Source organism: Suncus etruscus, chromosome 12 (assembly GCF_024139225.1).
Source record: "Suncus etruscus isolate mSunEtr1 chromosome 12, mSunEtr1.pri.cur, whole genome shotgun sequence".
Taxonomy (NCBI): domain Eukaryota; kingdom Metazoa; phylum Chordata; class Mammalia; order Eulipotyphla; family Soricidae; genus Suncus; species Suncus etruscus.
The window spans coordinates 96,066,249-96,138,123 of record NC_064859.1 but is presented as its reverse complement, the minus strand read 5'-3'; the positions used below and the strand labels follow the sequence as shown (position 1 = coordinate 96,138,123).

The 71,875-nt window shown below is 46.0% G+C and overlaps 1 protein-coding gene across 1 annotated transcript; it reads left to right on the top strand.

The window, feature by feature from the left end:
* Window positions 1-31,426: 31,426 nt before the first annotated feature.
* Window positions 31,427-54,717, top strand: EHD3 (EH domain containing 3). The gene is made up of 7 exons (XM_049784194.1): window positions 31,427-31,799; window positions 40,508-40,684; window positions 44,582-44,679; window positions 48,968-49,380; window positions 49,918-50,082; window positions 52,395-52,969; window positions 54,570-54,717. Exons 1-6 carry the CDS (start codon window positions 31,573-31,575, stop codon window positions 52,920-52,922), a joined length of 1,608 nt encoding a protein of 535 aa, XP_049640151.1. The 5' UTR covers window positions 31,427-31,572; the 3' UTR covers window positions 52,923-52,969; window positions 54,570-54,717.
* The last annotated feature ends 17,158 nt before the right edge of the window (window positions 54,718-71,875 follow it).

Genomic DNA, 71,875 nt, shown 5'->3' with positions numbered 1-71,875 from the left:
TTACATCATGTCTAAAACCTGACCTTTAAGTAATATGAGGGAGAGGGAGTTCATATCAATTAAATACAGAAGCTACAATAGCAAATCAGCCCTTATGCCTCGGTGCCAAAAAGGTCCAGAGATACACACCAAAAACAAGGAATTAGAAATATTTCCCATTAAATTTATGTGTTTCCTTTGATTTTTTGACTTGCTGTTACTATAAGCCAGGCCAAGTTCTGATGCTGTCTCAGGAAACATAGAAGAAAGCAGCCTCTGATGACTTTGTTTTGGTTCTCTATCCTGAAAGTTGAGGTGCCCATGATTTGGTTTTAATGATTTTATGATTTTACAAATATTTGCTTTCAGGTGACAACCCATCATGGTCCAAAACTTCACATGCTTGTCATGGGCCTATATTCCACAGGAGAGGCAAGGCAGAGAGAGTGACAACAGGAGTGTGGCACTGAAAAACTCAAATACTGGTCTCTTTCAGAGTAAGAGAGTCAAATTTCAATTAGTTTACCTTGAGAAATCTGATTGTGCTTGAGATTTTCTGCAACTGAAATTTCTAGCCCAAGATGGTAGAGTATCAGAATCCTCCAACCAGTGTCACCCCTTCAGGATTCCAGAATATGACACTCAGGGATCTGCTGGGTCACATGAGTTCAACAAACTCGACATGGCTTTGTATCCTGAAGCCCCCCACCCTCCCTCTTATTTATTTTCCTCTTCCACAAGATTAAGTCCCACTTCATCCTCATCAGTGTTGGGTTCTGCACCAGCACACAGATGGAATGAAACTCTTTGGGACTCTGTAGACAAGCCCTGAACCCAGGAAGAATCTGCTAAGAGGATGTCTTCACTTTACAGAGCAATGGCAAGGGCACTGGATTCCTGGGCTAGACTAGCATTTATTTAGGTTACAGCTTAGTCCAGATGGAGAGGCTGAGGTATGTTGATTCCATTAGCGACTGAAAGGGGCCCTGAGAAGGAGAAAGGGGGGAAGTGAAAGAAATCTTCAATGGGAAGATGGGAATCACCCTGTTTTTAACATGAAGTTGCATTTGTTAGAGTTCCTAAGATAGGAAGTGCTCCCTTTGAGGATGCTGGGATTTGGGTGGGGTGAGGAGAAGAAGGGTCACAGAGTTTGCTGAGACCAAGCCAAGAGGAAATTAGCAGTGAAGAGCAACTAAGGAAGCCCAGTGGCCTTTAATTTTTCTACCCTCTTATCTCAAATAATCTTTCACCCCATTCCTTTTCTCTGACTAATCCTACAGTCTCCATTTTACTCTATTTACCTCTTTGTTTCTCCTTTTGGTCATATAAAACTCGTCATTTTAAATTTACTAAAATGAACTTCTTTAAAAGCTCATTTATTAGTTCTGGAAGGGCATTTGTCTACTCATTCCTTGAAAACAAGATTTTAAGAGAGTTTTAAATTTAGTGTGTTCTTTTACACAGGCCAATAAAATTAGAGAACTGATCCACACAGTTGGGTGAAAAGAAAGAGTGGTACTGGGGTCCTTGGGAGGAATATGGGTAATGATCCATGTTGTGTTGGAATCATGTGCATAAAATCAGAATTAGTAGTATTATACACCTTAGAATCTGAATTAGAATAAATAGATTTTAAATTCCTTATGATCTTTGAGCTGAACTTAATCATAGAAACTTGAAATGTTTTCATCTCCTGTACATAAATGAAGGCAAAGGTTTTATTGGAAACCCCCCTTTGAATTATATTTTTCCCACTTATAATGTTATTTTACCCAAATGTAATCTTCTGTCTAATTTCAATTTCATTTAAAAGATTATCAGTCCAAAAATAATCCTCCATGTCTATATTCCAAAAATACTCACGGTTCTCTTAGTGCCAATGAAAGCCACAAATTTCACATCTGAAGGGCTTAGTGTGTTAACTGTGAAGATAAGAAATCATTAAGGAGGTTTCTGGTCTTCATTCCCCACAACTTGCTCCACACACCCTATCTAGAAGCAGCTCCTGAGAATGATTATATGGCATATGGAAGGAAAAGTTGAAGTATAGGTAGTCCCTGGTAGTCCCTGAAACCATGCTCCAAATTGGTCAAGTTTCCTCTGAAGGCCACAACTTTAACAGATCTAGAGTATCTAAATATCTATCTCATCATGACAGGTCATCAATGGCCTCTTTATCTCTCTTACCTGGGCCTCTTTTGCTTATTGCTCCCTTCCACTCCCTGTGTTTGATTTTTAAAGCCACCATAAATCACTGAGAGCAACAAACTTAAAAGAATACAGCAGAGAACAAAAAAGACTATAATAGTATTTTATAGTATAGCAATCAAAGTCTGTGAGCACTAAGACAGCAGAGGTAAAGCAAAAACAAATGCGCTCTAGAAATCATTGTGACTCTCCTAGGAAACAAGAAAATTTTAGATTCTGTCTTTCTTGAGACCACTAATTACCTACTTTGGAACTATATTAAAAAGCTGTAGTGATTAGTACCTCAAACTTTACACAAAAGTCAATTCAAAGGGATCAATGACCTTGAAATATGACTGGATATTATCGGTACAGAAACTAAAAGTACTTTGAAGAAAACAGAGGTAGAATGTTCCAATATTTGAACCTCAAAGGCAATAAAATCCAAAATAAATGGGGCCATGTCAGATTGGAAAGTTTCTCTATGACAAAAAAGCCCCACAAACTAAAACTAAAATGACAGCTGTCTGAATAGAAAGATTTCTCATTCAACACTTCAGAGAAGGGCTTAATATCCAGGATATAAAATATTAACAAAGGAAAATTAAAACATCCTATCAACAAATGGGGAGGGGAAAATGAATAGACACCTCTCAAAGGAAGGCCAGTAGGTTGCCAACAGCACATGAAAAAAAGTGCTCAGCCTCACTTATCATTAGGGGAATCCAATTCAAAACAGCATTGAGATAGCATCTCACACCACTAAGAGTGGCTCATTCAAAAATAGTAGGAACAATCAGTGCTGGATATGTGGAAGAAACTCTCACCCAGTGCTGATGGGAATATTTTCTGGTTCAACCCCTGTGGGAAACAAGATGAAGAGTTCTCAGTCATCTTAAGAGTTGAGCTGCAATATGACCCAGCAATCTCTTTTGGGTATCTATCTCCAGGACATACAAACATGCATTCTAAAAGGTATATGTGCAACATTTCTCATGGCTGCACTTAATACAACAGCTAAAATATGGAATCAACCTAGATGTCCAATGGAGATGAATGAATTATGAAACTGTGGTGCATATACACAATGAAATACTATTCAGGTAGTAAGGAATCATGGAATCATTCAATTTACTGCCACCTGTGTGGAAATGGAAGATATCATGTTGAGTGAAGTAAGTCATAAGCAAGACAAGCATAGAATTATATCACTTAACTATGATACATAGAATAATTGAATGAAGAAATGTAATGTAAAAGAGGAGGGATGTCTTGGTCACACTTGACCCTAGAATTTTCCTATCTAATTTCTCCAAAACTCTTACTGTACCTGTAAAAAATACTTGCCTCATTAGCCTTCCCCCTTTTACTTTCTTTTTCTTCCTTTACATTAATATTTATAGTTTCTATACAGGGGCTCCCAGCAACTTTCTTTTTTTAACAGAACCATAAAACATGAATAATTTTCTTCAGCCTCATATTTCTATGGCTTCTTACAAATTGAAAAATAAAGCTAGATGGTACCAGGAGCAAAGCAGTCTCAGGAGCATTAAGTGGAAATACAAAAATGATCAGACCTAAATACCCAACCCAAAGACAACAACAATAGAATCAAGAGACTCAAACTACAATAAGCAATATACAAAAGAGACCTTTTACACTAGCAGTTCAACGGGCTAAGGACAGAGATATGGAATGCATAATGGGAACAGTGGTGGAGGCAGGACAACATTGGTGATGGGAATGGCCCTAATTCACTGTCACTATATACCGTAAATATTACTGTGAAAGACTTGTAATTCACATTTGTTTCAATACAATTTTAAAAAAGTAATAATAAAAATTAAAAAAAGAAAAAAGAAAGGGAATAGGGAATAGGGGTCAAGGCTTCAGTTATAGTGGTGATGTGGGAGAGTGGTGTAGAATATATATCCAAAACACAGATTCAACAACTTTGAAAATATGAGATCTACACTGCAACCACGAAACATTGTAATGCTCCAGATAGATTAGATAGTGGAGAATAGGTATGAAAGAGGAATGATGGAGTATGTGGATGCTGTTGATGAGAATTGATACTTGTGGGAGAACTATTTAAATATCATATGCCTAAAACTCAAATATTAATAACTTTGTAAATCACAGTTCTTTAAAATTTATTTTTAATTATCTATTATTGTTGTCTATACTGCTAATGGTAGTGTTTCATGCATTCTAGGGTAACCTTCACCAGAGTTTTCACTTGCCCCACTATTGTCACAGTGCTGCTTCCACTCTACTAACCACCTTAATTCCTTAACAAAAGTATATCTTGATTTTTCTACCTATATAAAGAATCATAAGTTAAGTGTCCTTCATGAGAAACCCTGGAAAGTCAGATCAACATGAAAGAGAAGCCACTAAGCAAAGTTTATTGTGCAGCCACTTCTATGGGTCGAGTTTTAGAGGCTGAAAGGTTGAGAACCACATCCACAATCTCTGGATGTTACAAACAATGACAGCCATGTAGACAGTCAATCTATACCAAAGTCACTGGGGTTTCTCTACAAGGATCAGAACATACAGGAGCAGCTAAGCCACAACCTAAAACTTTCATGGCATGGGCTGCCCACAATAACTGAGCATGAGCAGTGGCCTCTACCCAGGCAAGCCACACCAGGGACATGTTGGTTATGTCTCTGAAGAGTGTGATAGTCTGTGTCCCTCCACAGAAATCACTGAAGAATGAGAGAAAAAAAACATGGGAAATGCGAGATACTAAGAAAATAAAGTCAAAATAATACAAGAGAAATTGGATTTTCCACTGAAGAGAGGGCCAAACTTGCTCATGACACATGGAAACGTACCTGATACAGAAGTTATGTTTGGCCTTAAAGTCTTTGGGTCACAAGAGAATGGCAAATACTTCACTATCTCCAACTAAAAAAAAAACACCAAACACGTCAATTATTTTATTTCTATAGAAAGAGAAAGCAATGGTTTTCTTCTAGTTAGATTCACAAAATAGATATTCACACAACGTTATTAGACTTGATGTATTTGAACATTAAAATGATTAATATTTTTATTGTTAATATTTTAAATGATTAAATGTATGGAGAATTTCAGGTATGCATGTTTTATATCACAATTAAAAAAGAAGTCATTAAGAAGAGATCTAATATATTAGACTGAAAATTAAAATTCCATTTTATTTCTATTCTATTTATTCATACCCTTTCTCTTTTAATCTATTTTTACATAAAGTAAGGCATAAGGAATTAAATATATCAACTGATGGAAACAGGAAACTGAAAATTTACAAACATTCATCTCTCCAGGTGAATTCAAAAGCAAAAGGCATTTCAGCAGAAGAGAAACTCAGAATCTGGGTAGGACCTTCTCCATGTGCAGGTTCTTTTGTTTCTCTGGTCCCCTGATAAGGCCTAAGAAGAAAGGTCTGATTTTTTTTTCTTCCTAGAATTTAGACTGATCTTTAAAACAAAAGGTAACTGCATAGCAGATGAGGTTTCTGAGTTCCTCTCACCATCACAAGATGATCAAAGTTAATATTTCCAGAATTACTGACAGTAAAAAAAAAAAAAAAAAAAAAAGAGGAAACACAGTCAACTCTGATCTTGTTCATATTCTTGGAAAACTTTGACCAGATGCTATCAAAGAACTCACAGAATTTCATTTAAGGTCCACAAGCATAATAAGCTCATTGATATATATTTTCTGAAACTTCCTGGCCCACCCACCCAATCAGAAAAAAAGTAATAATGAGTACCAAATTTTAGGGGAAAAAATGTGGGCTAGATCATGGCATGATTTTCATGCCAGCATCTCAAATGGACCCCTCCAGAAGTATCTCTGAAGGCAGATCCAGGAATAAGCCCTGGAGGACTGCCTGGTGTGGCCCCAAACAAAACAAAACAACTTAAGACAGATGATTCTGCTGTCACTGTTCTGCCAAGCTTTGTGACTATCCCTAGGAGAAGCAGCCCTTCCTGGTCCTTCCCACGAGGCTTTAGGGAGGAAATGCCCACTTGCAGAATCTTAATCCATGAGGAAGAACACCCTCCCAGCTATCCCATCAGGTAAAAGTCTCACGTTTGGCCACTGCTCCTCTCCTGTTGAGTTCACAGAAAAAGCTGGGTCCGGGGTGGCCCCTAAAAGAAAGAAAATTAGTTCTGATTATTTAATTGGGTTAACTTTCATCCATATTTCAGTCTCCTCTTATAAGAAACACACCTAAGTTTCCATAATAAACACAGGCTAAGATCCAATGGACCTGAAGAGGAAATTACATTCATGGCAACACAATAGTAATGATAAACTATCATTGGACAGATCAACTGATGGAAGTTCAATAAGGAAACAGGAGTCAAAATGAGAAATTGGAAGAAGTGGGAAATTGATAGACATGTTCAAGACCTTCAGTTGACAAATAATAATATTCTTCTCCAGTGTTCATAGAACAGTTTTTAGATAGACTGCAAACTATGTGTAAAACATAGTTGTGAAAACATAAGTTTCAAGTAAATTTTAAGATCATGTCATGAAACTAGAAATTAATTCTAAAAAGAAATCAAGGAAAAGCTCTAACATTTGGGGAAAACAACATTATTGGATCAAAGATGAAACTCAAAAGTAATAAAAATTCCCTGACATAAATAAAAGTGAATACACAAACTATCAGAACCTATGGTACACAGCAAAAGCAAAATTGAGAATGAACTTTGTAGCTAGTGGCCTACATCAGGAAACAAGAAAATGATAAAAAAATAAATAACCTACTTCCCTCATTCATTCACATTGTTATGATAGTTTTCAGTGTAGTCATCTCTCCAACTGCACTCATCACTCTATGTGATGAGCTTTATGTCATGAAGTAGAAAGCCTGTCTCGAGTACAGGTGTGGGAGGGGTGGGGGGGAGGGAGATCTGGAAAATTTGTGGTGGGAATCCTGCACTGGTGAAGAGGGGTGTTCTTTACATGACTGTTATCATACAACTATAATCATATTTGTAATCACGGTATTTAAATAAAGATAATTATAAAAAAAAGAAGTAGAAGTCCCCTTAACTCTCATCAAGTATTCCAATCTAGGGAGCTCTGAAATAGTGCTTGAAATACATCAGCTTTGCAGAAAACATTAACTCATTATCCAATTGAATATAATTGCTGATCAATTAAAAACAGCTTAACTATTACAAACTAGGTTCAAATAGAGTCACTTATGTTAAGTCCAGGTCATCAAGCAGACTTCATTTTAGATTTAGTCTCTTTCAGAAATGAAATATTGCAAAAGCAGATCAGAAATCACCTGGTCATGTGCTTAAACTTCAAGTTGATTTATTACAAAAAAATGTGTTCTGCTAGTTTAACCTCCCTATCATTCTCCTTTCTGACTATGTTACTCACTTAATACAGCTCTAGGATATAAAATGCAGCCACATTAATGAATTACTGATCAAGTCAATAAGAACTTAAAAATAAACTCAGTTGAATTTTGTCTTTTCACACTATTCTATACACTATTCTATTTTATATATATATATATATATATATATATATAATTCTATATATGTGTGCAAATCTTGACAGCACTCTAGCTATAAAAATCATTTTGAGCTTCAATTTTTTCTATAAAAGAAAGATTATAATAATAAAAAATAAATAAATAACCTAACCACACAACATAAGAAGCTAGTATATAACAAATTAATTATATTAAAATACAAAATAATAAAATAATTATAAAAATATAATAAAATAATTATAGAGAAGGAAATAATAAAAACATTAGGGATAATAGATGTCAAGAAAGGCATGCAATATATAAATTAAACCATGAACTCTTTCTTCTTCTGGGTATATACCCAGTACTTCTCAGGTCTTACTCCTGGCTCTGTGCCCAGGGATCACTCCTAGTGGAGTTAGGACCCTTTGGAGAAGCTTGTGCTCACACTTGAAAGTGTTATTCTCAAATTCCTAACTCATAGTCTCAAAATAAAATGTTTTTTAATTTACCATTCATCTCCCAATGAAATTCTTGTCAGGGAAGAAGGTAATAAACATCAAAAGTCTGGTGAAGGTTTGAGGACTGCCTTTCCCCTTCCTGCAAGTAACAGTTCCTCTCTGCAGCATGATTTCCAAGACCTCTCAAGAAATCCTAATAGGGATCATTTTTATGCTGGGAGGAACTGATGTGCTTTCAAATGACTGTCTGTAGACTAGGAGAGTCATGAGCCTATGCCATAACAATGCGCATGACACACTTGCATTAATCCTAGATTTTACCAGCATTAATCCTAGATTTTACCAGGCACTTATTTTTTAATAATATCTTTATTTAAACACTGTGGTTACAAACATGATTGTAGTTGTGTTTCAGTCATAAAAAGACACCCCCTTCATTAGTGCAACATTCCCATCACCAGTGTTCCCACATCACCCTGCCTTATTTGAGACAGGGCTTTCTACTTCCCTTACTCAATGATATTTTTTTTGGTTTTTGGATCACACTTGGCAGCACTCAGGGATTACTCCTGACTCTACACTCAGAAATTGCTCCTAGCAGGCTTGGGGGACCATATGGGATGCCAGATTCGAACCTCCATCCTTCTCTATGCAAGGCAAATGCCCTACCTCCATGCTCTCTCTGTCCACACTTATTGGCATTATTATGATAGTTCTCAGTGCAGTTATTTCTATAACTGTAATCACCACTCATTGTGGTGAGCTTCATGTCATGAGCCAGTCCTTCTGGCCCACATATATGGGAATTATTCAATAATGTCTTTTATTTTTCTTAAAATCCATAGATGAGTGAGACTATTCTGTGTGTGTGAGTCTCTCTCAGACTTATTTCACTCATCATAATAAATTCCATGTACATCCATGTATAGGAAAATTTCATGACTTCATCTCTCCTGATGGCTGCATAATATTCCATTGTGTATATGTACCATAGTTACTTTAGCAATTGACCTTCCAAAAGATCCAGCTATAGTATTCCTAGGAATATACCCTAGTAACACAAAAAATAAAAGTAAAAAATGCCTTCTTCACACCGATATTCATTGCAGTGCTATTTACAATAGCCAGACTCTGAAAACAACCAAGATGCCCTTCAACAGATGAATGGCTAAAAAACTGTGGTACATATACCCAATGGAATATTATGAAGGAGAGATGAAGGACATTTTGGTTGTTTCCAGATTCTACCAGGCACTTCTATTCTCAAGGCTACCTTTTACAGAAAAATCCAGAGAAAGCTGGTCACACCTTTTTGACAGTTGTGCTATGATTTAATAAGAGTAGCAGCAATCATAAAATTAGCAATTGTAATAGTTGAAAGTATTGTTATTAAAAACAAGGGGAGGAGTAGAAATTGTCCCAGACCACAGAGCAATGGTGAAAATCCATATTTTTGTCCATACTCTATTCTTACTATTGCCTCTACTCTTTGCACCCAAGCCAACACCCTCTGTGCTCAGTGAACAGCACTCCTGTCTTCCTAGGGCTCAATTGAGTATGTTGTTCTTATCTTGACCACAGAACACCTTTCTCTCCAGGGAGCCACCTAGCCCATCCTGGTCACCAGCAGGGATGACTCTTCTCAGCCTCTGAGGAACACTTACCCAAGCCCAGCAGCATCAACCCCAAGAACAGCTGCAGACCCATGGACCTCAGTGAACCTTGTCCACAGATCAGAGGATGTCCTTCTTCCTTCCTCTTCAGCTTCCTGTGTTCCCACAATGCACCTGTCATGTCTTACTCTATTCACTTTTAGCAGCACCCAACTGTGAAAGATACATAGATCATTTAGGCAGAAATTAGGGGTCGCTGGAGAAATTATGGAAGGCATGTTCTAGAAGATAATAAGACCAGTGCCAAGCCAGAATAATAGAACATTGGGGACGGCTTTTGCCCTGTATACAGCCAATTCAAGTTTGATCCCTGATATTCTATATGATCCTCAGAGTCTGCCAAAAGTGATTTCTGAGCACGGAACAAGGGCCAGAGAAATAGTACGAGATTCAGCCTCTTGCTTGCAAGCTGCCAACCTGAGTTCAGTCTGTGGCAATAACTATGGTCCCTGAGCACCATGAGTCACAAACCCTAAGCACTTCTGGCTATGGCCCCAAAATTAAGTTAAACAAAAAACCCAGCCCTACTCACCTCCTCATATGATCTTCCAGGATGATGGGTGCAGAGAGATTGCAAAACAGAGTTCAGGCTACTAGAAGTAGCTCAGGATTGAGCAGTTTAGGAATGAGAAGAGATGCCAGGCTGACTAGAGAAGAGAGAGGAGGGCTCTTAACTGGGCCTCAGCATCCTCAGCTATAAGCTGGGAAATACTATTACAGATAGAGTGGAAGTGACCTATGATAGGAGCAAAACAATGCCACCTCCCACTTTGAGACTGTTAGAGGAGTGGCCTCCTGTGTAATCTCAAGGAGAGCTGGCATCCCTATCTACACATAAACAGAGATGACGTCTGTCTCTCCAATACTGCCTCCACACCCTTATGTGCCATAGAAGTCATAGGAGCATTGGAGCGACAGAATGTTGCCTATGTACTTCACGTGTGTCCTCCTCCTGTTGAACTGAGACTAAGAAGCCAGAGCCAAGAACCTTGGGGAAAGGACGCAGCAGTTTCTTTGTGCAAAAGATATCAGAAATTTGGTCCAGGTTAAAATGGGGCAGAGAGAGTTCAAATTCAAAGCCAGGGTTTCCAAATATCTGGAGGGTAAAATTAAAATCTTTTGTTACCTACACCAAGAAACAATTTGTGAGGTTGATGAAAAACCATCCTTGCACCTTAGGCTCAATGTTTGAACCTCAGTTCCAGGATAGCTCATAGTTAGGTCAGGGGCTGGGGAGAAAATAGAATAAAGGTGAAACCTACGCAGGTTGTTTGGGCAGAGACGATCCTGAGCACTATACACTTTGAACTGTCAATAAATTGCACACAGCTTAAAAACAATACAAAAATATATAAAAGTAGCAGCAAAAAAGAAAAGAAAGGGAGAAAGAGAAAGAAAGACAGAAAGAAAGAAGAAAGAAAGAAAGAAAGAAAGAAAGAAAGAAAGAAAGAAAGAAAGAAAGAAAGAAAGAAAGAAAGAAAGAAAGAAAGAAAGAAAGAAAGAAAGAAAGAAAGAAAGAAAGAAAGAAAGTAAGAAAGAAAGAAAGAAAGAAAGAAAGAAAGAAAGAAAGAAAGAAAGAGAGAGGAAGGAAGAGAGAGGAAGGAAGGAAGGAAGGAAGGAAGGAAGGAAGGAAGGAAGGAAGGAAGGAAGGAAGGAAGGAAGGAAGGAAGGAAGGAAGGAAGGAAGGAAGGAAGGAAGGAAAAGGAAAGAAGATCTGAGTTTAAAGCCCATTTATAATATCGTATCAATTTAATTTTAAGATAAATTTATTTTTAAATCTGATAAAATATATCAGGATGTTGTACACAGTCATAGTAAGAATAAATGGAGAAACTTTCATTTTAACTAAATGTAAATAATATGCAATGTATGCAAGATGATAAAATAGGCTTTTTTGGTATTGACTTATGATAAAAATGTTACCTCAGAGAATAGTAGATCAAGAGCACAAAGAAATCCCTAAACTCTTGAGAAAAAGTTTTGTCCTCAGATCAAGATGAAGTTAGGACAAACTCCCTGTGCCATGAGCCAGAGGCCAAAATGTGAGTCAGTGTCAATACAAGTAGAAGATAAAATTCTTAATGGTGCGAACAAAGAATATATTGATTTTTTTTAACCAGATATCATAATCACAGTCTTCTGGGGCCCTTGTCTTTATCCCCAAAATTTGTACTCTGATAGTGAAATAACACTAGACATTCGGCCATTTTGACAGACTCCCTGTGGAAGAGGAAGTATCCAGGAGACTCTGGGATGGTGGAACAGACCATGGAGAGTGCAGGCAGGGTAAGCTTCTCTGCAGCCAGGCAAGGCCCAGGAATTGTCTGCCCTTATTTATGCTGCTCAGAAGCATGACTGTCCTTAATCCCCTCAGAGCGGCTATGAATAGTTCCCTCCTTCTGCACAGAAATCATCCAACTCCTGTGGGTTTGCTGTGCAATGAGATGGACCTTCTTCACACCCTCAGAATTTCCAACAAGTGGACCAAGTTCAGAGTTCTGAACAAATTAGGCTCCTGATAAACCTTTAATTCATTGGGTTTCCGGGGACAAAAGGTATAATTAAGCCTAGTTTCTGCAAGACATAAATAGACATGAGAGAGGATCTCTAATTCCCTATTATATTTGGATGCCTGTGTTCCTGTGCGCAGGCAATGCCCATAAACACACACACACACACACACACACACACACACACACACACACACACATTGTCCAGCACAAGTAAACACTGGGCAGAGTTAGTTTCTTTCTACATAAGTTTGCTAAAATCAAAATATCACAGTCTAGTTAAACATTTCAAAGAGAAATGTAAAACAAGGACCTATCTATATTGATATTATTATAGTTATAAAATTGCACTTGATGTTATAATAGATGTTACCCCAAGAGAATGTTTACTTGCTGAAACCTGATTTGCTTCCCCTATGATAGCATTATCCACAGCTATCTTCACATTTAAAAAAAAACTACATAAAAAATTGGGGTCTGAAAAGGAAAGGAAAAATGCTACTTTTTAAATATGTTACTTTAAATGCAAAGAAAAGACAAGAACATCACAAGACTTGCTCTAGACTAGAAAAATCATTGGAGAAGACAATACCCCTTCACCCCAACCAGGTCATGTAAAATAAACAAAAGTAGTGGGTAGAGGGGCCGGTGAGATGGCGCTAGAGGTGTCTGCCTTGCAAGCGCTAGCCAAGGAAGGACCGTGGTTCGATCCCCAGGAATCCCATATGGTCCCCCCAAGCCAGGGGCAATTTCTGAGTGCTTAACCAGGAGTAACCCCTGAGCATCAAATGGGTGTGGCCAGAAAAAAAAATAGTGGGTGGAATAGGGACACTGAACTTCACAGGTCATGAGTACATTGTCTCACCTGCTTCAAAGAACCAGTCAGATTAAACAGGATCCAAATAATTATCTCAGGGCCAGTCTCCAAGATGAGCTCCAGCCATCCAGAGCAACTGCCACCTGGAGTGGTTTAACTGTCCCTTAGAACCTTGAGGAGGAGGTGGGGATATTCCACTTTTATACAGAACAGGGCCTTTTATACCTCAGGTCCTGCATTGGCAAGCCAGATCCCTAGACAACTCTGGGGGTCTTCCTATTAGGAAAGTTGCCTGCTTGGAAGAATTGGTTGTCCAGAGGTGATAACACAAAGAACCTGGTTGCAGGCATTGTGAGTCCTGCTCAGGTTCATTCTCTCCCTGCACATAGACTTGAAATTGAGCCTGTGAGCCTACTCAGCTTCACAAAGGACAGGACAGATGACAGGGGACAACTCTGTGTTTTCTGCTCACTCGTTATTTCATCAGTATGTCTTTGCAGTGGGAGGTTCCAAGCCCTGGTCACCTGGTACTGTTCCTTGTTCTCAGAAGCCTTGCCTGGGTTCAAACTTGCCTTTCTTGTTACCAAACCCTCCCAGATGGTCTTCCCTCTATTCAGCCATTATCTATCATTTTCTCATGGCAATTCACAGTGGTCTAATGAAAATTCTAGAATTTTCTTTTTAGTTTTGGAGATAAAGGCCAGATATGGGCTTTTCTCTAAATTTCTCAATTTACTTTTTACATTTGCTATCAAATGCAGATTTTCTGAACCTTCCAGTAAAAAGCAAGCAAAGAGCAGAAAGAAAACCCACAGGCCCAGTTAGGCACACAATTTAATGTTGCAAAAGAATCTAAAAACAGTCATGTACTATGTGCTCTTTTTTGGCAACTCAATGACAAAGTCAAAAGGCATTTATAAAAATAGTTCCTTTAAGTTATTAAAGGTAGAAAAGTATCAGAGATGAATGCAATGAACTATGACATGCTTATGTAAGCTAATGACATATTTGCTTAATTCATACATATATTATATGTTGTATACATTTTACTTTATATACTTGAGCAGAATATGTTGGTACACAAACATTTGGTGATCTGTGTTCAATTTATGTTAACAATGCAACGGATTAAAATTTGTCAAATATTTTCAAATAGTAATCTTATTTTCTTCTTCCTTTTCTTTATCTTTCACTTTCTAGTGATTAGAATCATATATATATATATATGTATATATATATAAACATTTTATATATGCCTTATATGTGCAAAGCACTTACTCTACCACAAACTGCTTCCATGACTCAGGAATACTCAAAATTGTTCAAATATTTTGAGCAAAATAAATATTGTTGTTTCTGGTATGTCAGGGTCGCTGGTCAGACAGTGGGCCACAGATCTCCTGGACTGAACACTTGGTGCAGGAGGCTGGGACCCCCCACACCAGGCGGGTCTTCATGGCCGGCCCTGGCAACTCAGGCCCTGGGGGGCAGGCGGAGGAGGGAAACCCCTCCCCTATGTATATTGGACCCCCTGTTTTGTTTGCTAGTAATACTATTTTTCAAAACAAATATACTTTTTAAGCATTATCCAAAAACGTTCCTGATCCTAGACTGTTCCTAGGAATAGAATCAGGATGCCCAAGATTTTGATAAAACACTCAAATTGACCTTTATTGTCTAGTCTTTTATGTTTTGCCTCTCCCCTCACCCCTGTGTCTCTCCTATCTCCTCATACCCAAACCCTGAACCATTATCTTCCCCTTATTCAATCCTCCTTATCCTCAGTTCCTAATTGGGTAGACACCAAGACTTACCTTCTGCCCCAACACCACCATCCAGCTCCTCATTGAAAGACACCCTCTCGGTCCCCAGCTCATGCCTCTGCAAATAACTACAACCAACACGCCTGTTGACCAATGCTTGGTGGCCCCTCATGCCCCCAACAAACTATGGACTGTTGCATGATACCGGGGCTACTCCTGGCTAGGCTCTCAGAAATCGCTCCTGGCTTGGGGGACCATATGGGACGCCTGACGACCAAACCTCGATCCATCCTAGGTCAGCAGCATACAAGGCAAATGCCCTACCTCTATACTACTGCTCCAGCCCCTACATTGTCATTTTAGACAAATTGCTATCAAAACCTCCATGTATTCCTGTTTTCTTAAAATTACTTTTGGGGAATTCAATGTTGCAAAAAGGGATTTTTAATAAAATTATGTTTTTTGCAAATGACCTGCTTGAATAGTTAAATAACTTTTGATAACCTTAATATATTCTTTCTTTTAAAAAGAAGTAAGTGGTGTGATTTTATGGGGTGGGTTATGAAATTTTAAAAACACTGGTTCTAATTCTCACCATTCTGTTTTTATGTTGCCTCCCTGTTCCCCCTTTTTCCAGCTACTTGACTTTGAAAATGACTGGAATCTCATCAATGTGTTCATCAGCCATGCTCATGAGTGTCACCTTTGTCCAATTGCTGGCCAGGTAAATTACAGGCACAGAGGAACAAGTATGCCAGTGTGAGTTTGGGACCAGAGTAAATGAGTAAAACCAGCCTGACCAATATTATCACATTGAGAGTATGTTCATTACTATGAATAGTAGAGAAAACTCATCCCCCAAAGTCAAGGAAACCATGCTAGAGATAGACATATTTCATTTCTCCATTTCTCTCTTCCTTCATCCATCCAGGAATCCCTTCATTTTATTTCCTGGGAACAAGAAATGAAATAGTTGACTCATTTTTATGAGTACTGGTGACTTTATAGAAAGTCATTCTTTATAGAAAATTGGAGGGAATATTTAGACATCTGGACAGTTCTGCCACAAAGAGCACACAGATTTCTTTGAGAGCCTAAAGCTGGTTGCTATTTCAGTCATGTGAGGTAACTCAATAGCACTATCCTCTCGACCCCCTTCCAGGGCCTCTACTAAGCCATGCATGACTATGAAAATATTAAATTGAGAACATATCACAGACTACAAAAGGTGACTTACAGAATGATGTCTAGACTTGTTAGCCTTACTTATGAAAGTGGAAAGAAATATATAACTTCTATATTAACTGGATGGTAACATCAAAGAAAAAACACATAGAAGAAAATAACAATTTTGTGATCCCTGGGTCCATCTGGGAAGAGCACAGAGAGCTGAGCTCTCCGGAGTCTGACTGAAAGTAGGGATGGACCTAGCCACTGCTCTTTGACCCTACCTGCTTTGGCTCCAGCAGACTGTTTCTGAGGGCCACACCTGAAACTGCTTTGTGATCCCTGGGTCCAACTAAAAAGAACACAGGGGAAAAAATAAAAAACATAGTATGAACCCCATTGCAATACACAGAAATACAGTTAAAGGGTGATAATGAGGAAACAACAAAGGAAAACTGCATGCGTGGGGTATGAGGATGGCAGCTCTGACCTCTCAGAAAGGGCGTTTAGAGTGGAGATATGGAAGATGTTCATGGAACTCAAGGGGAGCATAGACTGATCTGAACAGACCACAAATATGGAAATTAGAAAACTCCAAATTGAAATAATGGATCTGAAAAATGCAGTAGAGTTAATGCAAAACTCTATGGAAAGCCTCTCTAGTAGAATAACAACAGCTGAAGACAGAATTAGTCAGCTAGAAGATGAGAGGCATAATAACTCTATTCAACAGAATAAAGTAACAAGAAGAAGCAGATGGGAAAAGATTGTTATAAGAAATGCCAGCATTAAAATACATAAAAAAAATGTGAATGAATGAGGGAAGTAGAAAGCCTGTTCTAGAGTACAGTTGGGAATAGGGTAGGGAGGAAGGAGATTTGGGACATTGGTGATGGGAATGTTGCACTGGTGAAACCAGTGACTGGTGACTGAAACCCAACTACACTCATGTTTGTAATCAAGGTGTTTAAATAAAGATATGAAATAAATAAATATATGAAAAAATAAACAAAATAAAAAACTAAGTTATATCAAATGTATATAAAATATTGATGTTATATAATATATAAAATTATGCACCAATATATTTATATCAATGTCAATATATTATATATCAAATATAATTATCAATTATATCAAATGGGAATAACACTGATTATCCCTATAGGAAAATTATGACAAATTCCTTCACATTAATAATGTGTTTAAATTTCAATGGCCTGGAACATCCCTATGAAACAACATTCTATTTATTACAAAGAAATCAAAATTGAAGTGCAACCTGCTGCTGGTCATAAGAGATAAACCTGAACTCATGATAAATACATATTGACAGTGAAAGGTTGAAAATCAATCATATCGCGGGTGGTACAAAATAAAGCAAGGATGACCATATTTAAATGAGACTGACCAGCATTCAAACAGTGGCATACATATTGTTTCACGTGCAGTATTAATAAGTTAAAATCCTTTCTAAGATTTGTCACTCTTACACTGTATACTTTTAATATATGATATAATATATGATATAATATATATATATATATATATAAAAGAAAGATTTTCGATTGGTGAAAGCATCGACTACCTTTACATCTTTAGTTTCTGGTAGACAGACATCAGGAACCTTAAATCCAGTAGAAATTGTGTTCCTCCTTTGAATTATATTTTCCATCTGAAGTCACATGTATAAAGTTTTGGGTTTGATCCTTGGAAATACACACACACACACACACACACATACACACATACACACTCACACACACATGTTACCAACAGTTGAATAGAATGTTAATCATTATCTTTTCATGGCATGATCTTTGCCTGTGAAGGAGTTTGCCTTTTTATAGTAAATGATAGACTAAAGTGGATTCAGAAATGCTGTGAAAAGTCTGGGAAGTGCACAGCTGTCTGTGAGAATTTGTCCTTTGTAACTATAATGTCAGTCCTAGGAAGGGAGCAGAAGGTGAAGAAGGTGAAGAAGGTACAAGCCAGTAGTGAGCCTGGGCATCTGAGTTCCCAAATCCCCAGTTCTCATCTCTGCTCTACACACTTCTCCTCCCACAGAACAGGTTCGTGACAAGCGCCACCAACAAGCTGGTAAAAACTATGGACTACCTGCAGCAGGAGGTGAGGCTCATTCCTGAGGGTGCTTGTGACAAGATCTAAAAATAGGGGTGGTGGGACAGATTCTGGAGGAGATAGTCTTTGACAGAGAACTCAGGCCATGGAGTGAACACTGTGCTTTATCTCACTGTCCTAAGGTTTGAGGCAGTGTCTGCCTAGAGGACGCTGGGACCTTTCTTGGCATCCCTTGCTAGAGTGACCAGGATGAAACCACAGGTTCTAAATCTCCTGGGTTGCCCTTTGTTTCTGGTATCCATTCCACCTGCTGCCCCCTTGGAAGGAGGCTTTCTGTCAAATGGCTACCACGCAATCAATAGGATGGAGAAGACTACATTTCTGCAATGTTTCAGGTGCAAGCCCAGCGTTTTTAAGTTATTATTTTGGTTTGGAGGAGTCCATACTTGGTGGCTCAGGACTTATTTCTGGCTCTGTGCTCAGAGCTCACTCCTGGTGGTGCTCAAGGCATCTTATCTATTTCTGGGGATCTAAGCAAGATCAACTACATACAAGGCAGGAATTCTCCTTGTCTATCTTTCTGGCACAGAGACCAAAGTTTGGACAAACCCCCACCTCCTGTCTATCCAAAGGGTCCGAAGAGGCCAGTCCATTTCAGAACTGGGCCAAGGATTCCAGAAAGATCCCAGTCAGGGCTGCTGACTTTACAAGTTCCCAGTCTCTTGCTTGTCTCCTTATAGGTCCCTAGAGCCTTCATAAACCTGGTGGATCTCACTGATATTCTGGCATCGTTTCCCTTATCTGAGAGTGGGAATCAGGGCAGGTAAGTAGGGCAATGCAATAGGACTATGCTTTGATGATTGGCAGAAATAGGTCAGGATCCCGGGGAGGTTCAGCATAACCTGGGCTCATACTAACATGATAGCCAAAGGGCAGAGGCCCAGAAGGACTCAGGTTCCTGTTCAAGATTTATAAGAACCAGTCCAGGAAAGGTGTCTGCCCAGTGTGCCTTTGTGAAGTGAATTAGAGCATAATGATCTGAGATGGGTATCAGATGGTAGAGTAGCTTCTTGAAACCTGGGGTTCTATCTCAGGTCTATATAAAAAATTAATATGTACATATAATTTAAATAGACATAAGAAGTTGGGAAGAGGAAAATTAGAGGACTATGGGGAAAGAGAAGAGAAAGATAAGGAGAGGTTGAGAGGAAATGAAGGAAATGAAGACCCTCTCCTGCTTGGGGAATTGTCAAAAAGCTGTCTTCCTCTCCCTAAATAACTTCAGAGTTTGGCCAGGATGAAGTTTGTGTGTGTGTGTGTGTGTGTGTGTGTGTGTGTGTGTGTTTTGTGGTTTTTGGGTCACACCTGGCAGTGCTCAGGGGAAACTCCTGGCTCCATGCTCAGAAATTGCTCCTGGCAGGCACAGGGGGGGGGGGGGGGGGGAACGGACGGACCATATGGGAAGCCGGATTTGAACTGATGACCTTCTGCACGAAAGGCAAACGCCTTACCTCCATGCTATCTCTCTGGCCCCAAGCTTAGATTTCTTGATGTGTATGCCTGAACCCTAAGTTTCACCCCTGCAACACATAAGTGCACATGCATAAAAACATGTATTTGCATGATTAAAATGACTAGATACAGAATGGTCTCATATGGTGAGGGCCAGCAGGAATGGTTCATGGTAAGAACTTGTCACAACTAGCTGTGGAGTGCAGTTTAGACTAGAGAAGGGACCACATGACAGTGATAGTTGGAAATGATCACTCTGGACAAGAACTGGGTGTTGAAAAGAAATATGCATAATACCCTGTCAGTAGCAATATTGCAAACCACAGTGTCTAAAAAGAAAAAAAGGGAAGAGAGAGAAGTATGAATAAACATAAGACTAATTAAGAGTCTAAAATGAGTGTGATGGCTAGAGAAGTAACTCAACAGGTTGGAGTTCAAGTTTTGCCCTTAGAAGGCCCAAATTCAATCCCTGGCACCTCACAATTCCCTGACTACTGCTGGGAATGATCACTGAGCAATTTGTTGGGGGTTACTGCTGACTGATAAAGGTATGCCTCTTCCCCACCAAAATAAAAATCAATACACTCAGTAATACTACTTTTGGAACTAGGAATGAGTGAAGATTTTCTGAACAGAGCTTGATTTCCAAGGACTTCAAGTTTCTCTTTTTAACAGAATAGAACAGTTCCCAAGTTCAAGATTGTAAAATTTCTGCTGTTGCACTAGAAATGGGGGCTTATGTGACAAAAGGTGAGCTTCCTGAGATGAGCTGGAACTTCCAGCTCTTTCACTTTTGTGTCTGAAAATTATTATTGCAAGAATGTCTTTCATTTTTCTTAAAACCCATACATGAGTGAGACCATTCTGCGTTTTTCTCTCTCTCTCTGGCTTATTTCACTCAGCATAATAGATTCCGTGTACATCCATGTATAGGAAAATTTCATGACTTCATCTCTCCTGACAGCTGCATAATATTCCATTGTGTATATGTACCACAGTTTCTTTAGCCATTTGTCTGTTGAAGGGCATCTTGGTTGTTTCCAGAGTCTTGCTATGGTAAATAGTGCTGCAATGAATATAGGTGTAAGGAAGGGATTTTTGTATTGTATTTTTGTGTTCCTAGGGTATATTCCTAGGAGTGGTATAGCTGGATCGTATGGGAGCTCGATTTCCAGTTTTTGGAGGAATCTCCATATCGCTTTCCATAAAGGTTGAACTAGACGGCATTCCCACCAGCAGTGGATAAGAGTTCCTTTCTCTCCACATCCCCGCCAACACTGTTGATTCTCATTCTTTGTGATGCCAACAACCATTCTTGATCAAAACTCTCAGCAAGATTAGAATGGAAGAAACCTTTCTGAATATAGTTAAAGCCATCTACCACAAGCCAGTGGCAAATATTATCCTCAATGGAGAAAAACTAAAAGCCTTCCCTTTTAATTCTGGCATAAGGCAAGGATGTCCTCTCTCACCACTCCTATTCAACATAGCACTGGAAGTCCTTGCTATAGCGATCAGGCAAGAAAAAGATATCAAGGTCATCCAGATAGGAAAAGAAGAAGTCAAGCTCTACCTGTTTGCAGATGACATGATACTCTTCTTATAAAACCCTAAAGACTCTACCAAAAAACTATTAGTCATATTCTTTTTCATGTGGGTGGTGGTGAGAGAGGAAAGGCTCAGAAGTGCTCTTGTGGGCCCGGCGAGGTGGTGCTAGAGGTAAGGTGTCTGCCTTGCAAGCACTAGCCAAGGAAGGACCTCGGTTTGATCCCCTGGCGTCCCATATGGTCCCCCCAAGCCAGGGGCGATTTCTGAGCACTTAGCCAAGAGTAACCCCTGAGCATCAAATGGGTGTGGCCAAAAAAACAAAAAAAGAAAAAAGAAAAAAAAAAGAAGTGCTCTTGTTACCCAAAACCTTCCCCCCATTTTGTCAGAGTCCTGCTCCGCGTTAACAGGCCTGAAGCAGAGTAGCCATGAAGATTAACAAAACAAGACAGGAGGAAACTGCACTTTCCAAACAAGTAGAAGCAGAGATCAACATATGGGAATACATTAAACTGAGAAGCTTCTGCACCTCAAAAGAAATAGTGCCCAGGATACAAGATTCACCCACCGAGTGGGAGAAACTATTCACCCAACACCTTTTAGATAAGGGGCTAATATCCAAAATATACAGGGCACTGACAGAACTTTACAAGAAAAAAAAACATCTAATCCCATTAAAAAATGGGGAGAAGAAATGAACAGACACTTTGATAAAAAAGAAATACAAATGGCCAAAAGGCACATAAAAAAATGCTTCTCGTCACTAATCATCAGGAAGATGCAAATCAAAACAAAGATGAGATACCGCCTCACACCACAGAGATTGGCGCACATCACAAAGAATGAGAACAATCAGTGCTGGCAGGAATGTGGAGAGAAAGGAACTCTTATCCACTGCTGGTGGGAATGCCGTCTAGTTCAACCCTGAGGGTCCAGGGTTCAAGTCTGTTTGGGCACCAGTGGTAAAATAAAAATATAAAAAAATCCAAGAGTTGGGTGAGACCACCCCAGGCACAGTGTTTCTAACCCCTTAAGTAGATGGGTCTGATGAAGCAAGGTAGCTCAGAAAAATAATCTCCAAGCCAGTGGACAGTGAGTTAAAGTTTTGTTGGAATTAGTCTGCTTTTTCCTCTTGGAAAAACTGCTTAGTGTTTCATGGCCACTCTCTGCCATCATGTGTTGCCTCTTTCCTGCCCAAAGCCAGAATCTTGACTCCTTTCTTTTTTTTTTTTATTTTAGTTTTTGGGTCACACCCGGCAGTGCTCAGGTGTTACTCCTGGCTCTATGCTCAGAAATCATTCCGGGCAGGCACAGGAGACCATATGGGATGACAGGATTTAAACCACCATCCTTCAGCATGAGAGGTAAACACCCTAGCTCCATGCTATCTCTCCGCCCCGGCTCCTTTCTTTATTCCAACCAAACCCCAAATCTCAGAGGCTGGTGGTCTAGTAATCCAGGTAGGCTTTTACAAATCAAAAGAAGACGTTGCTGGGAAGAGAAAGTCAGGGGAACACTTTTGTTTGGGGTTGATAGCTGGGAATTACCTTATACTTATCCACCCACTACTAGCCCACCTCCAGGATGTAAACTTTGACCTCCACACCTTGAAAAGAAATGCCTCATATATCTCTTGTAATGGGGGTTGGCTATATTATAAATCCCTTGATCAAGAATTTTGCCCGAGGAAATACAAATGACCAAGAGGCACATGAAAAATTGCTCTACATCACTGATCATCAGGGAGATGCAAATCAAAACAACTTTAAGGTACCATACCACGCAACAGAGATTGGCACATATCATTAAAAAAAAAGAAAAAAAAAACAGAACAAGCAGTGCTGATGGGAATGTGGAGAGAAAGGAACTCTTTATTCACTGCCCGTGGGAATGTCGTCTAGTCCAACGTTTATGGTGTTAAATCCACTTAAATGGCCTGACCCCGGAATGGGGTCCTGGGACTGGAGATCACTGGATCCTGGGGAGGAGTCCCAGGGGTCGGGATACCCAGGGGTCCCAGGAAGAAAAACACCTGCCACCAAATGAGGAACCACAAACCTTGAGGATGCAATCATATGTAGGTTTATTTTCTTTCCAGAATTCTGGGGTGTCACCGCAAGCCAGGAATTCTGTCTGCAGTGAGAGCCCAAGCATCCAAATTTACAAACATTTAAGGGAATTCATATGATAATAGCATACAGGTCAAGCATTTCATAGATTTATGCAATTTGAATCATCCAATGATTTTTTTTTTTACAGAAAAGGCGCAATTTTCTGTCTGTTCAGCACCTTCATGACTCCTAGACAGATGGCATTCAGAGATATGGGTTGAACCCTTCAGATGGTCTTCAGGGTGGAGAACCCATTCTCTTGACAGCATAGTGACTGGAGTGATTAGGGGAAAGAAGCTTTGTTTATTATATCATACTTCAAGCAAGCCAGTGACAGAAGTGAGAATCGCATTAAACTAGATTTTACCCTTATTCTATACCTATGTGTTATTCTATCTCTACCTATGTCTAGTCTATCTATGTGTTATTCTCCTTTTTATTAGAGACTGTGTGCAATTATTCCCCCCTAATCTTCAAGGGCCATCTGCCATCTTCGGGGACCAAGGTGTCCGTCCCCATGTTGGAATGTAAGATGGTCAGTTTCCACCTTCCTCCATCCCTCCAAGGTGTCTCTAGGATGGAATTCGAGATGTCCTTGCATTGAGTGTTCTTATGGTTTGCAGGGGTCCTCAAACTTTTTAAACAGGGGGCCAGTTCACTGTCCCTCAGACCATTGGAGGGTCTGACTATAGTAAAAACAGAACTTATGAACGAATTCTTATGCACACTGCATATATCTTATTTTGCAATGAAGAAACAAAACAGATACAAATACAATATGTGGCCCACGGGCCATAGTTTAAGGACCACTGGTTACAGCCTGTTTCCAGGAATCAATTAAGGTTAGCCTGGTTCCAGGAATCAGCTGTCTCTTTGGGCCTAGTCTTTCTTACCTTGAAATTGCAGCCTGTGACTAAATTGGCAACCCTATCTATTACTAAGAAATCACTATTCCTATTAAAAACTAATTGAGAAACATCATAAAATTATTTAAGAACATACTATGCCAAAAAGATCCATTCCAAAATGGAAAGAGGTATGAAAAATTGAGCTCCCATAGATCCAGCTATACCACTCCTAGGGATATACCTGAGGAACACAAAAATACAATACAAAAATCCCTTTCTCACACCTATATTCATTGCAGCATTATTTACAATAGCCAGACTCTGGAAACAACCAAGATGTCCTTCAACAGATGAATGGCTAAAGAAACTGTGGTACATATGCATAAGGGAATATTATGCAGCCATCAGGAGAGATAAAGTCATGAAATTTTCCTATACATAGATGTATATGGAATTTATTATGCTGAGTGAAATGAGTCAGAAGGAGAGAGTAGATGCAGAATAGTCTCACTCATCTATAGATTTTAAGAAAATTAATAGACATTTTTACAATAATTCTCAGAGACAGAAGAGAGGAGGGCTGGAAGGTCCAGCTCATAGCATGAAGTTTACTACAAAGAGTGATGAGTACAGTTAGAGAAATAACTACATTGAGAACTACAATGTGAATGAATGAGGGAAGTAGAAAGCCTGTCTAAAGTACAGGCGGAGTGGGGTGGGGAGGAGGGAGATTTGGGACATTGGTGATGAGAATGTTGTACTGGTGAAGGGGAATATTCTTTACATGAAACCCAACTACAATCCTATTTGTAATCAAGGTGTTTAAATAAAGATATTAATTTAAAAATAAATAAATAAATAAGAATTTTGACCATGCAATGGAGCCCTTGAATAAATTATCTTCCAGCTAGATCAGTATTATTGGAAATTAAAAATTGAACTAATGTCCTATCTGTTCATGTATTTCTGGCTTTAACCCAGTATATCACCCTTCAAAATTCCTATCCTAACTGCCTTAGTTACTTTTCACCTCCCTCTCCTGCATACTCCCTGGAGAATGTGCTGTTAGCAGACACCTGCTTGGTCTTTTGTCCCCAATTCTGTTTTGGTTTTTAAGGAAGGAGGGAGTGATTTGGGCCTCACCCAGCAGTGCTCAGGAATCTTCTTAGATCTGTGCTAAGGAGGACCCCTAGTGCTCGCACTCTTATACACCCCCCTCCCACACACACACACACACACACACACACACAAACCTTTGGCCTATTCTCTTCACTGAAGGGCATTTAGTTGTTTGTGATGCCAGTGGGGGTGGTTACTGGTGACAAATTTGAAGTGGAGGGAGAGAGGTCAGTGCTGTTTTCTCTCTCTGCCACCCCAGTCACCACTGGGGAAATATAAGATCAGTGAAACCATGATGAGCATCAAGGAGACAAGCAGTGAAGTGAAAACAGGTTTTATTTGGAAGTTCTGAGGATGGGAGAGAGGAGAGAAGAGAAGGGAGAGAGGAGAAGGAAAAAGGAAGAAAGAAAAAAAGAAAGAAAGAAAGAAAGAAAGAAAGAAAGAAAGAAAGAAAGAAAGAAAGAAAGAAAGAAAGAAAGAAAGAAAGAAAGAAAGAAAGAAAGAAAGAAAGAAAGAAAGAAAGAAGAAAGGAAGGAAGGAAGGAAGGAAGGAAGGAAGGAAGGAAGGAAGGAAGGAAGGAAGGAAGGAAGGAAGGAAGGAAGGAAGGAAAGAAGGAAAGAAAGAAAGAAAGAAAGAAAGAAAGAAAGAAAGAAAGAAAGAAAGAAATAAAGAAATAAATAAAGAAAGAAAGAAAGAAAGAAAGAAAGAAAGAAAGAAAGAAAGAAAGAAAGAAAGAAAGAAGAAAGAAGGAAGGAAGGAAGGAAGGAAGGAAGGAAGGAAGGAAGGAAGGAAGGAAGGAAGGAAGGAAGGAAGGAAGGAAGGAAGGAAGGAAGGAAGAAAGAAAGGAAGGAAGAAGGAAGGAAGAAGGAAGGAAGGAAGGAAGGAAGGAAGGAAGGAAGAAAGGAAGGAAGGAAGGAAGGAAGGAAGAAGGATGAAAAAGAAAAAAGAAAAAACTAAGAAAGAAACTATGAAAGAAACAAGAGAAGAAAGAAAGAAAAGGAGGGAGGGAGGGAGGGAGAGACAGAGACAGAGACAGAGCAGAGACAGAGTGTACCGGGCTTCTCCACAGGCAGGGAGAGCTTTGAGTAATGCTTAACACTGACACTTATATGGATACTCTTCACACATTGCAGTGGCCTGCAGTTTTCTGCAGACCGGAGCGTTTTCAATCAGGGTTTTGTCATAATGGAAGAGCTCTGAACTTTGTGGTGATCCTCCTCTTTATGTCCTCAGCACAGACTTTTGTCTCTGCTGAAGTCTGTCCTCTCTGTGACACCCGTTGGGCGCTAGCAGACCTCAATTCCTGTGCTCACAGGGTTTGCTGTTTTAGCAAGGTTAGGGCTACTGGTTTATATCCCTTCCCAAGAACTCTTTGCGGGGGTTTGGGGGTGCTTTGCCTAGCCACCTGCCTGCTTCTCTTGGGCTAATTTGCTCCTGCTGACTAGTTTGCAGCAAACTTCCCACACTCCCACACTCAGCTTTCCATGGGCAGGCATGAATGTCTGAACCTGTTGCCTTAGATCTACATCGCTGAGGGGTTTTGTCTTCATCTTCAAGGAGGCAAGGCAATGCCATCTTGTTCCCAAAGTCACAACACCAATCTTCACACATACTAGATTCCCTTTGCTCCAGAGCCTCCCAGCTCAGCCCCAATCAAGAATTTTAAAAAGCACTGGAAAAATAGCCTGGAAGTAGGGTGTTTGCCTTGCATGCAGAAGGACGGTGGTTGGACTCCCAGCATCCCATATGGTCCTCCGAGCCTGCCTGAAGCAATTTCTGAGAGCAGAGCCAGGAGTAACCCCTAGGAGCCAAGGGGTATGGCCCCCAAACCAAAATAAAGTAAAATAAAAAAAGAATTAAAAAATTTCTATTGAGATTCTGAGGTTTAATATACTTTCAATCATGTTTTCTCATACCCATTATTGCAACACCATACCCAACACCGGAGTGCTCACAAAACTCCAGGACAGAAATATCCAATGGCTCCATACATCAATGGGTGAGGAGTTGATGAACCACTCCCCTAAAGAAGATGCATGCATGGCCAACAGGCATGTGAAAAAGTGCACATTGGTCACGCATGATCAGGGAAATGCAAACCAAAGCAACAATGAGGGATTACCTCTTCTGAGAGTGGCCCTGAACAAAGTGCTGGAAAGAGTGTAGGCAGAGTTCTGGGGAGAAAGGAATTCTCAGCCCCTGTTGGTGGGAATGTCTTCTGATCCAACTGTGCTATTTTTTAAGGGTTTGAGTCACACCCAGTGGTGCTCAGGGATGCTTTAAGTAAGTGATATTTGGAGAACCGTATGTGGCCCAGATATAGAACTAGAGTGAGCTCCAAGTCAGGCAAGTACTTAACCTCCTCTATTATCTCTCACGCCCTGTCCCAATCTTTCTCTTAGTGGCTCTTTTGGACCTCTAAGATGTTGTGGATATTAATATCACTTGCTCAGATGATAGTTTTTTGGTTATATATACAGGGCATGCATTTACAGATGAAATTGTGTGCCTTTTCTTTTTTCAATTTCTTTGTTGGACATCAAGAGCTAGAGAAGAAACAGTGAGTGATAGGTTCTGGAAGTGCGTTTGTTGGGTTTCTGGACTGGAACACCTTTTTCTCATTTTGTACTTCCATACCAGGCCTGAGCTTCGAGCAAGACAGATGTCTTCGGAGTGACTTGCTATTTTAAGCACAGCCTGAAGGTTTGTGTGCAGATGTGCTGATGCAGACATTTAAGGTGAAGGCTTCCTTTGGGCAACTTTCTCACCAGGGCAATGAGAGAGAGAGAGGTGGGGGGGAGAGAGAGATAGAGACAGAGGCAGAGAGAGAGAGAGACAGAGACAGACAGACAGACAGACAGACAGACAGAGAGACAGAGACAGAGAGACACAGAGAGAGAAGCTACCAGCCTCAGGGCTAAAAAGAGGAGGCTGGAGATGGAAGACAGAACTCTAGAGGTCACTGCTCTGCCAGTGCCCCTTGCTTCATCCACCAGTTGCGAAGTGTTGAAACAGAATCTATCATTTCCTTTTGGTGTTTAGTGTTTCGTCTTCTTCATACAGCAGAATCTTACAATTGAGAAAAAAATAAAGACAAAAGTTGGTTTTCTTACATCCAACGAAACAGAATAAGGGAACTTGAACTTAAAATGATTTCCTCCATCACTTTCCATTGACGGAGTCTTTTTCCTTCAGGTAAATTCCTCACTAGAATACTCTTTCACTCTGATATTCTTCAAAACCCTTTGTCATTCAGCTAGGTTGCCTTTTTTTTCTTTCATTTGATCTTTCTGGTGCTTTCTGGTGCTTTCCCTTTCCCCATTGCATTGGACTTTCTTCCACCAGGTGTGAGTGAATAAAATACAAAACAAAACCATGGTACATCGACACAATGAATGCTTTGCAGCTATGAGGAGAAATGGAGTCAAGAATCTTGCTTATATGGTTTAACATAGAAACCCTCACTTTTGAATGTTCAATCCAGGCCAGTGTGAGGGGGGTGCATGCCTTGCATGACACCAGCCTGAGCTCCACCCAGCAACCCATATGGTCCCTGGAGGCCCACCAGCAGCAATCCTTAAGCACAGAGCTAGGAGTAAGCCCTAAGTTCCACTAAGTGTGCCCCCTAAATGAACAAATAAGCAAACAAACAGAGTTCAATCTTTTCTCTTTTCCTAACAGTCCTTGCTCTGGCAGTATCTCCAATAATCTTCACTTTCCACCCAAAAGTTCAGTGACTCGCCATCACTATTTCCCAAACTGGGTGGGTTGGGAGCACAGGACCAATAGGGAATAATAGTCTTAGTGGTAATCAGGGGATTCTTCTATTTGTTTCCTTAGACCAGGTAGGTTTCCTCAGGAGCACTAAGTTTTCAGGGGGTTGGGGTACACCATGTGGTGGTCAGGGCTTACTCCTGGCTATACATTCAGGAATCACATGACTTGTAGGGAAATTGAGAATTTGTTTTTACATTATTTTAGCTTTGTTTTTTGAAAAAGCAGGTTAAATAAATTTGGGGGCCAGCCCCTTCTCCTATACTTGTGTTTCCTCTCTTTCAGTGCATGCCAATACTTGTTAATTCTATGCCATTGAGAAAAACATCCTGGATAAAAGCATGTTCCTCACTCTTATCGCCATGCCCTACTAGTTCCAGCAGTTCCTCATGGGCAGCCAGTGCCTCTGGTACTTGGCTTCACCCACCCATTCTAGAAACTGATGTTCCCCCAGTCCCAGCTGGTGGCCCAGTTTCTGGGGGCCCTCCAGTGCAGAATGGACCCTAACTTGACACTCAGGCGTCCTTTCCCATGTCAGCTGCTCCTAATCATGCTATTAAGAAGCTGATGGACTGTGGCTAGTTTGCAGTATCTGGTTGAAATTTTTCGCAGATAGTATTCCCTCTCCTATTCTCCTGGGTAGGACCCAGAAAATGGCATTGACCATCTCAGGGAAGCTACAGAGAGCAGCCAAAAGAAAACTATGTTCTATCTAGGGGAATCTGGTCTGAGCTTTCGGACATGGTGAGTTCTGGGTTTACAATTAAGGTCAGCAAAGATGGGAGCAATATCATTATTGGCTACTTGTCTGTCCCCTGTTTAAGAAAACCTTTAGCACCTGGTTTCTGGCAGTAGGTGAGCCCCGATATCTCCCCTCACCCGCTGCTGCAGCCAGGATACCCTCACACGGTGTCCGAAGCCTTCTGCCCAGGAGCAGGACAAAAAGACAATGTGTCCTGCCAATCTCACTCCCGACATTGTCCCTCACAACCATCTTCTGCTGGAACCCAGAAAGGAAGCTTCTCTGTGTGCACCAATTTGAGACTGACTTTATGCAATCACCCTCATTGTGACTTTCCCTTAATGTGTGTGTTTCATTCATTCATTTGGTTTTCATTCTTTCATCCAAAGGACCAAATGAATGGATGGATGGATGGATGGATGGATGGATGGATGGATGGATGGGAGGGTGGATGGATGGATGGATGGATGGGTGGGAGGGTGGATGGATGGATGGGTGGGTGGGTGGATAGATGGGTGGGTGAGTGGATAGATGGATGGATGGATGGATGGATGGATGGATGGATGGATGGATGGATGGATGGATGGATGGATAGATGGGTGGGTGAGTGGATAGATGGATGGATGGATGGATGGATGGATGGATGGATGGATGGATGGATGGATGGATGGATGGATGGATGGATGGATGGATAGATGGGTGGGTGGGTGGGTGGGTGGATGGATGGATGGATGGATGGATGGATGGTGGATGGATGGATGGATTGGTGGATTGGTATTGGGTGGGTAGATGGATGGACAGACGGATTGATGGACGGATGGAATGGTCAAAGTCTGAGTAGTTACAAGGGTCATTTCATGTCACCTGATCTGGGACTCCTTTATCCACTCACCCTACCTAGAGTCACCCCCTCATCCCCTTGCCCCCATCTTCCCACCTTCTGAATCCTCTTAAAGAATTGGACTCAAGGGAAAGATCTTTTTATTAAGTGGGGAAGGCTGAGTTCCGTCGACCTCCGCCTCGCGGGGGCGCTGTTCCCCAACTCAGCCCCACTCGGGGAGCATCCGAGGCCTCCCCAGCATCCCTCCCTCCCTCCCTCCTTCCCCGCCTGCCCACAAACATGGCGGCGCCCAGGGCGGCTTCACCCCGCCGAGTTCCCCGCGGGCCGGGCCGGCCTTGCCAGTACTTGGGGACTTCCTCCGCCCGCCGTTTCCTTGCACCCCGGGCATTTAAACCCGCGCCGGCGGCCGCGGGGCGCTGCAAGGATTGGCAACCGCCGCCTCCACCCTCCTGAGCCTCCGGGGCTTGGAAGCCAACCTCAGCCATCTCCGGGGCCCAGATCGAGTGGACTGCAAGGGAGATCGGAGACACCCCACTTTCTGATCGCGGACCCCGCAATCCTGCACCCCTTCCAGCGCTGGGGGAGGCTTGCCTTGCAGGTGTGACTTGGAGAGATTGATTGCAAGCTCGCATCTCCAGCAGCCCAGATTTTTATTTTATTTTATTTTAATTTATTTTAATTTATTTTATTATTATTTTTTTTTTATTTGTGCCCTCCAGGACCCGGGTTGAATCCCAGTGGCCGGCAGGAGCGTGCACCCCCACTCCCCTGCTCCCCTGCACCTACCCCTAGGGATCCCCCAACCCCATATGCATGCTCGGGCCATGGTGCAACTGAGCCCCATGCTCGGGTGAGGCTGCTGCACCCCCCTCGGAGCCGCCCTGCAAGGCCTCGGAGCGCCTCGGGGAAGCCCCGGGTTGCTGCACCCTCCTGCAGCGATGTTCAGCTGGCTGGGCTCGGATGACCGGCGCAGGAAGGACCCCGAGGTCTTCCAGACGGTGAGCGAAGGGCTCAAGAAACTCTACAAGACCAAGCTGCTGCCCTTGGAAGAGCATTATCGCTTCCACGAGTTCCACTCGCCCGCCCTGGAGGATGCGGATTTCGACAACAAGCCCATGGTGCTGCTGGTGGGTCAGTATTCCACGGGCAAGACCACCTTCATCAGGTGAGCAGGGTTGGGTGGGGGGACACTCGACCTTGCACAGGGCTAGAGTCTCACACACACACACACACACACACACACACACACACACACACACACACACACACACACACATCTTACTTAGCCTTGGCCTCCAGGGCTCACTTTGAAGGTGCAACTTTTTTTTTTTTAATTTTGGGGGTTTGGGCCCTGTGCACTCAGAAATCGCCCTTAGTAGCTTCTGGAGACCCCATGGGATGCCGGGTACAGAACCCAGGTAGGCTACATGCAAAGCAAAAGTCCTACCTGCTGTGCTATCGCTTCAGCCCCTGCAGGTGCAACTTCTGAGCAACCCTGACTCTTTCCTTTTGTAGGGAGGGGGAAACTGAGGCCCAGCAGGTGCTGGCAGCAAAGCTGCTGGTGATGGGGACCTTTGCCGGACTCTCCCTTCAGTGCTCGGTCCCCTTCCTTTGCCTTGAATATTCTTAACCACTTCCTAGGTAGGTCAGGAAGAGGGTGGAAGGGGACATTGTGGCCCATGCCTGGCAGTATCACTGGACCCCCTGTGGGCAGGGATCCTGTGAGAAACTGGGCAGAGGCCTGGTTTGGAAGCAGGCAGTCTCTTCTCTTCTTTTTTTATTTATGTTTCCTTCTGGGATAAAAATCTGCAAGCCCTGTAACACTGACCAGTACAGGTAATTTTTCTCCTTCGGGTCCCTAGACAGGCCAGGTGCCTGGCTGAGATAGGTTTAAGGGATGTGGAGAAGCTGTGGAAGTAACTAGGCGGAGGTCAGCTGGGATGCAGAGCTAGGATGCTTGGCCAGAAAACGAGCTTTGGCCATTTGCCTTATGACCTGGAGAATGAGTCATCATTCCCTTAATGACAGAGAGGCTTGAGGTTGGAGGGTGCGTGAGTGGACACCGCCTTGCCCCCACTACATGTTGGGCATCCCAGAGCATGAGATGCCTTTCTCCCCCACAGACCTTGAGAACGAGCCCCCAAATCCTTTGGCTACACAGACAGATGTAAACACCGGAAGGAGGACACTGGGGTGGGTCTCTATGTGTCTACAGCATGACGAAGGGAACTATAGCTGCCTGTCCCCCATCCACCCACCCCCACCTCCCCAGAACTGCACAGCTCCTGCCGACAATTCCAGAGCCTTCTGTCTCCTTTCGATGAGCTAGTGCAGGCCACAGGCCCTGTGTAATGGGAGAGCGGAAGAGCCGGGCTGGGGGAGTTGAGCTTCTGGGGTTCATCTGGCCTCTGGGAGGGAGCTGGGCGCCAGCCTGCCTTGTCATGTCTGGACAGGACAGTGTCTCCCCTTACCCTGGTTCACAGCCTCTGACTTCTTTTGCAAGCCTGCCTGCCTGCACTGGGCCTGTGAGCTATAACTCACTCGCATTGTTAGGGCTGCGTTGGCCTGGGCCTTCCAAACTACTGAACTTCCGAAATTGGACACTGCATGCCTATCCCCCTTGCAGAAAAATGCCCATTCACCCCACATATGCTTATTATCTCTGCACCCCAGAATCCCCTTGGGCCTCCGGGTGAAAAGCTCTGAGCTTCTCTATCTCCCTTGTTTTACCTAGCATATCTTGCTGGCAGATATTCTAGCCTACCTGGTGTCAGAAGAAAAGAAGGAAAGAAGGTGCCCTCCTTTGAAAGTCAGGACCTCTGCCAGCCTGGCTCTGGATATATGCAGGCCCTGCAGAAGGCTGCTGCCCTGGCATCCTGGCCCCACATAAGCCTTGGCATCTCTCAGGGCAATCTTGGGAGCAGTGAGGTTTAGTCCCTAGGGCTTGTCAGCCCTAGGAGGGTCTCTGTAGCTTATGGCAGCTTAAATACAAGTGCCCAAACAGGCAGGTGGAAATGCCCTCTGCTCTGCTCAGAGGCACCGTGCCGCCTGCCTGAATCATGCTGACGGGTCCTGTTGCCCCAGATTAGTCCTTATCTGCAGGCGACAGGAAGTCGGGGAGAAACAGATCCCGGGTCTGTCTTATCCCTCAAGTACAAGCTTTCTCTCCAGTGGCTCCTCTCAGGTCTGTGCTGAATTTAGCTTCTCCCTGGGAGGAGAAGCACCCAGCAGGGGGAGGGCCTTGTAGCCCCACAGCAACACCCTGAGAACCAAATTATATCTTTCCATGCCTCCTCACTAACCACCTCCCCCCAAGACTCCCCACTGTCCTGTTTCCTCACTTGGAAGATCCAGATGAGAATCAATTTGAAGCAGAAGAGAGAAAATCGCCCTCCCGCCCCCAGCTCAGAGGAAAGCAGCTCCAATATCATATATATTTATCTCTGCAGTGGTGCTTCTGTAGCCCTCGGAGAAGGGGGTGGCATGCACGCCCTAGTGTACCTGGAGTGTTAGTTTAGTCAAGGAACGTCGCAGGTGGCTTTGCAGACCTTTGCCAGCCGAGTCCCGGATGCTGTGCCGTTGTTTGTGGCCTGTGCTGTTCCCCATGGAGCCCGTGGAATGTCTGAGGCTGTTGATACTTCTCAGTAGGTTTTGTTGTAGTTGCCTTGCACATCCCCCTGAACATCTCTGCCCTCTTCTCCCCACATGCTGCACTGTTCTCTGGTTCCCAAAAGTGCACGCACTGGGCCAGAGGTTACCAGAATGGATTTTGTTGGGTTTTGCCTTTCATTTTTCACTTTTCATAAAAATCTAGGAGTTGGGGCCAGAGTGATGGCAATAGAGGTAAGGCGTCTGCCTTGCAAGCACTAGCCTAGGATGGACCGTGGTTCCATCCCGCGTGGTCCCATATGGTCCCCCAAGCCAGGAGCGATTTCTGAGAGCATAGCAAAGAGTAACCCCTGAGAGTCACCTGGTGTGGCCCCCCAAAAAAACAACAAAATCTAGGTGTTGAGTTTTCCTTTCATCTTTATTTTTTCCTTCCTTCCCTCCTTCCTTCCTTCTTCCTTTCCTTCTTTCCTTCTTCCTTCTTCCCTTCCTTCCTTCTTCCTTCCTTCTTCCTTTCTTCCATTCTTTTCTTTTTCCTTCCTTTCTTTCCTTTTTCCTTTATCCTTTCTTTCCTTCCTTCTCTTTTTTCTTTTCTTCATCTCTTTCATTCTTTCTCTTCCTTCCTTCCTTCCTTCCTTCCTTCCTTCCTTCCTTCCTTCCTTCCTTCCTTCCTTCCTTCCTTCCTTCCTTCCTTCCTTCCTTCCTTCCTTCCTTTCTTTCTTTCTTTCTCCCCGCCCCCCCCCCCACACACACACACACTCAGCATGCTCACAGCTTACTCCTGGCTCTGTATTCAGGGATCATTCCTGGTGAGGTTTGGGAGGACTATATGGAGATCAAACTAGACTTGGCCACCAAGTGCCCAACTCTTTCTATGGCCTCTCTGGCCCAACTGTCTTTTTTGTTTCTTTGTTTTGGTTTTTGGGCTACACTCTGGTTGCTCAGGGGTTACTTGTCAGAAATCGACTGGCAGGCTCGAGGACCATTTGGGATACCAAGGATCAAACCTAGGTTCATCCCGAGTTGACCGTGTGCAAGGCGAATGCCCTACCACTGTGCTATCATTCTGTCCCCAGACGTCTTTTTTAGGGGCTTTCTCCAACCAGGCTAAGGAGCATCCTCCTATCAGGGACAGGGGAGGGAACAGTCTACTCTGTGTGTGTGTGTGTGGGGGGGGGTCCAGGGCTCTGCTGCTCCCCCTACCCCTGCTTCCAGACACAAGGGACTTCTCTCCTTTCAGCCTGGACCTTTGAGCCCTTTCCCTCGGGAACAGAGACTGACCCCTTCATCCTGCAGCCCTTGGCTTTCTGCCTCCTTGGTCTCTGCACCCTCCCAGGCTAGAGACTTGTCTCTGTAAGATCACGGAGAAAAGGACATTCTTCTCATCACAAATTAATGTGCTCTGATCTCTGCCTGAAATAACTCCACTGGCCTAGAGCCCAGCAGCCCTGAATAATAAAATAAACAGCTAGTGGGTTTGGGGGCTGCCTCAGCATGGCTGCTTCGGCTGTGGACAGTGGCTCCATATTCAGGCCTGCATGGTTCATACTGGCCTCTGCCCCATCTCTTGCTGGCCCATGGCCTCACGTCCCTGCTCTCTGGCAGAGGGATGCCAGGGTAGAAAGGTCTCTCTTGGCCCTAGGCAGAAGTTAGCTTGTATGTGGGTCCCAGGTTTCTGCAGTTCAGCTGCCCCAGTGACCTCAAAGGGGCTGGGGCCTGGGCCAGACTCTGTGGTGCTTACACCTGAGACTGCATTTCCTTTCTACCCAAGTGACCCAACATCTGGACCTCAGCCCAGACATGTCCTTGCAGCCACCCCATCCGGGAAAGAGGTCTCTTGGGAACTCTGAGCAGCCAGAGCAATATTTTGGGGGTGGTGATGGTACTGTGGGTGGGGTCGCCCTAATGCACAATTCATGTGGGCAGGACCTGTGCAGGATGGCCAGGTGAGGGATGTGCCAGGGGGTTCATTGGGGAGTCTCAGGTCCATCTCTTGGCTTTGAACCCCTGTCTGTTCCTCCTTTTGTATATAGGGTGCCTTATGGACACATGAAGCCCTTGTGAGGCCAGCGGGTTGTGTAAACCCCAGCTGGAAGCAGACACCCCCTCTTCCCAAGACAAGTATGAGGATGCCATGTCAAGGCATTCATGTCAGGCAGGATGCCATGTCAGGTGGGAGTGACACAAGCTGTAGCAGGGCTTGAACCCAGGGTGTATGAGGGCAGCAGGCATAGGGCAGGGTCCTCCAGAAGCTTAGGGGAGGCAGGAAGAAGGTGGTGAGGGGCCTGGACCCAGACTCTCAGGCCACAGTGAGAAGTTTGTTCCTCCTGTTCTTGTCTTCTGGTCACAGCCATAATCGAGGCTTTCATTTTACCTTTCCAGCACCACCTCAGACTTCCTTGGGGACTCTCAATACTGAGGATGGGCCCATTCTATAAATCAGGGAAACTGAGGCTGTAAGCCCAGGTCCCACATATCCAAGGTCGTAGGTGCTGTGAACAGTCTCCCCTGAACAGTGTCTCTCCGACTGGTGCCCAACACGACAGCAGCCCATTCCCTATGTTTCTACCCCTGGTCCCCAGCTTCTCTGCCTGCTCCGTCTTGATGAGTTCCAGGGCTGATGGGCCTGAGTGGGTCTGGGAAGGAGTTTTGGGGAACTGCTTCTGGGTGCAGAAGCCTCTGGTGAGACAGGTCGCTTGCTGGGAACATCGGCTATGCAGGACCCCGAGCAGGAGAATAGTGTCGCCACATGGGAAAGGCTTTGGAGAATCATGAAGAACATGATCCTGGAGGGAAATAAGAATTGCCAGGAGCTTCCCCCATTAGCTTAGGGGCTCAGTTCTGGGTTCTGATTTGCCTTGCCCAGGATGGCAGGGGCAGGGGACATGCCTAGACCCTCTCTACACTTAGGACCCTGCGACATTCTCTTGTGGCTGTGTCATTCGGCAGGCAGGGACCACAGGCCTGGTACAGGGGACTGACTAGGGCCTCTACCGTCCACCTCGCTCCATCCCATCCCGGCCAGCCAGGAAAGATGAACCGGCCTTGGTGTCTCTGCTCTGATGACCCTGGCATCGTGCCTACCCTGGAGGGCAGCTAGGGAACTCTGGGCCTTTCTGGGACTGCACGGGTGTCTTAGGTCTCCATGCATCATCCCTATTGCTCCCAAGTCCCATTTCCCTGCTTGTCCCTGCTTGTCTTTTCACACTTGTCGGTGGCTTCAGTAGCACTATAGGGAGCCCATATGTGTGGCGCTGGGCACAGGACATGCCCTGAGACCTGTACAGTTCAGGTTGGCATCCTTGGATTGTTTCTTTCTGGCTCTTGTCAACTGTCCCTGAGAGTGTTCATGGTACCGTCTCATCTTCTTGCTGTCACCCAGGTGTTCTCTAGCATAGGCAACAGAGATGTTCTCCGGTAACCAAAGAAACCTGCTTTCTAGGCAGACAAGTCCTGGAGTTGGCAGGACCTCTGCCCACACCAGAGACCCAGGCCAAGGTGGACTCAGTGGGCCTTTTCCTGGCTTAGGCCACCAAAGCCAAACTATCCCACCAAGGCCCAGCCAGCTCCCCACTTTGCCTTTGGGTAGGAAGCCCTGGGGTGAATGGCCCAGCAGAGCCCTCCCTCTCCCCCCCCCCCCCCGCACTCATGGAGGGTGGTGTTTGGGTATTAGGAAGTCGAGGCAGAGTCGGGCAGCAGCAGGGGCCTCAGGCCAGCAGAACCCAGGCTGCAGGGCACCACTTTCTCCCTGCCCTTCACCACCCTCTGCTTGGAGGGCGTCTGGGCCCGAGACAACGCCCCCAGCTCTGCAGTGAAGGACAAGGAGGTCGCAGTGCAGAACCCATGAGACCGAGTAGAAGCCCGAGACTCTGGGTTTCTTCCGGCTCATCCACATCCTGCTTGCTTTTTGCGGAAGCGCCCAGCAGTTGTCTCTGCGGGTTCCTAGGAGGGTTGCCAAGGCCTGTGTCCCTTGGGAGATTGTGAGGAGCCTCTGCCCAGGGCCCTGCACACAGGGGATCAGTTCCAGCTGCTCGGCTGGGCCCCACTCTCTCCCTCCAGTGATGTGGTGATGTGGATGTTAAAGTCCTTTCAGCAGGAACATTTCAAACACTGGTGACATGGGGCCAGAGCGATAGCATAACAGGGAGGGCATTTGCCTTGCACGCTATAGACCCGGGACTGACCTGGGTCCAATCCCCAGCATCCCATATGATCCCTGGAGCCTTCCAGGAGTGATTTCTGAGCTAGGAGTAACCCCTTAGCTCCATAGACTATGCCCCCCCAAACAAAAACAAACAAAAAAAGGGGACATCTCAGCCTCTGCTCGATGAATCTTGACTGGCACTTCCTGAACCTCTCCAGACACCTGAGAGGCACCTGGCAGGGGCGGGATAGCGTCTCTCACCTTAATGAGTGGGGCACTGTGGACCTTAGAGCACTAAACTGGGAGGCCACAGTCTCCTTTGTCAAAGTTCTGCCATCTGCTCAGGGCCGAGGCCAGGGCTCTGATTTCACAGAGGATCTGCCCTGAGCTTTCACACTCATTCACCCAGTGCCTGAGCAGGGTTCGGTCATTACGAACTGCCCTAAGCCTCTAATCCCCTATCTGGCATCTCTCAGAGCTCCCATTTGACCCTGGCCCTTGAATATGAGAAATGTAGCTCAGAAGTGCCTGGACTGTTCTCTGGAGATTTGAGTGCTGGTTCCTTTCTTGCCTGCAGAGCTAGAGAGGCCCATTGGGCATAGGCCATTTATGCCTGCTTCCTGCATGAGGCCAGGGAGGAAAGTCCTTTCTGCCTGTGCCTATTCAGGAGGAGACACTGGTGTCAGTCCTAGCTCCATCAGGGAGTTTCTCTTATTAAGGAGGGTCCTGACGAGGGTTTGAGTGAGCCCAGAGCAAGGCCAGACCCCATCAGCCAGCGTCCAGAGACTGACACAGACACAGTTCTGGAGGCCTCTGAATCCTTCCCCTCCCCATTCGCCTTCATCCTAGTGTCTGCTTGATTCTCTGGAGCTTGACTATGAACCCCAGGGTTAGGGGAATCCCAGCACATGCCAAGTCCTCATGAGCAGAGTCTGTATTTGGGATCTATCTGCACCTCTTGGCCCCAGACCTTACAGACACCTCTCTGGCCAGTGCCAGTGCCAGCCTAGGGTACCAGTTGTGGTCAGGCTTGGCCCTGAAGATGCTCCTGATGCGAAGCTTCCTGGAGCTCCTTCCCGAGGCTGCGCTGAGCTCTGCTGTCTTCTGGCTGGCTCCAAGCTCCATGGATGGGGCTGTGAGGCTGTGAAAGGCTTTGAGGGGCTGTGTCTCTTAGGGGGTGCTCTGAGGGGCTGTGAGACTGTGAAGAGCTTTGAGGGGGCTGTGAAGGGGCTTTGAGGGAACCTGTGAGGGGCTCTGAAGACTGTGAAGGGGTTGTGAGCTGTAGGATGCCAGTGGCACCAGGAACCTACTTCTCATGAGGTGCTTCCGGCCCTTTGGCTGCCTTCACAGGGAAGCTGTTCTTCCACGAAGTGACCCACTGGCCAATGGCTGTTTACGGAGCACCAGGAGGCCCCAACTCTGTCTCTCTTGCTGCTCCATATTTGGGACTCCAGTGCTCTCATCCGTCCCTGCTGTATTCTGAGTCTATAATATCTGTCCTAGGGTGTGTGTGTGTGTGTGTGTGTGTGTGTGTGTGTGTGTGTGTGTGTGTGCATGAGTCTGTTTGGGAACCACACCCAGTGGAGTTTAGGCTCACTCCTGGCTCTGTTCTCAAGGATTCCTATGGGCAGAGCTCAGAGGTCAGGAAATTGTAGTGCTGAGGACTAAAATTGGGCTCAGTATCTTGCAAAGCAAGCCCCTTACTAATAATAGACCTATCTACCTTCTCCCTGGCCTCAGCCTTTTCCTGCCTACCCACCACCCATGTCTCCCCAAACTCAGTTTAGAATAAAGATAAGAACAAAGATAAGATTAAGGACAGATTTGATATTGATTTTTTTTTTGGATTTATGGCCTACATTTTTGGTGATCACAGGCTACTCCTGACTCAGTGCTCAACCTTCCTTCCCGGAAGTGCTAGGAATAGAATTCAGGCACCTGGTTTGCAGAGCATACAGTAATCCTCCCCCAGGAAGGCGCCTGGATTCCCTCTGGGATCCAGCAGTGATCCTGCCCCCACCCAACTCTGCACCTGTTCTCACTGTGTCCTCACTGACCTTGGGGGTGCTGGGCAGGGTCAGCCTGCTGGCACCTATGCAGTGTGGCTCTACTTCCCTGTCCAGGTACCTGCTGGAACAGGATTTTCCAGGCATGCGGATCGGACCAGAGCCCACTACAGACTCCTTCATTGCGGTGATGCAGGGAGACGTGGAGGGCATCATCCCCGGGAATGCCCTGGTGGTGGACCCCAAAAAACCCTTCCGGAAACTCAACGCCTTCGGCAACGCCTTCCTGAATAGGTGAGTGTGGGCAGACGCAGGTGGGTGGGAAGCCCAGAGTCTGTCTACACGCTGTCTACAAGCCTGTGGCCTGCTGTAGGTTTTCTGGCTAGAAAAACTTTCTGCCTTGGGTCACCGCTGAGGAGAGATGCCGGAGCTGTTGATGGTGGACTAACAGCCAGTCAGATATGAATATAGAGTGTTGAGACATGCACTCTAATCTGATAGCAAACTGGAGATTGGCTTTCAATCTAATTTGACAATCAGGGATGGGTACAGGACATTTGGTCACACCCCCTAATTTTACAGCCAATCAAGGTTGGGTACAGGGCATTCGGTCATGCCCCCTAATTTTACAGCCAATCAGGGATAGAGTATAGGACATTCACCTACAGCCCCAAATTTTACAGCCACTCAGGGATAGGTACAGGATATTCAGTCATGCCCTCTAATTTTACAGCCAATCAGAGATGAGTAGAGGACATTCAGTCATGCCCCCTAATCTGACAGCCAATCAGGTATAGGTATGTACTGGGCATTTTCAATCATGCCCCCTAATATGACAGCCAATCAGGTATAGGTATGTACTGGGCATTTTCAATCATGCCCCCTAATCTGACCTTTCTTCCAGCCAAAGGGGAAGCCTGAAAGTTAGCCTGGACTCCTTAAGGAGGAGATGGTTTTCTGAGTGTGCAGGTTGCTCTATTGTAGTGGTGTGTGGGGCAGAGAGAGGGGAGTCTGGGATTTGGCACTGGGACTCTGAAGGTCTGCTCTGACTTCCCTGTCAGCTGACCATGTGGCCTTGTACAGGGCATCTCCTTGTCCAGTCAAAAGGTCCCAAATCCCACTTGGATTTGAGTAAAGCCCAAGATGATAGGGATAAAGCCCAACCCACGACTAACACAACTGCTGTTGCAAATATGAGGCTCTGAGTTTTGGGGACACACACCCCCAGTAGTGCTCACTGTTACTCCTGGATCTGTGCTCATACTCCTAGCTGGACCAAATGGGATTCTGGGAAATAAACCTGGATTGGCTGCATGCAAGGCAAGCGCCCTACCCACTGTTCCAGCCCCCTCGAACGCTTTTCTCATTAAAAGGAGAGACAGCTCAGTCAATGAATGGTAGATCAGATATGGGCCTTTTGCTGTTCTTGTGTTGAATACAAACGTAGGCTAACCCTGTCACTCCTCATGGTGCTAAGATTACTTTTTCTTCTTCCAAGAGAAGGACTTTTGAGTGACAGTAAACACTGTACTCAGATAGATGTGGGTTGAAACCCTATCAGGTAGCACTGTGGATGGCAGGTAAGTGAGCTTTCTTGTGCCACGCTTTCTCCATCTGTGAAATGGGTTAGTAGCAAGGTCTTCTTCCTATGGGTAGTGTGCCTAGGGCAAGTTCCAGCCATGAAGGGTCAAGCTGTGGTGTTAATTGTTGACATATTATTTCATTTTGATCCTTGCTGAGTCTCGGCACTGGCACCCCTGTCTTTAGTGGTTGAAAATGAATCCAGCACCAGAAGAATATGCCACAGGTTTTCCTTGAGGGATATTTTGCCTGTGACTTTGAGCTTGTCTCTGGCCTGTGATGACATGGCCGCAAGGGAGGTCACTTACATTCCAGGACAGGGACATGAAGGACCATGTAACCCACATGTGGAGTGGCCACATGTGTTTTTATAATTTATTTAAAGAAAATGCATCACATAGTTAACACAGTTGATCATAATACATTTCTTTCCGGATAGGTGAAAGCCAAGTTAGTAAAAAGAAGTAGAAAGAAAAACTAAATAAAATAGAAGAGAAGAAAGTTTAAAAAAATAAAAGAAATATAAAACAAAAAGTGCAGTAGCAAGGATTCCCCAAAGCAACTATGCCCAGGGATCTCTGGAAATTGGGAACCAACAGAGAACATAGGATGAAATGCAGGAGATGGGGAAGTTGCATTGTTGAGGTGTGGATACCTCGGTAGGGGCCTGAAGATGTCAGAGGGACTGAGAGGCAGGGGACAGAGGAAGTCAGAGACTGAGAAGGACACAGATGTGCAAAGGGAACTACCTCAGCCAAGGAGCATTTGCCCACCTGGGGCTCACAGGAGCAGCTGCTCCTGGCCAAGCGGGAAGGAGGGTCCCCAGGGCACTGGAGGAACCCAGGGCAGGGTATGTGGCAAGGCCCAGTGTGAAGTCACCATATCAAGGTGCTAAGAATAGCGAGTAGGTGTCGCTGCTGTCACTGCAGGCAGACTGACATCATCGCTACCGGCTGCCAGGTACGGTCACGGGGTGCTATGCCCGAGTCCTGCTTTAAACCCAGCCTCACTCACCAACTCTGTTTCCAAGCCTATGGAAGCTGGGAAGAGGGGTGTGTGAGGAGGCATCAGGTGCTGGTATGTCCTGGGTCCAAACCCTTCACCTCTTTCTGCCTCATCTTCTTCCTCTCCCTAATGACCATCGGCTCCTCTGTGCTCTGCTCTGTCTGCAGGCACCCTGGAAAGACAAGACTTTCCTGGTCGAGCAGCAGAGAAACAGAGTGCATGGCCCCTGCCCTCTCACACCTAGGCTACATTTTGAAGGGAACTAGAGGGGTGCAGAGAAGGGCCCCTCTTGCCTATGACATGCCTTGCTGGGTCCCTATTGGGTTGAGCTGTGGCTGTGGGCTATGGAGCATGCAACATGGATGACTTCCAAAGACATTTGTGTGACATACAAAGACTTATGAAACTTTTAGAGATTTTTGCTTCATTTCCGGGGACTTAAGCATCCCTTCTGGAGCCTCTGGGTGTCAGGTGCCTGGAAGAGAAAGGACATCTCCCATCGAGGTGGCCCTGCCCAGCTCCTGGTTGGGTATTTGGCAAATTCCAAAGAGACCCTACATATCCATCCTCTTTGCAGCTCTGACTATGTCAGGGTTCCTCCCCAGCTCCTTCCTAGGACCCTTTACTGGGGCCGAATTTGTCTCTGTGTAAGCAGAGAGCTGCCCTGCTGGCCTGGGATCCTTGGATGATGGCCCTGGGAGTGACAGGGCCCTGGGACTGAGGTGTTGATCGAGGCTTCCTCTGTGGACAATTCCTTCTTGTCCTCTGTCCCTCTCGGTGGGCTGGGGCCCCTCCACAATATCCTATGACATATTCACACACACACAAACCAGCCCCTGATTCTCTGCCTTCCTCTCCCTCTTACAGTCCTTCAAATTCAACCTTTAGTTCTAACCTGAATCATAGCCCCTGTTTCCCTGTAGCCATATGTGTGTGTCACTGCTTGGGTCCATACTCATGTTTCTGGTAGTGTGGTACTTGCTTCATAGCCTAACACAGGGCATCTCTTCCAGGAAGCTGCCCTGGGTGTGGTTCGTCACTGGGGTCTCCTGATCTGGACCCATTGCTCTTCCTACTGTGGCAGCTTGCCCTTCGGGAGTAAGGGGACAGGTTAGGATACCTTGGTGACCCCCCACCATGGGGAGTGCAAAAACATGAGGCAGGGGAACCCCTGGAGTCTTCTCCAGTGAGAATTGTGCAGTGCAAGCCTGAGAGCCACTGAAAACAGTCCCTCTCCCCTTTCCTCCCATCCATCCCTTCCCCTCTCTGCTCATACCCTCCCTTTCCTTTTCTTCCCTCCTCTCTCTTTGCCCCTCACCTCTCCTTCTTTCCCCCCTCCTCTCTGTTCTCCTCTTATACCCTCCTTTCTCTTCTCCCCTTTTCTCCCTTCCTCTACCTTTCACATGTTCCATTTCCTCCTGTCCTCTGGTCCTCGGTCCTCTCCCCTCCCCTCCCTTCCTCTCTGACCCCTTCCCTCTTCTCCTCTCCTCTCCTCTCCTCCCCCTTCCTCTCTCCTCCTCTCCTCTTCATTTTTTCTTATCCTCTCCTCTCCTCTCCCCTCCACTCTCCTCTCCCTCCCCACCCATTCCCTTGCCTTCCTCACAGATTTGTGTGTGCGCAGCTGCCCAACCCTGTGCTGGAGAGCATCAGCGTCATTGACACACCCGGGATCCTGTCTGGAGAGAAGCAGCGAATCAGCCGAGGTGAGCAGCGCACCCCACCAAGGGCCCTGTCCCAGCTCTGCTCATCCCGAGCAGCAGTCAGGATGGGGCTCAGCAGACAGCAAGTGCCCATCTTTGCCTCTGGCCCTTCCTTCCTTCCTTCCTTCCTTCCTTCCTTCCTTCCTTCCTTCCTTCCTTCCTTCCTTCCTTCCTTCCTTCCTCCTTCCTTCCTTCCTTCCCTCCTTCCTTCCTTCCTTCCTTCCTTCTTTCCTTCCTTCTTTCCTTCCTTCCTTCCTTCCTTCCTTCCTCCCTCCCTCCCTTCCTTCTTTCCTCCCTCCCTCCCTCCCTCCCTCCCTTCCTTCCTTCCTTCCTTCCTTCCTTCTTTCCTTCCTTCCTTCCTTCCTTCCTTCCTTCCTTCCTTCCTTCCTTCCTTCCTCCCTCCCTTCCTTCTTTCCTCCCTCCCTCCCTTCCTTTCTTCCTTCCTTCCTTCCTTCCTTCCTTCTTCCTTTCTTCCTTCCATCCCTCCCTCCTCCTTCCTCTCCCTTCCCTCCCTCTTCCTTCCTCCCTCCCTCCCTTCCCTCCCTCTTCCTTCCTTCCTTCCCTCCTTCCTTCCTTCCCTCCCTCCCTCCTCCTTCTTCCTTCCTTCCCTCCCTTCCTCCCCCCTTCCTTCCTTCCTTCCTTCGTTCCTTTCTTTCTTCCCTCCCTCCTTCCCTCTCTCCCTCCCTCACTCCTTCCTTCCACCACCTGCTCCAGTTTACCTGCCCCTGGTTGGACCCCGGTTGTTCCCAAAGCTGCTGAGTTCCTTGACCCTCAGCATATGGACCTGTAACCTCCCCACACTGGCCTGAAAGGACGCTGCTCACCAGTGGGGAAGAGCCGGTCCTGCCCAGTTCGCAGCTCATCTCTGCCACTTATTAGCAAAGGAATCTGGGGCAAACTTGGGGGAATATTATCCCCCACCTTTTAGAGCTCAAGGAGGAGGAGGGGGGTGAGGGGAGAGAAGGACCTGGGTGTGGCTATTCACTAGGGTCTCCTGAGCTGGTCCCACTGCACCCCCTCCTCTCTCTCTCTCTGTCTCTCTCTCTCTGTCTCTCTCTCTCTCTGTCTCTCTCTCTGTCTCTCTCTCTCTCTCTCTCTCTCACACACACACACACACACACACACACACACACACACACAGATGTTCTGGGGCTCCAGAGTGGGGGCTTATGGATGGCACCTACACACACACACTCCAAACCAGTACAAACCAGGGTTTTCTGCCTACACCAAAGCTCACTGGTATTTCTCCCCCACTGAAGCCAGTCCTGGGAGGACAGCACCCCTCACCCCCAGTCCTGTAGTGCTCTGGGTACACAAGGACAACTAGATGAGGCCCATGGACCCAGAAACCGGTTCCACAGGCCTTGTGCTGACCCAGTACAGCCACTGGGGAAAAGGGTCACTGTAATCAAACCTAAACAGGCCCCTCTGTGGGTAGATGAGCCTTGCTGGGGGAACCAAAGGGGGCGCTCATGGGGTCTCTGAGCCAGGCTGAGAGCATGCGGGAACCTGAGTCAGGGCACAGCTGCTGGGGGCAGCAGAGGGCACCAGGCGGTTCCTGGAAGTGGCAGGATGCAACTGCCCATTACTGGGAAGCTGACAGCTGCGCTCCAGGAAACATGTCCTCACGGGGGACCAGCTTCCGGCAACTTCTCAGTGAATCCTACCACACCCCTGATGTGGGCAGGACCAGTTCCCAGAACTGAAAGAGCTTTGATCCCCCCTGCCCAGGGCCTCCATCCCTGACCCTAGAGGAAGTGCTTAGAATAGGCAGAAGTTGAAGCTGTTCTGAGTGGTGGGACTGGGGAAGGGCTTGGCAAGGACCCACCACCAGATAAACACTGCACTGCTGCAGGTGTCCAGGGTACTCTCAATAGAGCTGCAGAACCTTGGACTCAGGAGTGGGGGCTCGGCCTCGTCCCAGCTTTTTTCCTCACCAGGAAGGGCCACTGGGCCACCACAGAGCTCTGCTTGTGTGTCCCTTGTCCATGAGCCTGTTTCAGCCTCCTGCCTGGCATGCCTCAGAAGAGTTCTCATCTGCTGGTGACAGGGGCAGGCAGGGAGGGGCTGTAGTGGTGGTGGTGGAAGGGGGACCCAGGCCTCTGGGTATAGTCCCAGAGCCGGGGGCTTATTGGAGGGAATCCCATGAATGGTAGCACCCACCACTAATATGTTTCCAGAATGTTCCATTCTGCCTCCTCAACCTCTTAGTGCATCTCCTGATTTCATACATGGGCTCAGCTCTCCCCTTTGTTGAGGGTCTTGGAGCAATTCTCAGGACCAGCAAGGTCCAGGGGCCTGTTCTGGGGCCCGTGTCCCCTCAGGAGTGAAAGACGACCTCCAGACTGGATGTAGAAATTCCCAGCACCAGTTGGGTCATGCTGTGCCATCCAACTTGGGAAGTCATTCTACAGGGGAGTGAAGAGGCCCAAGAACTCAAAGCACATGGGGTTGCTTGATTCCTTTGACCTTAAGTGGTTCTGTTTGCTCTCCATCCTCCCAGAATTAGATTCCATTCACCCCTGAGCAAACACAGACACCGCATAGCTCATGCAGGGACACTAGGGAAATGGTTCCATTCTCCAGAAAAATCCACCCCAGTTTAAGAGCTGGGGCTAAGGAGCTAGCTGCAGTTGACTCTTCCTGTCCCCCCCAAAAGAGAGGGTGTGTTGATTAAATAAAAAAATAAAGCATAAAGTCCACATGTTGAGTGAGGCCAGCCCAGGCACCGCACCTGTAGCTCCTTCTGGCATCTGGTCTGAAGACACAGGATAATAATGAAGAAATAATTCACAAGCAATCAGTTAAAGTTTTATCGGAGTCAACTCGCTTTTATTCCAAGGCCCTGTCCACTATATGCAGTCTCTATATCCTGTCTGCTTAACTCATGTCTTTCTCTTAGGAGCTCTGTCTGTCTCCCTTTTTTATTCCTTCCTTCCTTCCTTCCTTCCTTCCTTCCTTCCTTCCTTCCTTCCTTCCTTCCTTCCCTCCTTCCATTCCTTCATTTCTTCCTCACTTCCCTCATTCCTTCCCTCCATTCCTTCCTTTTCTCCTTCCTTCCCTCCTTTCTTCCCTCCTTCCTTTTTTTTTTTTTTTTTTTTTTGGTTTTTGGGTCATACCCGGCGTTGCTCAAGGATTACTCCTGGCTGTCTGCTCAGAAATAGCTCCTGGCAGGCACGGGGGGCCATATGGGACACCGGGATTCTAACCAGCCACTTTTGGTCCTGGATTGGCTGCTTGCAAGGCAAACACCGCTGTGCTATCTCTCCGGGCCCCCTTCATCATTTCTTTACTCCTTTCTTACTTCCCTCCTTCCTTCTCTCCCTCTCTCCTTCCTTCTATTCTTCATTCTCTCCCTCCCTCCTTCCCTCTTTCCTTCCAGGATCAGAAAGATAATTTGGAGGTAGGGCATTTGCCTTGCATACAGAAGGATGGTGGTTCAAATCCCGGCATCCCATATGGCCCTCCTAGCCTGCCATGAGTGATTTCTGAGCTTAGAGTCAGGAGTAACCCCTGAGCACTGCCAGGTGTGGACCCTCCCCCAAAACAACCATTTTTCCTTCCTTTCTTTCCTTCTTTTCCCTCCTTTATTCCCTCCTTCATCTGTCTCCCTTGCTGCTACACTCTAAACTTCCTTGCTGCTCTCTCACTTCTCTGCAGGCAGCATCTTTTATCTCCCTTATTCAAAACCACAGACCCATCCCAGGCTTGGCCAGGTCTGACCATCCAGGTAGGATTAACATCTCAAAAGGAAATTTAGGTAAGGGCCTTGGGGGGAAGGGATACCTTACAAGAGGTGATCTCCAGAGCAGGTAGGAGGGCAAGCAAAGTTTTAGAAGGGGAACCTCAGCTTCCTCCCCAACGCTGACAGAACATTCCTATCTGCACAATTGCCTATCACATTAGTGCAAGCCAGGATTTTCTGCATCTCTATTTGGGTTTCTTTTCCCACACAGTCTGTAACTTCTGACTAGAATAAGCAAAGCTGGCACGATGCAGGGCAGAATCAGGGGGCACTTGGTAGACATCGTGATTTCATCATAGTAACTGCATTTCCTGAGCAGTTATTATAGATTCTGATGTAGTGAGCTCTGAGGATTTGCAGAACAGAGACTCCATCATCTTTGCCACTCATAAATGCAAAACTGATGAATGAAGATTGAGCAACTGGCCAAAAGCTCACCGGGGGAAGTGTAAAGAGAGACCGGGCTCAGCGCCTTGCTCTCTGCCCAGACCCTATGATTGCCCCGCTTCGCCCAGACCCTTCCCTGACCAGTTCTCTCCACAGGCTATGACTTTGCGGCCGTCCTGGAGTGGTTCGCCGAACGCGTGGATCGTATCATCCTGCTCTTCGACGCCCACAAGCTGGACATCTCTGACGAGTTCTCGGAGGTCATCAAGGCACTCAAGAACCATGAGGACAAGATGCGGGTGGTGCTCAACAAGGCAGACCAGATTGAGACGCAGCAGCTGATGCGAGTGTACGGTGCCCTCATGTGGTCCTTGGGCAAGATCGTCAACACGCCCGAGGTCATCCGTGTCTACATCGGTTCCTTCTGGTCCCACCCGTTACTCATCCCCGACAACCGCAAGCTCTTTGAGGCCGAGGAGCAGGACCTGTTCAGGGACATCCAGAGCTTGCCCCGCAATGCCGCCCTGCGCAAACTCAACGACCTCATCAAGAGAGCCAGGCTGGCCAAGGTGAGACCCCTGTGACCTGGCGTTGGGTGGGGGCTGCTACCCAAACCCCTGTTGCTGCCTCCTTGCAGGAGAAGGCTCTGGAATCTCTGGGCCTTGGCATAAACTTTACCAACTCTGCAGCCTGGGATTAAGCTAGCCTGGTAGCTGTGGTTACCTGGCCAGGCTGCTGGTGGCTGTTAGAATCTCAGTCTTCTCCCCATTCATCAAGCAAGACCCCTAGACCCTGCTCATCCCAACAGCTGCTCAGTGAGCAGGTTGGAGGATGAGGTGGGATGAAGGTATCAAAGCCTTGATTGGACAGCCTCCATCCCTGAATGTCAGTCCACACTCTCCCCTATCTTCAAGCCCTGTACCCATACCACATCCCACTGCTTCACACAGTACCCCCTCTCCCCTCTGAGGGATCCCCCTCATTATCAGTGGGTAAGGGAGTTGCTTCAGAAGTGGGAGCAGCAGAAGGGTGCTGGGTGGAGGAGGAGGGAAGAGGAGGAAAGTGGCAGGGAGGGTCTCGAGCTGAGTATGCCCTTCGCCCACCAGGTCCATGCCTACATCATCAGCTCCCTGAAGAAAGAGATGCCCTCGGTGTTCGGAAAGGACAACAAGAAGAAAGAGCTAGTGAACAACCTGGCCGACATCTACGGCCGCATAGAGCGGGAGCACCAGATCTCACCAGGCGACTTCCCCAATTTGAAAAGGATGCAGGTTAGTTGGGCCGTGGCAGGAGGCGGGTTCATGGCTTCCCTACATGAAAAGCCCACAGGGAGTCACAGGGTGGGGTCCTGGGTTGGGCTGACCATCCTGCTGGACTCACAGTGCTATGTGGACACAGAACTATAGCTCACTTTCCCCAAGAGGGGCCTTGTGAGATGGTGTTTGAGATCCAGACACCCGTGCCTGACCTTCCCCAATTGGGTCACCATGGGACTGGGATTTCCCCTTCCATCTCCCAGCTACCATGAAAATGGAACAGTCTCCTCGCCTGGCTCCATTTCTTTGTGGTTCATCATACCTTGGCAATCCCATGAGGGAGAGTTTGCGCAAAGCCTGGGAGAAGCAGAGGTCAGTGTGGGGGGCAGCTATCTGTAAGGCACAGTAGTACTCCCATTTTTGAACCTAGGGCCACCCCACATAGCTTCTCACAGTATCCCCAAATCAGCCTCTAGAGGGTGGCATTTGCATCTTCTTACAACTGGGGAAACTGAGGCTCACAGGCATTGGTGAGAAATGCCAGAGCCCCACCCCCACCCCCACTCTCACCCCTTAGCCCATCTTCACATCTCCAACTCTCCCCTGTGAGCTGAGGTTACCCCAGGCACTGAGAGAACACCCAATAGGCGCCCCATGTGCAGTTGCAAGTCTGCTGAGTTGTCCCCAGGAGCTGATTTCTGTGCACTTTGTAGCTTCTCGTGATGCCGTAGTTTTTTCCAATTGACAATTGAATTTGTGGGAGGGTGACAGGGTCATGTTTACTCGTGCTGTTATGTGTGGTCTGAAGCTGGGGATGTCGCTGCTTGGGGGAGCTGGGTGTCAAAGTTCCGCTGTCATCCCAGACAGGCCTGTTGAGTGTCCTAGCAGGTCAGGAAAGGGGAACAGACAGACCTAGACCAGCAGAACGCATCTTTACCCTGCTTGCCCCAGAGCTCCTTAGTGGCCTGTGGGGTTCTCTCTCAGGCTGGCTTGGAGCACCCCATCTTCTAGCTTCTATTATGAGGTGGGCAGAAAGTCCATGCTGGTGGGGGCACAACTGACGAACCCTTTTGGAACCCTTTTGGAAGTTAGTACCCCTGCTCTCTGTTTCTCCTGAGTTGGCCCATGGGCCATTGGCTGTCTGATTAGTTCTGCTGACTCACCACAAAGGGGGCCCTGGGTGGATTGATGGGACACCCTAACTCCCAGAAAGGACCCACCCTGACCTCAGACATGAGCAGTCTGGGAGAGGAGAGGTGTGAGAACCCCCTTTCCCACCACTCAAATTGGAACTGTAGCTACAGAAGTTTCTGAACTTCTCTTCAGGGAGTCCAGACACTGTTGTCTCTGCAATGGTCCTCAGGGTGCTGGCCTTGGTCTGAGTCCATCCCTGTGGTGGTCAAGGGACAGATCTGGGCTCCTGCAGAGACCACAAAGGAGCAGGGAGCCCAGCTTGGACACTTTCAGGATAGCAGAGATGAGAGTCAAGGAGGTTTGTTTTTGTTCCCACGTGGATATGTGTCCCGGGAAGGCCAAGAGGGGAGCACAGTGACTAAGCCATATACCTACCTGGATCTGCGATATCAGGACCCAAGGGGAAGAATGTCATAAAAGTCTTCTAGCAGTGCCCATGAGCTCCCTGGCTGAAGGAGCAGAGATTTCAGTGTGTGCTGCTGGCTTCTGCTTGGGCTTCCCATTCCCCCTCCCTAATGTGAGGTCTAGAAGTGCACCCCCTTTTAAAGGGCACTCAAGAAGTGGGACACCAGTTTTATCCAGGGGTTCTCAGGACAGTAGAGACTCTCATGACCTAGCTGGAAAGAGCTACATATCATGCAGCCACAGAGGGTGAGAGAGAAATGGAGCCATCTTTCTAAGTTTCCTTTCTGGAACAGAGTGAAAGGGAGCTGGATAAGAAGACTGGGGGGGCAGGGCATTTGCCTTTCATTTAGAAGGATGGTGGTTCGAATCCCAGCATCCCATATGGTCCCCCGAGCCTGCCAGGAGTGATTTCTGAGCGTAGAGCCAGGAGTAACCCTTGAGCACTGCTGGGTGTGGCTTCAAATTCCCCCCCAAGAAAAGAAGAGTGGAGCCATTGTGGGTACAATCCCCAGTTTCCTTCTGGAAACTCTCACCCCAATTCTGCCCAACTGCCCCTTTCCTCCTCCTTCCCTGCTCAACAGCTCTGGGGCGAATTGTTGTGGGTGAGCTTCATGGCCAGTCCTTCAGCTGAAAACTTTCAGGCTAGAAAGGTGACCCTCCGTCCCCACCAGGACCACCTCTCCCTCTGTGTCCTCTGACTCAGCCTTCCCTGCTTCCCCTCTTCCCAGGAACAACTGCAAGCCCAGGACTTCAGCAAGTTCCAGCCCCTGAAAAGCAAGTTGCTGGAGGTGGTGGACGACATGCTAGCCCATGACATCGCCCAGCTCATGGTGCTTGTGAGGCAGGAGGAACTGCAGCGACCTGTGCAGATGGTGAAGGGCGGTGCCTTCGATGGCACTTCTCAGGGCCCCTTTGGGCACGGCTACGGGGAGGGGGCCGGTGAGGGCATCGACGACGCCGAGTGGGTGGTGGCCAGGGACAAGCCCATGTACGACGAGATCTTCTACACGCTGTCACCCGTGGACGGTAAGATCACAGGCGCCAACGCCAAGAAGGAGATGGTGCGCTCCAAGCTGCCCAACAGTGTCCTGGGAAAGATCTGGAAGCTGGCGGACATCGACAAGGACGGGCTGCTGGATGACGAGGAGTTTGCGCTGGCCAACCACCTCATCAAGGTCAAACTTGAGGGCCATGAGCTGCCTGCTGAGCTGCCCGCACACCTCCTGCCGCCCTCTAAGAGGAAGGTGGCTGACTAAGGGGGGCTCGGACAGGCCGGAGTTAAGAGGGGCTGGGAGAGGCGCCCACAAACCCACACCCACGCACACAGACATATACAGAGATAAACATGCATACAGAGACACATAGCTATACTAACATGCACACGCAGACAGACACACAAATTCATGCACACACAGAGACACAGAGACATAAGCTTGTGCTTGGTTGGGGGCCCAGACATCCCCTTGTACAAGACACAGAGATAGATACAAATACACACACTGAAAAGCACACAGACACCGAAAAAACACGCACACAGACAAACACATGCATACGCCCAGAAACATGCACACAGAGTCACTTGCACACAAACACACAGACACTCGGAAGCACGTAGGAGAGGCGCATACGCACAGACATAAACATGTGCACACTCAGAAACACGCATATAGAGAAATATGTACACAGATGTACAAACATACGCACACATTGTCGCAGACCCACAATATGCTCAAACAGACACAAGTACTCAAACACAAACGCACGCACTCAAGACATACAGACTACAGAGACATAAACAGGCACCAAGAGACACAGACACACACGCAGACTTTTCCCAAACTGCCCTTCAAAGCAGAGGGCACAGTGGTCCCAGGGCCCTAGCTGCTTTCTGGAAGCTTCCACGCACCATCCAAGCTGGGAGAGGCTCAGGCACAATCCCGGAGCCCAGCCCTGCCCCCCTTTGCGCCTCCACCTCTCACTGCCACAGACTTCAACCCCACCTGGATCCCCCCCTCTGGGTCCCTGTGGGGCTCTGACCCAACAGGCATTTGGAGCAGATGGAAAAAGCTTCCCACCTCCTCAGCAATTCCCTTTGTGTTCTGTGCTTTGGCTTCCTGACATGAAACTCAAATCTTCACCCCAGGAGAAGGGCCTGTGAGAGCCCCAGGGTGGGGACAATGCTGGGCCTGGGGATGGAAATATCTTCCAGGATCTGGCCTCCAAGCTCTGCCCTGTGGAGCTAAGGTTCTGTTCTCCTTGGCCAGCTTGACTCTAAGCTGGGCCCGCACTTTACTTCCCAGAAAAAAGAGTAAAGAATCCCTGAACCAAAGAAAACTGAAAAACATCTTGCTGCGGGAGAGCAAGCAAATGGCCCGGTGTGTCCGCGTTGAAGGTTCATGTGTTCCTTGGCTCAAGGCCTGGCTGATCATCTGTGATCCCACATGGCCCCTACACCCCGCGGTTTTGCACAAGGAGAGCTGAGACTCAGGGGCGACCTTTCCAAAGTCACCATGATGGAGTGGAATTCAATCCATCCCAGAGCCCCAAACCTCCCCTCTGCGGTACTTGTGTGCACTGCCCAGTTCTTTTCCTTGCTCCCCTGTGATCCAAAAACCCCTCCTAGCCTCGCAGAGCAGGCTGCCAGTGGAGGAGGCCCAGCAGTGGGACCATCTGTCGCACCCCAGAAGCAAACTGTGCCTTCTGGCTCTGTGGCTCCTCCCCACATCACAGGAGACAATACATTCCTGTGAGTTGTAACTCTCTGGTTCTGCCCACATGCAGCAGCCTGACTCAGCCCAGCCGCCTGCCCACAGCCACGACTCAGGAGTGGGGGGATCAACCCTCACAAGGCCCATGGGGGAAGGTGGGAGGCTCTGTAGGGTCCCAGCCAGCAGGACCCTCCCTGTCCTGCCATGGCTTCTTAGAGCCCCAGTGAGGAAACCCACAAAGGCTGTTTTCTAGCTTCAAACAATGTATTTCTGTCTCCGATACCCACTACTACCCTGTCTGTCCTCCAGTCAATGCTCTCTGAATACAGCACATGTAGCCTTCGGTGTTGTTTGGCCAGAACTTCATTTGAAGGTGGGGCGAGGGAACAGGACCATTTCTTTTTCAGGGCTCCTGGTCTCAGCAAAGCATGCTCTTGGCCAGTTTCCATTTGCAACCTGACCCCTTGGACTAGAGATTTCTGCAGGCCACTTAGGAGAACTAACACTCTAGAAGCATTGGACCCCCAATTCTCTGACCTTCTGCCTCAGCACCAAGGATAAACCAAGGCCAAGAGCTAGAATCCGACCCCCAGATGTCCTGCCCTACAACCTTGCTGTGAACTGAGTTTCCACCTACATTTTACAAGGGGATGTCTGGGCCCCCAACCATGCCTCTCCACCCACTTGCAGAGCTGCATGGCCCACCTATATGCATACATCCTGTTTGTTCTCCAGATTGGACCCCAGACAGATCTGGAGGGCTCAGGATCCACTCAACCCCTTCCCATCTTCCCAGGGGTGGGGCAGGGAGAAAGTGGTGCATTGGGAGGTTATGGTAGAGGAGGGCCCTGACTTTTTCTGGCTGACCCTCTGCTCTAGCCTGGCCCTACTGTCCCCTTTGGGCTTTGGAGGCCTGGGGAGACTTTATGTTTCAGCCTGGGAAAACGTTCTGTGGCAAACAGACACATGGGGACCAGCTCTGAGGAAGCCTCCCTGGAGACTTGCTGGCCTGGTCGGTGTCCCACAACACTCGGTACTGTCATGGCAACCGTCGGTAGAAAGAACAGCCCTAGTCTACTCCCCCTCTCAGGCCTTCCTGGTGCCCAGCACTGCATCAGGATGAAGTCTATTGTATGCAGAGGGTGGCTTTGCCCAGTTGTGGGCGAGATTTTGGAAGCTATGAGGAGGCTGAGTCTCCCCCATCCCATATGTCTGTCCTTTCTGTTCTGACAGACTCATTTCTGTTGGCTGGTCACAGTGAGAAGGGCCATCTGGGATGAGAGTCCTGTTTATTTTCCCAAAGAGATATTAACTGGCCCCAAACATATCAGTGCTTTATTCTTGAGGGTATCTGTCTACCCCTGGACCCATTTATCTACCTCCCATCTATCCATTTAATAATACAGCCATTTGTTCACTCATCCATGTGTCTATTCTTCCAACCACTTACCTCTCTACCCTTTTCTTTTTCTCCCTGCCTTCTCTACCATTTCATCCATCCAACCATCCACCACCCATTCATTTATCCTTCCACTCACCTACCCATTTACCCTTGTACCATTTACCTTTCACTCATCCATCCATTCATTCTTCCATCCATCCATCCACCAATCTATCCAACTTCTCTCCCACCTACACATCTATCCACCCCTCATACCCAGCCAACCAACCAACTATTCAACATCACATCCATTCATCTTTCTACCCCTCTATCCATTCATCGATCCACCCATTTAGTTACCCAGGCAAAACCGTCCTATTGATCCATCCTTTCTTTCAGAAGATGCTCAGTATTTACTGTAGAAAAGACTGAGGTAATGATAGAATTTCTAACAATAGGCCATTCAAAACCTATTAACACATGCCATCTGCGCAGTTGGGAACATTTTGGAGTTCCAATCAAGGGCTTGCTGTCAGAGGGCTCACAGTCTGAAAATGCGGCTTCCCTCCAAACCTCTGTAGGTTGCTGAGGGAACAATAATCTTCAAAGGATGGGTGAGGACACAAAAACAGGGTGTGGGGGTGTCAGCAAAATCAGAGAGGTCTTCCCAAAGGGGAGAAGCTGGTCACAAAACTAATGAAGTGAGTTGGGCCTTTGAGTGAACATGAGACGCATGGGCTCTGTGGGCCATCTAGTCCCCATCCCAGGAAGATAGGATTCTCCTACAAATAAACAAGGCACTGCCCACCCAGAAAGTCACAACTTTCCAAGGGCCTTGGTTGTGTCTGAGGAAAAGCATGATCAGAATTTTGCCTCTGAGACAGTTCTGAGACTTCACAGGCCCTTTTAAGTTTAAAAAAAAAAAGTTATCAGTATACACAGTTAAAATGAGCAGTATCTGGAAGAAAGGGAAATGCTGAAGTGGGGCCATAAGATAACTCAGTTGGAGCAACAAGAAAGAGCATTCATGTACCCTTTTGTATCTGTCCTTCTGGCCCAGGGTGGATTGGGGGTAATGAGGTAAAACTGGCTGACCGACTAAAATGGGGTCCACTGAATTGGGGTGTGTGATGTGACTGGCTTTGCCTCATGACACTCCTGTTTCCCTCCCCTCCCAGACACTAGTACATGCTGCCAGAGTTGTTTCTCCCATAACTTGTCACAGAGGAGGTGACTTTAATGTGGACACTGACTCAGCTCAACTCTGGGACATTTTGGAATCTTTTACCAGTCTTCACAGAATCAGTGGCACAAACAGAACTATCGTTTACTATTTGAAGTCACTGATTATTGAGTTTATTAACCACATGAACCTTAGATGCTTGCAGGGAAAGAACATTTTCCTCAGCCCTCTACGAATTCCCAAACTAGAAGATGCCCTGCCCTGCCTGGTGCTTCCTTCACTCAAATAAACGTTAGATTGACTTTGGCCATCTTGTCTCTGTTCTCAGTCTTGACTTCCTGAGGACAATGACACATGCTAACAGAAGCATCTTCATTGGTAATCTCCATCCCAGAGTTCGCTTCACAGGCAGCCTTCACCCATTATAGCATCTAGCCTCTCAGACCTGCTCTAGTCAGCAGAGATGAGCCCAGTTGGAGGTGACCTCATGGGACAGGGCAGTTAGCCTGGCACAGAGAGACAGGAGTCTGGCTGGAAAAGAAGTGGCTTAGGGCAGTTAACCCCATTGGGCAAACCACTTTGAATTCCTAAGGGGAAATTGTAGCCTTGGAAGGTTTTAGAATAGCAGAAAAGTGGTGTCAGCTAAAAGGCAGCCAGCTGTGTTGTGAACAAGAAGGCTGAGCGCTGGACCATGGTACAGAGAAGGCCCTTTTTGAATTGCTCTCCATCCGGAATGACTCCCTTTTGTAATGGAAGTCAGTCTGCTGTATGGATGAGTGGGAAGGGAGAAAGTCATTTGCCCTGAGCACAACTCCACGCATCTCTGTAAAGGGGCCACATCACAAGTAAAAGGAACTCTTCTGGGCATGAAGAGGTCCTAGACTCTTCTCAGAAGGTTGGCCCTCCTCTGGACTCAGCTCCACACTCAGGGGAGACCCTATTCCGGCTGATTTGCAGGGCAGAAGAGAGGCCAGTGGAGAAAGTTCTGAGCTAATAAAGATAGGATGGGAGCTAGACCTGAATCTTGACCCTTTCCCGGCTGCTGGACACCAGTGGGAAAAGCAGGATGAGCCCCCTGGTCTCTGTGATGAGGTAGTGGTCTCCACTACCACTGAAGAGGGGAATTGCAACATCTCCCAGCTGAGTGTCCCCCCTGATTTCTCAGTGAAAAAGAAGCAGATTTCCCAGCAGAACCAGCAAGATTGTGATCATACACTCCTTAAAAATGAGCCATCTCATAAACCTGGAGCTTAGAGACATGTGAATCCTTAGAAATCTGCCTATTCCCACTGTGGTGTCCCACGTCCTTGGACGGTTTACAGCCTCAATGTCCACCCTACCTAACCCACCCCCCATCTTTCAGTAACTCAAGTGCACATTAGCTGGCTAATCTATGGGCACTCTTATAAACCTGCTGGAGAAAGGCATGTGTCAGGACACAGGGTCGTGGTCGAATCCATTAGGCATGTGAAGCATCCATGGAACTTTTGATAACAAAGGAAACACAACAGAACTGGACTATGATAACAGGGGAGGCTGTGTTGGAGGGGGTGGTTCAGGGGGGACCTCTTTTTGTGATTCCCATTTTTTTGCATTATTGTTAAAGAAATTTAATGTCAAGGATTAAATTGTAGTAATTATATTGCCATTTAAGGGAAAATTCTTATCTCCAATGAGAAATGCCTTTATGGTCTCTCATGTCTACAAGTCAACATATCCTTGGTTATTAAAATATTTTTATTGATGATATTGTAGGATCACCAATGGGCTAGTAAATGGAAGATATTTAAAAAGTAGTGATTTATACCCTCTTGTGCTGCTCTCCCTCCACCTTCTGGTACTTCCCAAAGCCCTGGCAGCTGAAACTACACCCAATCTAAACCAGAATATCAGCCACCGAACTTGGAATTCCTGGACTGCATGGCTGCATGTGTGGCTATGCAACAATTCCAAATTTTTTTAATACTATCATCCCAGTATTCGAGACACACCAATTTAGACATCCACGTGGATTCAAATGTGCTTCCGATTTTACTGTGAACTTTAAAGTGCTTGACTAAGAAAGTTTGTTGATGGAAGAAGGGAAGAAGTTAGGAGCACTATATCTCTATGGTCAGTCAGTGCAAAACTTCCCTATAGAGAGCCGGGAGAACGGCAAATGGGAAGTGTCTTATGTCTCCACTAGCTGCATTGAACTTAAAGTGGAGTTGACTGAGAAAGTTTTTTTTTGGGGGGGGGGTCTTGATTCTGGTTTAGACATTAGAAAGGAAAGATGTGGAGGTAAGAGAGACAGCACAGGGGGTAAGGCTTTTGCTTTGCATGCAGATGATCCTGCTTTACCACTGTATCACTCTCTTTTCTTTATTTTTTTTTGATTTTTCAGGCCACACCCATTTGATGCTCAGGGGTTACTCCTGGCTAAGTGCTCAGAAATTGCCTCTGGTTTGAGGGGACCATACGGGACACTGGGGAATAGAACCGTGGTCCTTCCTTGGCTAGCGCTTGCATGGCAGACACCTTACCTCTAGCACCACCTCGCCAGGCCCATACACTCTGTTTTCTGAATATTGCTAAGTACATCCCTAGAGATCTGAGCTGGGGGACCCAGATAATGTCTGAGTAATGTCCGAGGCATTACTGATCCCTGCATTCAGGGCTCAGCTGGCCCAGAATCACCAGGAGGGATCCTGAAACCTTCTGAGCTCCAGTTAATCACATCACGAACTTTCTAGACTACCAGTGTCTTTGTACCTGAAGCTCATTCTGGGAGCACTTGGTCTTCCTTATCTCTGAAACCCCTCCCAGATGCCCACCCATTTCAGTTTTGTTGAGAACTTGTCACACTGGCCAGGCTTTGAGGTCTTGTTCCAGTATGTCCTTCTGTGGTTGGTCTTGCTGGATCCAGGCATGGAAAAAATAACCCAGATGACTTATTGTTGAAAGCAAAGGAGATAAGTCACGAGAAGGGAAAGAACATTTCCCTTTACAATGCAGGAAATGCAACTTTCTAGATAAGTTTTAAAAAATGAGCTCCTTAATCTTCCAATGCAGAAAAAAAATTTTTCTTTTAAAAAAAGCAAAAGTATCATAGTTTCATGTTGCAACACGATGTTTGTGAATTCAGAACTAGTTTTTGTCTTTTTTTTTTTTTAATAAAAAGGACATATTTGGAATAGAGGAATGATCTGTTCGGCCTCCCTTCTTTTTCAGGGGCATTAATTAAACCAGGATGAAAAGTAAGAACCTTCCCACGCTCTTCCCTTGGCTCCCCACTGCCCACAAAGGCCTCTTACAGAGTTATTTCAGTTCTTGTCCTTCTGGCCCTAGTCCAACATTTTTGCGTGTGTGTGTGTGTGTGTGTGTGTGTGTGTGTGTGTGTGTGTGTGTGTGTCTTCAGAACAAAACTCTTTTTTTCACTTCACCTTCATTGGCATATCTTGCTGTAGTTTTGGTTTTTTGATCTTACCCAGTTTTATTCAGGAAGCTACACCTGACTCAATGCTCAATGGTCATTTCCCAATCCCTCTATTGTTTCTCCCCAAGGATGCTCAGGAGACGGTGTATTACCAGGAATTAAACCCAGGGTTCCAACATGCAGAGTATGTGCACAGTCCTTGGAATTAACTCCCCATTTTAGTCTAACAGTTGTGGAGAATACCTAACAATAAGTTCGCAAAACCTCTTCCTCTATTTCTAGAACCTTCCTCTCCTGCTTCTATTTAGCCATAAAATTTAATGATTTTGGAAAATGGTCACACACCATAAAGGATTCAACCCTCTGGGCCACCAAAGGGACACAACTAGCACCTGCGTAGCCACCAGGCAGTTGATGAACAGCAACATTGGGGTCTTCTGAGATGCTGCTGAAGGGACCAGCCCACTAGAGGCATCAGTGAGTACAATGACTCCTTTCTCCTGGCCTTGATCTGTGTCTTTCCCCTATGAGAGCACAGGGCTCCCCTGGGACTGCCTTTTCCCTCCCTTCTGTCCTAGTCTACCCTGGTCACCTGACCCTAAGCCTAACCTCAGGGTTAGCATTAGGGTTAGGGTTATGGGAGGGTTAGGTTTAGGGTTAGTTTAGGGTTAGAGTTAAAGTTAGGGCTAAGAATAGCTCTAGGGTTAGTGTTAGGGTTAGTGTAAGGCTAGGATTAGCTTAGGGTTAGGGTTAGGGTTAGAGTTAGGGTTAGGGTTAGGGTAGTGTTAGGGTTATAGTTAGAGTTAAGGTTAGGGTTAGAAATAGCTTTAGGGTTAGTGTTAGGGTAGGTTTAGTATAAGGCTAGGATTAGTTTAGGGTTAGGGTTATGCTTAGATTGGTGTAAATTTAGCATAGGGTTAAGGGTTGGGTTAGTTTTATGACTCCTATAGCTCTCCCTTCTTAGACCAGGGGTTCAGTTATCCTTGGCCTTTGCCTGTCAGGAATGCTAACTCACAATTCCTCTTCCTGTTCCTCCTTTCCCTCCCCTCCCCTTAACTGCCTGGCCTTGGGTGTTTGACAGCTCATTGAAGGAACACCCTGCAGGGAATATCTTGGTTCATGTTCAGTTCATATGCAAGAATGGCCCCAGCAATGTGCTGCATGCCTGGCTCAGCTGGCCCATCTGTGGGGAACTCCTGTCATACATGCCACAGTGCTGCATTTCTGTCCAGTGACAGATGCAGATGGATGGCAAGAAGATGGAGGCCAGAATGAGCCTTCAGGACATAATTCAACCCCTTTCTCAAGGGCCTTTAGCTAGCCACTCTGCTTATATAACCATTGCTTTCTTTTTCTTCTTCTTTTTTGTTTTTTTTCTTTGGGTGGTACTCGGGGATTACTACTGGCTCTGAGCTTAGAAATCGCTCCTGGCAAACTCAGGGGACCATATGGGATGCCAGGTATCGAACCCAGACCTGTCCTGGGTTGGCCTCATGGAAGGCAAATGCCCTACCACTGTGCTACCACTCCAGTTCCAGCTATTGCTTTTCTTTCAGCTGTTGACTTTCCTAGGCACTCACAGCTTTGATATTGCTTCCCAGAAAATCTTGAAAGTGTGAAGGAGAGGGGTCCAGGACAGGCTAGGAAGTGGAAAGGGTCAAGTTCACAGCTAGATCTCCACATTTTTACCACAGGGATTGATTCTTTGAACTTGTGTGCAGGCTGGTACTTCCAATGACCACTGACAATGGCTACAATCTCAGGACACACTTAACTGGTACCTCCTGGCCTTTTGTTCTGAAATGAATGCTAATGTAAGTACTGCTTTTATGACCCTTTTGACAGATGAGATGCTATAAGAGCAAGATGTAGATGAAATCCACAGTAGAGAAGCTGCAGTTTCTCAGCTAAACAGAGAGATTGTAATCCCAGAAACCACAGGCATAAAGGCAATAGAAGAAACTTCCTCGCCTGGGTTGCTGTCCATTAAGTATATGGCAGAGCTGCTACCAGTCTTAAAAATCTTCCATGTGGGGCCAGAGCAGTTGTGCAAGTGGTAGGGCTTTTGCCTTGCACACACTAACCTAGGACAGACCACGGTTCAATCCCCCAGCATCCCATATGGTACCCCAAGCCAGGAGTGATTCTTAGCACATAGCCAGTAGTAAGCTCTGAGCATCACTGGGTGTGGCCCTAAAAAACAAACAAACAAAAAAATCTTTCATGGTCTGTTATTCTACTTGGATATTGTCTTTTTATATCTAAGTGGAGACTTTTAAAACCTACTTGTCCTGAAAACATAAAAATTGGGATTGGAGAAGAATGCAGGGGTTAGGGTACAAAACTTCCCAGAATGCACCTGTCTCTGGTTCAATTCCAGCACACATGATCCCCAAACATCATCAAGGGTAACCCTGGAGGCACCCAAACATGATAAAGCATGGCCTGGTGGGACAATACCTAAACAGCTCATCCTCCTCAGGTCCAATTGACCAAAAATCACCTCAGAGGATCCCATGAGCACCAAAATTTTTCAATATAAATTTAAAATACTTAATTTTCTTGCAAGGATTAAGGGGCATGAACTAGTCAGGAAATTAGTAAATAATAAAATATTGGGACATTGAAGTTTTCTACAAAGAACTTCACTGGTGACTAGAAGACTCAGCAAGCCATGCTGACAAATCCTGGATAGACATGATGCTGGACACCAGAATTTCTTTAATATTCCAACTGCCAATCTTGTTCCAATCCAAGGTTCTTGTGACCTTTCTGCTCCTTCACTGTCAATGCAATGCTTTCACTGTAATGCCATATCCTGCTCCTTAATTGCAATGGAAAGATGAATGAACCCTTGATGAGTGAATGGATGTTATTAGTTGGGGACTTTTTCCATATTAATAATAGTCTTAGGATCTGGCTGGCTGGCTTGCCCTCAACTTTTCCATAAGCCTCTAAGAGCATTGCAAGAGCCTTTAGCTGGGGAGTAAAGGAAGGATGGTGCCAATTCTCTGATAATTTAGGTAGCTTTTGATAGTGTTATTTATGGGGTTTTATTGGTTTTGTTTTGGTGGGATCACACCCAGTGATGCTCAGAGATTACTCTTGACTCTGCTCCTGGAAATGCTCGGGGTATCATATGAGATGACAGGGACTGATCCTGGGTCAGCTATGTACAAGGCAAATGTCCTATTTGCTGTAATATAACTCTAGTCCCAATGTCTATGATTGTGATGTAAAGTTACTGTACTTCATCATCACCAAAGTGCCCAAACCCTTCACTACAATTCCCACGTCACTACTAGTCCATCTTCTCATTCTGCTTCCACTACTAGGTGATCTTTGTAGAACTAACATCCTGCATTACCAAAATAAAGACCTTCCCTAGCCCCCAGTATTGATCCTCCTTCATCTACTCCTTTTTACTATAAAAGGCCCACCTAGATTGGATTAGCTAGAGATAGGTACTTTGTCACTCTGTCCCCTTTCTCAGTCCTCTTGTGAATTGAGTTGGTGAATAGAGATCAGTTTGGTAGGCTCAGGTCCTCAAGGCCGAAGACACCCTGTCTCCATGCTTTTTTATCATATTAATGTCTTAGTTTATTATCTTCCCATGGCAGCTCTGCTCCAGATCCATTCTTCCAAGATTGGATTATGGCGGTGCTTCTCAATTATTTTCTGTCATTCCTCCCTAGGAAGAAGAAAACATTTTTTGCACCCCTCCACGCGACTGTAAATAATATCTTTATTAAAAAAAACTTTCACCTGAAAAACAAAAATATATAAAATAATTTGAGCTGATTTTTTAATCAGAGGTTATGTCTGGATTAATGGCTACAATGAGCATGTTTTGCAATGCATAGCTTTTTGAAGCAGGGTTTGAAGCAGGACACAGCGACTCTCAGCTCCAGAGACATACAGAGACATAAACACAGGGCTTAGCTTGTTATGACAGTGTTTGCCGAGGTTAAAAGCTCCCCCCTATATAGATCCTCACGCACCCCCGGGGGTGCACCCCACTATTTGAGAAGCACTGGATTATGGTGAGTGGAGCCTTACAATCTTGGTATTGTAATTGAGGACCATGGAGTTGGCATTGTTCAATATTGTCTAGTTCCTTGTTTTGTTTCTCTATAGTCCACACATGGATTAGATTAATTAGTATTAGTATCTGTTCTTCTCTCTCTGACTTATTTTGCTTAATGTGATGTTCTCTGATTGCAACCACGTTTCAGGGAATTGCATGACTTCATCTCTTCTCATAGCTGCATAGTATTCCACTGTGTAGATATGGCACTGTGTATCGATCCACCGATCTGGTGTTGGACATTGGAGAGTTTCCAGTTCTTTCCTGGAGTAAGCATCAGTGTACATTATATTTTTTTTCTTTTTCTTGGTTTTGGTTGTTTAGTTTACATTATGTTTTTAAAAACTGATATTTATGTTGAGTTTGGGGGCAGGAGGTAGATGTCAAGAGTGGAATCAATGAATGGTAGTTCACTGAGAACACTCTGGCATCCACCTAGAACTTATGGTTTCTGACCTGTAGAAACACTTCTTCAGTTCTGTTTTGGATTGACTCAGGGTTGTAGTTCCTGCTCCTCCATGCTAGTCCTCATTCCATGATTTTCCTTAGCTCCCTCCAGTTCTCCAAGAGCCGGCTGGTCATTGACTTTCCAGCTCTCTGCCCTGCAACTCAAGGTCAATCTGTCACCATGTTAATCTTGGGACAGGAGAAGAGAAAATCCAGATTTCTACTGTGGGTTCAAATGTCCCCTCAGAGGTTACACAAGAAAAGTGAACTCAGGCCTACAGTCTGTGCCAGGCCTCACTCACCACATGGCTCTCCAGTTCTTTCTGGACTCAGTCCCATCTTCAGAGGTTTCTGACACATCATCTCTCTGAGTCCCCACTTGGTCTCACTTCTAACAGTGGCTTCCTGGGACCAGAAATTAGACACATAACCTCCTTTTTTTAAGTGCACCTTGTTTCTTCGAGTGCAGGGTATTCTCTAAAGCTGATAAACTTATCTATTGCTGTGTACAGAATCTACATAAACAAAAGTTAGTTCTCCTCAGACCTGTGACTCTGGATAAGTGCTCTGAGTTCTGAAGGCCTTTATCCTCTTGTCTGTTGAACACAACACTAATAAATAATAATAATAATAATAATAATAATAATAATAATAAACCAGAGGAGTCAGCTGAGCATGTGGAGGAGCCTTCACTGTGACTGGAATCCAGATCCACAGGAAACAGCCATCCCCTCCTAGTGCAGGAATAGAGTTCAACAGCAGGCCAGACTGTCCTCAAACCTACCGGTGACCCTCAGCTCCAGTTGCATCCAGGCCCACTGGACCTAAAGCTGATTCTGAGACCAAGGTGCAGTGGGGAAGCTGCCAAACCGAAAAGAGGGGACCTAGAGGTGATGAAACCCCAAGAGCAAGTCTCTCCATTTGTAGGGGTTTGGGCTCAGTAAAGCACCAAAGCAGAGGCACCCCAATAGCTTACATTTGCTCCCCTGCAGTCCTGGTATGTAAAGGCCAGACCAAGAATTTTTTTTGATCCTAGGGTTCACACCTGGAAGTGCTCAAAAAAGTCATCCTGCTCTGACAGTCTTAGGGGACCATATAGAATGCTGGGGATCAAACCCAGGTTAGTGCATGCAAGACAAAAGCTGTTTCCACTGTGCTACTATTGTTCCAGCCCCAGGGCAGGCTATCTCTTTGACAGCTGCTCACTTTGACTTCTCTTCTCCATGGTCCTCCTCATGGGACCGCTGTATCCTAACTGGTCATGGGTTAGAGCCTTCCCCAATGATCACATTCAACCTCAATGACCACAATGACCTCTTCTAAATACTGTCCACACATCTAGTCACACTCAGAGTGCTGGCGGCTTAAACATCTCTATGTGGAAATTTGGGGAATGCAGTTTAACCCATAGCACTAACTGGTTGAAAGACTAAATGTCCTTTCAACATTTTCAAATGATGGCAAGACTCAAACTAGGAGCCACATCACACCAATCAACTCCCGCCCATCTCCAACACCACTTGTTTCAGTCTTTCACCCAGGAAATCACTTTCATTGAACCTATTGAATTCCAGGGGCTTCCCCCAGGTGCTGATGACACAGCAGGGGCCAGTTACATTGGTCCCTTAGGGAACTCGAGTCCATGGCAAACCGTATTTTCAGGTTTGATCCCTGAGTTTGAACCTTCGTTCAGATGGTTTAACCTTCGTCAACCCGGTTCCCTTCTGACTGACAAAACAAGAGTGCTCAGCTTTAAAGAGGGCACTATCTCTCACAGGACAGGGCACTCTGCACCCCAAGGCCTGTAACATAGGATTCCACTTTGTATAAGACACAGTGAAAGATTCCATTTTCAATTTTTGAGTTGAATTTCAATTTTGAAGTTTCAATTTTCAGTTTTTTCTTAAATTACTTTATTTAAACACTGTAGTTAAAAGGTTCTTCATAATACACTTGTTTTTTTTTCTTTCCAGAGTTATAAAGTTGTTCATAGTTAAGTTTTAGACATGCAATGTCCAACACCCTTCATCAGTGCACATTTCTTACCACCAATGTCCTTAGCTTCCCTCCTGCACTCTCCCCTGCCTGCCTCTGGGGTAGACATTTTCCTATTTTTCTTCTCTCTCTCTCTCTCTCTCTCTCTCTCTCTCTCTCTCTCTCTCTCTCTCTCTCTCCATATATATCCCCTCTCTCTTCTTTTAGACACTGTGATTTGCACTATTGTTACTGAAAGGGTATCATACCTGTCACTTTATCTCAGTACCCAGTTCATGCCCACATGACCACATTTGAAATGAAGTATTTCTCTTGTGCCTAAATTGGGTGCTTCCTATTCCAGGGCAAGACACAAATAGGACCATAACTTATTAGCAGAGACAATGACTGTTATCAGCAGAAATGTACATTCCAAGATACAGCGGACCCTGCTTCCCAGGGCTGGGGTCTTCCTCCCTCTTCTCTCAGTGGGTGGAGGAAGGGCTGGCGCCATTTTGCACCATAAATCACCTCTTCACAGTCTCCAGAGGCCACGGTGCCCAGCACCTTCCAGGCCGTTCAAGAATTTCCTGAAAAAGAGGATAAGAATTTCCTGCTTTGCTTTGCATTATGACTTGACATAATCATACACAGAGTCTGGAGGACCCTAAGCAGCAGGGACTGACCTGGTGTGTCAACATCTTTTCTAGATTAATTCAGGGAGGGAGCAGCTGTGTTAGAACAGCCAGTGAAGATGTGGAAGGAATGTGCTGGAAGACCAGCGGGGAATGCAATCCTAGGAGATGGTTCAGATACCAGCCTAGCCAGGGGGCTGCTGGTCTCCCTTCACCCTCTTTAGTGGAGATCGAAAACGCCCTCACCACTCAGGGCCAGACACAGAGCTGGTGTGACCATGTGGGTCTTCCAAGGGAATGTGTGAGCTTGCATTGATCTATTACCTTTGTTTGTTCATAGTTTTTTAGTCCCTGTAATTTTCAATTCTTGAGTGTCCTTCAGATGCTTGGTTGGCCACCAAGGAGGACAGGTGTGTGTTCCTTCTTCTCTAATTTTTTTCTTTTCTTGCTCTGTTAGTACAGAAAGAATTGAATTTTTGGAAGTTAGGATGCTTGTCTACAGCTAGCTATCTCTTTCTCCCAGCTCAGTGCTTGCTTTTTTTTTTGGGGGGGGTCACATCCGGCTGTGCTCAGGGGTTACTCCTGGCTGTCTGCTCAGAAATAGCTCCTGGCAGGCACGGGGGACCATATGGGACACCGGGATTCGAACCAACCACCTTTGGTCCTGGGTCGGCTGCTTGCAAGGCAAACACCGCTGTGCTATCTCTCCAGCCCGGCTCAGTGCTTCTATGACCATGGACACATGGTCTTGCATCACATGCCCTCTTATGCCAACTTCACCTTCTTCTCCCTGACTTCCCAGCACTGTTGGGTCTCAGTGTGAAGAGCAGGAGACCATCAAATCCCCCTTTCAAATGGACACTTGACACCTCATTGTATGTGCCACACTTCCCACCTTGACTCTGATGCTGACCTTAGAGTTGAGGAAGGAGCCCCCAATGTCTCTCAGGATAACCCACTTTCCTTTCCCCGACTGTCCTTGGTGCCCTTCAGAGCACAGCATGACTCCTTGATAATCTGATGTTACTACCAACAGGGGCGCTGCTGAGGACTGCTTGGCTCAGCCCTGTGGCCATGGTGTCTATGTCAGTGTTAGTGACACTGGCCTAGAAGACTTCGCCCCTCTCATGTTTGGCAGCTTGACTGGCCTGTGACTTACTGGTATATGTGAAGCCAGTGGGGCCATGACTTAGTGGACAGTGCTCCCAAAGACATCATCTGGGCATGCACAGATATATCAGGCTGGACAGCTCCAGGGCTCTCTCTGGGGGGTGCTAGGGACACTGTTCCGTGGGAGACTGCTTAGCCCTTACACCCCTCCTTCGGACTGCATAGGGCAGGGTGGTAAGATAGAGACCTGCCTCTTATTCTTTCTAGAACAGAGCACCCCAGGGGTTCTCCCTCCAGGCCAACTCTCTATCCCTACCACTTGAGTCCTTTGGGACTGCTGAACCCAAAAAATGGCCTGTACTTCCCCTTCCAACTTCAGCCCACCCAGGTCCCAGTGGCAACCATTTGTATAGGGTGTACAGTTTTCACCTACTACTTCAAGTCTCCTCATTCCTGTAGCTCTGGCCCTGAAGGAAGCCCCCAAAGTAACAGAAGTCCTGACCCTTCAGGCACCCCATTCTCTAGATTGGTTGAACTCCCCACCACCAGGAAGCACTTAGAATGTCCGTGGCTTCTTGGAATCCCCCAGGCATGTTTTATAGGTGAACAACCCTTCTTCCAGTTTTCAGAAGCCTGAATAAAGTGATCCCAGGTTTCCCTTTTACTTGTTTTCTCATTAAGGGCACCACTGAGCAGGTCCCAGTGAGTTTTCTTTTCTGAGGTTTTTATTATTGTTCCAACCCCACTTTCTTCTTTTTTCTATTTGGTGGGGGGGGTTTGGGCCACACCCGGCGGTGCTCAGGGGTTACTCCTGGCTGTCTGCTCAGAAATAGCTCCTGGCAGGCACGGGGGACCATATGGGACACCGGGATTCCAACCAACCACCTTTGGTCCTGGATCGGCTGCTTGCAAAGCAAACGCCGCTGTGCTATCTCTCCGGGCCCCAACCCCACTTTCTAAGTTCACTGTGTGCCCATCATTTCCTATGAGAGCTGCCTCCACCTTGGGCCTTCCATCAGGATAGTATAACAGTTTCTAGCCCCCTGGCTTTGTTCACTGTTCTCCTGTTTGGGTGGCAAGAGCTTGTCCAATCTCTTCTGTCTCCTTTCTGGGGAACACTTGAAACATAATTGTGAAACTTGCTTTGGCCCACAGGATAAGTGGTGATGTGGTCTTTTGGAGTCAGAGCTGTAAAAACCAGTGTAGACAAGGCCACACTTTCTTCCTCATGACTGAGACAAGACAGAACCTCCATCTGCCTTGTACCTGAAATCTGCCAGGCCCCTATAGTGCATAAATTCAGCTGGGGCTACTTTACATACTGAGCCTTGAAAATGGTTGCCATAGTTGAATGTCACTGGTCTTCACTGCCATCAAGTGTGACCTCAATGATGGATCAGTCTTACATCCTTCTCTAAGAAGAGAAAGCTAAGATCAAAGGAGGCCAAATGACTGGCCCACGACCACATCACTATAACGACTCAAGTCTAAAGCCAAGTTCTTATAACATCTAGCACCATCCATTTTTTGAGACACCAACCTGTAGAACCCTGGAGATAAGGAGTAAACAATAGGAGTCTGGAAGCCCATCCCCTGCCTCAACCATTGAGTTTAGTGACTCCTGTTCAAGGTTTGGGCCTCCACACTTTCTCTAATGAGGGCATGGGGCAAAATTCCCTTCTAAGCTGCCTTTCTCCATGTTGTGCTCTTTACTCATGCCAAGCACTTGTTGTGATGCTGTGCAAAGTCTTTGTGACATGTGATGACCCACAGCAGATTCTCAGATGAGGCTCCTTTATCATAAGAGAACCATCTCTCCTGCACCCATGCTTCTTCAACCTTCATCCTGTCTACAAGTAAGAGGTTGTGTTGACCCTCATCTGTGAGCCTGTGGTTATGATCCAGTCACACAACATTCCAAGTCTAAGAATCCACTCCACAAAGTGGCCGTGACAATCAAGTGGGACTTCCCAGGGGAAGTGTGCTCTTGCATTGCCAAATGCCTTTGTTTTTCTCATTTTTCTCCTCTAAAGTTCATTTCTTTTTGTTTGCTTGTTTTTGGAGCCACACCTGGAGGCACTCAGAGATTGCTCCAGGCTCTGCTTTGAGAGGTCATTCCTGGCAGGCTCAAGGACCATATGAAATGCCGGGAATTAAACCCAGGTTGACCAGATGCAAGGCAAATGCCCTACCCACTGTGCTATTATTTGGAGGTTAAGGCATTTGTCTACAGCCAGTCAGCTCTTTCTCCCAGACTCACTGTTCTTTTGACCATTGACAAAATGACAGGCCCTCTTATGGGGTGGCCAGTAAGAGTGGAAAGAAACTCAGAGCTGAGTGACCACTACCTCAGATGGGAGTCAAGGGGACCGGCCAGGCTAGGGCACAGCTCCTATTCCTTTGGACCTTTGTTCAAATTCCCAGGTTCATGAGGAACTGGCTGTGTGAGATTCTTTTTCCACTCTGAGCAGCTCTGTGGGAGATGTTAGAATAAAAACAGAGCTCAAGGCTGGGGCAGGGGGTCACCTACAGTCATGGAGGGCCCTTCAGATGACCCCAGTTTTAACTCACCCTGTAATAGCCAACTGATTTAATCCTAACTAGCAAGGAGCCCCAGAGTTAGGTTCTATTTGGCTCTGTGACCTTCTTTACCTCTGAGTACCACTAGGTATAGCCAACATTAAGCAAAAAAAAAAAAAATAGGCAAGTGAAATCCATATTAGCTATAGATTTTACTTAACATTTAACCACTGAAAAATCAGCTTTGCAGTCTATTATTGAGGTGACTATTGTGAATTCTTTCTTCTTTTCCAGACCTTGGTCTCTCCCATGTCAGATGAAGCTCCTTGTAAGCTCCTTGAGTCTGAAGACAGGAAGTTGAGCCTTTCTCAAGTTGAGAAGTGAACAACAGGCAAATCCCAGTCTCATAGGTAAGACAACCTCGTAGACTGGAATCTCACTCTTATTTGTATCTTGAGAACAACACATAGCAAGTTCTGCAGATATGGGATACAAACCTGTGACTGAAGACTCAAAGTTCACAAGTAGCACCCCAGAATGGAAACACTGGCAGTGGAGGAAGTCCTCTCTCTGAGTGAGATGGTCATTTTGCCCACAGATCAGCCAAAGCTACTGCCCAGCAAAACGTACTACTGTCCTTCTAGGAGAAAGGCACCATGGAATCTCAACTCCTCAATCTGTAGTGTCCTGAGGGGTAGCTGGGTCCAACAACTTTGACTTTTGGAACCACTATTAGCTGTTGAGTAGAA

Excerpts from the sequence above, each read along its gene's own strand:
- EHD3 (XM_049784194.1), top strand. The coding sequence starts at position 31,573 with ATGTTCAGCTGGCTGGGCTCGGATGACCGGCGCAGGAAGGACCCCGAG. Across the intron at positions 31,800-40,507 it reads GGCAAGACCACCTTCATCAG|GTACCTGCTGGAACAGGATT; the intron begins GTGAGCAGGGTT and ends TTCCCTGTCCAG. Across the intron at positions 44,680-48,967 it reads GAAGCAGCGAATCAGCCGAG|GCTATGACTTTGCGGCCGTC; the intron begins GTGAGCAGCGCA and ends TTCTCTCCACAG.